Source organism: Engystomops pustulosus, chromosome 8 (assembly GCF_040894005.1).
Source record: "Engystomops pustulosus chromosome 8, aEngPut4.maternal, whole genome shotgun sequence".
In the NCBI taxonomy this organism is placed as follows: Eukaryota; Metazoa; Chordata; class Amphibia; order Anura; family Leptodactylidae; genus Engystomops; species Engystomops pustulosus.
Window position 1 is genome coordinate 18418707 of NC_092418.1, and position 72089 is coordinate 18490795.

At 36.9% G+C, this 72089-nt stretch overlaps 1 protein-coding gene across 2 annotated transcripts; it reads left to right on the plus strand.

The window, feature by feature from the left end:
- The first annotated feature begins 2441 nt into the window (after positions 1–2441).
- LOC140074786 (uncharacterized) lies at positions 2442–44366 on the plus strand. 2 transcript variants are annotated; one of them, XM_072119957.1, is made up of 55 exons: positions 2442–2555; positions 3697–3801; positions 4059–4087; positions 5873–6007; positions 12310–12331; positions 12408–12438; positions 12682–12763; positions 15211–15363; positions 15621–15823; positions 15926–16017; positions 16160–16266; positions 16353–16702; positions 16786–16889; positions 17147–17262; positions 18083–18268; positions 18383–18597; positions 18902–18999; positions 19580–19683; positions 20031–20207; positions 20564–20620; positions 22911–23110; positions 23679–23767; positions 23874–23992; positions 24150–24323; positions 24462–24667; positions 24796–24896; positions 25085–25197; positions 26145–26324; positions 26409–26611; positions 27303–27409; positions 27497–27612; positions 27726–27893; positions 27994–28193; positions 28310–28413; positions 29887–30005; positions 30102–30260; positions 31182–31381; positions 31545–31651; positions 31993–32111; positions 32194–32352; positions 32483–32691; positions 33184–33287; positions 33450–33565; positions 34530–34697; positions 35106–35314; positions 35953–36056; positions 36613–36731; positions 36821–36979; positions 37128–37336; positions 37420–37514; positions 37772–37884; positions 38578–38742; positions 39492–39694; positions 41409–41509; positions 42597–44366. In XM_072119957.1, exons 2-55 carry the CDS (start codon positions 3744–3746, stop codon positions 42740–42742), a joined length of 7482 nt encoding a protein of 2493 aa, XP_071976058.1. In that variant the 5' UTR covers positions 2442–2555; positions 3697–3743; the 3' UTR covers positions 42743–44366. The 2 variants fall into 2 exon arrangements, with proteins under 2 accessions (XP_071976058.1, XP_071976059.1); XM_072119958.1 differs by lacking the exon at positions 20564–20620.
- Positions 44367–72089: the final 27723 nt, after the last annotated feature.

Here is a 72089-nt window from a genome sequence, read left to right on the forward strand (position 1 = left end):
AAATGGTTGGGCATTGGTTAGGCATGGGCTGGATGAGGTGTGGACATGGCATTGGTTGAGCATGAGCTGGATATGGCGTGGGCAGGACATTGGTTTGGTCATGGGTTGGATGTGGCGCGGGCAAGGCATTGGTTGGACATGGGCTGGATGGAGCATGGACAGGGCATTGGATATGGGCAGGGTGAGGTAGGAGAAGCATGACTTTCAGTTACAGAAATGTATGGTTACTTATTGCACAAGATTTACATAATTATAATAGAGGACCTTTCAGCCCCCTCAGTGCATAGATAGCCCCCATACCACATGTCCCCTTTGTATATACATAGCTCCAGAATATTCCCCTCAGTATATAGAAAACCCCAGCGCATATGCCCCCTCAGTATATACATAGCCCCAAGACATGCCCCCTCAGTATATACATAGCCCCAAAACACACCCACTCAGTATATACATAGCCCCAAGACATGCGCCCTTAGAAACACGATCTGGAAGGTGTTCAAGCTGCTTGACTACATACTGGTAGTGGTTTAATAGGTGAATTTCTGCTGACAGGATCCCTTTAATCAATTAAGAGCCAGAGGTAAGAGAAAGCAGCTCCAGGGAAGTCCTGCAATAGGAAATAGGACAGCAGTGAGACTTTTTTAGGACCATGCTAGGACATTAGCCCAATTATGAAGGAGATTAGGACAAGACTAAGTAAAAATGGCTAAATATTTATACAGTATATTTATAGTTTGTTTTTTTACAAAATTGCAATATCTCTGATATGGTGAATAGCAAATTAGAAGCTCAACTACTAATCACATTATATAGTTAATGTGCTTTATGTAAGTATTGTATGAAAAAAGGAACACAAATGCATAAAGAGGTGTAAATAGCAATACGATGCGAGTTGTTGCATTCCTCAATAACTACACAACATTCTGACAATTATTAAAGGGTGGGATAACAGATTAAGCTATAGTAGCCAATAGGTGTATTACGCCACATTCAGCTGTAAGTCTGAAAACAATGGCATTAATGTAGCACTGCCTGTAGTGGCCCAGGGTGACCTTATATTTTTATTTTTTATCAGACATATTGAACAAATCGCATTATTTAAGGCTTATGTGTCTAGAGGAGAAATGTTCCTTGAACTCGTTTAATTTCTTAATTTAAAAATAAAAAATGACATTGCACCTGAGTAACATTCAGAGTCTTATTATGTACTGAGCAAAACAATCATATAATGCGATACAGGTGTATGAGCAATCAGGCCCCTAAGGCTCAAGCACCCTAGGGCAGTGATGGCGAACCTTTTAGAGCCTGAGTGCCCAAACTTCAACCAAAAGCCACTTATTTATTGCAAAGTGCCAGCGCAGCACTTTAAGCAGTAATGTATTTCTCCTTGTTCATTGACAACTTTCAATCCTTCAGCCTCCCAAGGACACCAACCCAGTTGAAAGGAGGAGGGCATATTCATCTATCATGATAGGAAGGTTCTGCAGGAAGATTCTTTGAGTTCTGTCTGGTGAACTTCATTCTGGGGTGAAGGCCGGGGTGCCCACAGAAAGGGTTCCGAGTGCCGCCTCTGGCACCAGTGCCATAGGTTCGCCACCACTGCCCTAGGGGGTCTAAAAATACAAAACAAAGGTTGAAAACAGAAAAAAAAATAATATCACCCTAATTTCCTAAAACACAAATAAATAAATAAACAAGTATTATCATCAACATGGTAAAGCACCTTCCAAAATGCCTTCTCTATGAAAACATAAAAAAGATAACTCCCGGTGGTGAACCATGTTTGTGTCAGTATTGGTGAAAGGAAGAAAAATTCCTATATTGTACAAAACATAAACATTTTTATGTATTAAAATGTAATAAAACCTATATAAATTTGGTATCTCTGTGATCATACTGACCCAAAGAATAGATATGTTTGTTAAATGGATCCAGGTTACTGGTCAGGAAAAAGGTCACCTACAATCAAGAATGCCAAGACACAGGACAATAAAATTGATAATTCAATGATATTATCTTTTAAAATTATATTAATAAACTGATACCAGAATGAGACTTATTTGAGATGAATACACAGTAAAGCATTGACAAATGGTCTTCTAGAAGACTGATCTTCTCAATGAAGATGGTCATCATCCACAGTACATGTCAGAGTAAGGGGACGGTCTTCTGGAGAGGTTTCATGAATACATTGTTCTACTATTTTTATAATTAAGCACAGAAATGTTTTTTTTCTCCCTTAGTTTAGAATGTTGTGCTCTACTTTATTGAAGTGACCTTTCGTTTTAACCCCTAGGGTATTGGGTAGGGACAGAGATATGTACCTTAGGCCACAGAATGTCCTCTGATATATCTTACGGACACATGCATGGAATGCAATGACACACGGAGCTGCCTCTATGTGGGCTGGGTCCTTTGACTGCTGTCCAAATAGCTGGCAGCATAACTCACCTGCAAAGCTGAGCCTTAAGACAGGCTATAAGTACTGCCTCCATCCAGACCTGTCACCATTGTTCAACTGATGGTTCCAAGGACAGGTGCATAGACGTGACACAGTAAGTGATAAGGAGCTTTCAGTTCATGTATATACAGTACATAGCCAGATGGACCCTACAGCAACTAGATGACATTTAAAAATTTAGTTTTTCATTATTTCAATTTAAAAAAGATTTTTATAGCAATTATCATATTAATGGTCATTTGGTTGCATCACTACAAGTGGATAATTGACTTTTTGGAAAGTTATGTGTATGTTTTACCAAACTGATACTACGTATTCCTAGAAATAGCTTCATGTAGGTTAGCATGGCATGCTATCTGTGAACCTATTCTTTAATATTTTGAATCATATATATTTTATTTGATATGTATAGTATAACATTTATAACAAGGCTCTTACGCTGCTCTACTATAAGACCATTATAGAGCTTTATAGAATAATAATGTAGAATATTATTATTGTACACAATTCTATAATTCTATGTTCTACGATAAGATCACTATATAATTTCATAGAATAATAATATATGTTACATGGCTCTATCATATGTAAAACTTACCCATAGCTGATAAAGTTTGCAACCATAATCAACATTTTGAAGTTGTTTTGTTTCAATATACACATTATGGTTCAATGAGTGTTGGATCTTAAAATGAAGTCCTAAGAACAGAACATGGATGTTTGGGTTCTTAGCTAAAAGCCTGGAACATTACTGCCCTTCTCTTTTTCAAAGACCTGAAGGAAAAACTGAGGGGGTACTCGACATAGGACCACTTACCAGGACCAAAAGACCATCTACCACTCTGAAGGACTTGTTTTACCCTACATTACACAAACAACCCATTGATCTTAATAGACAATGTGTAATACTTAATCTCACCAGAGGTGACACTGTAGGGAAATTAAACACTTACTGCAAGATTTCCTTACAGTTCACAAGTGATCACTGGAGGTCCTAACATAAGAACATTCTTCCTATTCTTAAGGGACATTTCTAAAAAATTTCGATGGTCCAAAGCTCTTTAATTGATAATTGTAGTTTTAGTTTTCTACAACTTCTCTAACTCGCAATGTGAAAAAAATATGTTTTTACATAGTGCCATCTGAGGATGTTAGGTTTAATGATCAGTTCTAAATATATTTTCCCTAGAGTCATTTACATAATTATGGTAATTATAATTATATTTCATCTACAGAAAGAAAGGAACCAAAGAGGGCACCGGACAGTCAGGTGTCTGGAATCATGGGGAGGAAAGGGGTGATATCTGTCTTGGTTATAATAGCAGGCTTCCTGCTTTCGGGTATGTACTTGAGCTCTTGTATATCATGTGTTTTTGACTTTTGGGACTCTACCTTACATATTGTATTATGCAGGGGTATATGTATGCAGAATAGCTACAGTATAAGTGAATAATAGCTTCAAATAGGAGATTAAAAGTCTTCAATATCAGGTATAATGAAGAATAACGCAAGAGACAATATAAAACATGCTCTAAATTATGCTGTAATTAAAAAAAATATATAAAAAAATTAATATAATTATTTTTATCATATTTAGAACAAGGGGCACAAGGAGAAGAGACAACTGTAAGTATCAAGTGCACATCGTAACGTTTCCTAAAAAGTATTTTTAAAAATAAAATTCTCAACTTATGTCTAAAAACAATAGGTTGTGTATGATGCTGTTGCTCAGTCTTCACTTTTTCATAACTACAGTTACTGACAGAGTCCTATTAATTAACAGACGCCCTTCCTTTAACTAAAAATTGTTTCCCTCCCATCTCCATAAAATCAGAGTTATAAACTTGCCTGGTATCCAGGGATATCTAGACTGAGTCGGGGGTGGGGGGTGGGGGGGTGGAGTGGCCTAATGTAATCTGCCCAGGTGAACATCATCTCAGGTCCTTTAGTCTCCTAACATTAGCAAACTGTACACCATGCACATATCTGACCAAATTAAATCATGGCAGCCTCCATGGACTTCTAATCTTCTCCATCCTCCTTGCAGGTTGCTGAGATTTCATGTGATGAGATATGTGCATGGTGTACAGTTTGCTAATGTTCTCAGGTTAGAGGACCTGTGGTGATGTCACTCTGGTCACATGACATTACTGCTGCAGGCTGAGAAAGCATGGGGATGAGTTGCTGGATTCAACCCGAGGAGGCCAAGCTCACCTCAACCCGCTATAGATATCCCTGAATACCGGGGAAGTGTATAACTCTGATTTCATGGAGGGAAAAAATTTTTAGCTAAAGAAGGTGTCAGTTAGTTACTAGGGCTCTATTGGAAGCTGCCGGTAGTTGTTTTTGTGAAAAACGTGGTGACAGGTTCCCTTTAAAATCAAAAAATTATCTACAATATGGCACAATAAAGGTTGTCCCTTTCCCACCCGTTACATTGTCTTTTGCCAGAGGCGTCATTCCAGAATGTTTGTGTTAAAAAGAATTAATTGTAAAAAACAAAACTCATTACACCTCAGGGTAACAAAGCAAAAGAAAGAAATTTCAAGGAATTTACCACACCCGTTCTGTAAATACTGCTCAGTCTTGAGATGCCTTCATTGCGCTCACAGAGTGCAGGATGATTTTTTGCCCCAAGCTAAAAATGTAACCAAAACTATTATATGGGGCCAGCGGTGGGGAAGGGTTTAAGCTGAGTCCAGTGTTGGACTGGCCCACCAGAGCATCAGAGAATCCTCCGTTGGGCTCCAGGTTCTTATACTTTATAATGGGCCCCAAAGATCTTTATCAAAGTGAATGGAGTAATCATTGGATATTATGATCTATTTCATGTAGAACAATTTCCAATATTATAGATTACTATACCTTTTTTGATGAGACATCCTACATCATATGATTTTTTTATGGTTGAAGGGTGGGCCCCCAAGATCACCACCTCCAGTAGGCCCAACACATGCCAGTCCGACACTGGCTGGGTCTATTAATGAAGACCTTTCCATAAATTGAAATATAACATACCATAGATACTGCATAAAGTGTAGTATATACTGTTCCTGACCTGTATCATCCATTCCATACATATTACGGGTATGGGCCCCAAACATGAACTTGGACTTTGTCCAGAATTTTGGGTTTAGTCTCACCCCCGCTGGTAACAGCTGGGATCGGTACCATCAGTGGCATTTAAAAGATTGACACCTGTGATTGGTGCCAGCACCTGTGGGGTCCTAACCCGCTGAACAATATTCCGATTGGGTCTACCCAGCCTTAATTACAAGTCAAAGTGGTCCTTACTGTTCCTGCACAGTTTGATTGTGTCACTTGTGAGCACAGTAGCACAATACAACATTAACATAACACAAAAATGTGTCTGACTTGCTCTTGACTTTGCTTTATTTTTCTTTATTATAGACAATTGCAGCACCCCCTACAACTACAGCAGCCCCTACAACTACAGCAGCCCCTACAACTACAGCAGCCCCTTCTAGTGTGGCTTTAGTATTTGAATCAAGTACAACAGTGGGATCTGTTATCAGCACCAATAAAGTAAGTGTCCCATCTTGGTATACCTCAATTGTTCAGCCATTTTTAGGGTCATACCGAAATAAGCCGTGTCTAGGCTTACGTCCTGAAAACAATAATTGGATACAGGTGAAGGGGTTATGTTTGGGGAAAGTGAAGACTCTTTACCCCATATATCTGGAGGCCAATTGTACGGTCCCAAGGGGAGCGGCTAAAGTAAAACCCCTGTGTGTGATTACGCACCTAGTTTTAAAAGTCCTCAGAATACAAGCAGAAAAACACATTTACCCTCCAATAGGAGAGAGAAAAGAGGACAAACTAGAAGAATATATACAAATTGTGAGTCTTTATTTATAGCACATATGCACAATAACATAGGCGATGCCACCACCAGGTGGCACCGTCATAAAAATGACAAAAAACAGACAATTAAAATGATATTAAGAACATGGGTGGTATGGTACAGAACAGAAGGAACGGCTGACGGCAGACAGATGGGATAATGGGTAAGTAAAAACCTGTTTGGTTTAAACAATAGACTGGGTAGGTGTGAGCCTAAGCACTGCTATAGAAACATGTGTTCTAAACAGGACTAGTATCAGCGATAGCTTTGAGAGAGAGTAAGTTTTTTATAAATGGTGATAACGCTATCTTGTAAGCTGCCTAGCCAGAATGGCTATGATGTGTGAAGGCAAGGTCTTACCCAGTCATCTGTAGAATCACTGTCCTGGAGGAGCCGTGTGGGACAGAATCTATAATAGATAGATATGAGATAGTATAGTTTAGGTGAAGTTTCTTTCATGTGCAGCAATGTTTTGGTGTATAACGCTTTTGTCTCCTTTGTCAAACACTCGCATGACAAATGTGTCGTATGCTCAAAAGTTGCTGAACGTGAAATAAACTTCTCCTCAAATTTCTACTGAGACTTGGACTGCTGCCTTCCTTTTTTCATGTAAAAGGCTGTGACAGGAGGTGCTGAACCCCTTCTTATCAGAAGTTTGGAGACAGTGCTCCCTTTATTTTCTTAGAAAATAAATAGATAGATATATTATAGATAGATAGATAGATAGATAGATAGATAGATAGATAGATAGATAGGAGATAGATAGATAGATAGATAGATAGGAGATAGATAGATAGGAGATAGATAGATAGATAGATAGGAGATAGATAGATAGATGTGAGATAGATAGATATGAGATAGATAGATAGATATGAGATAGATAAAGAGATATGAGATATATATATATATATATATATATATATATATATATATATATGAGATAGATAGATAGATAGATATGAGACAGATAGATAGATAGATAGATAGATAGATAGATATGAGACAGACAGATAGATAGATATGAGCTAGATAGATAGATAGATAGATAGATAGATATGAGACAGACAGATAGATAGATAGATATGAGATAGATAGATAGATAGATAGATAGATAGACAGATAGATAGATAGATAGATAGATAGATAGGAGATAGATAGATAGATAGATAGATAGGAGATAGATAGATAGAAGATAAATAGATAGATAGATAGATAGATAGGAGATAGATAGATAGATAGATAGATAGATAGATAGATAGATAGATAGATAGATAGGAGATAGATAGATAGATATGAGATAGATAGGAGATAGATAGATAGATAGATAGATAATTTGAGAAAGAGGCAGCACTCCGTAGGTAGTGTCAAAAAACAAAGTGGGTGTCTTTATTCCATAAGCGACGTTTCAGCTCCTTGCGAGCCTTTATCAAGCATGGTGAATGTGGCCAGCACACAAACATATAAAGGCCAACAATGCATTTCATTGGTTAATACAGGTTGTGAGAAAAATGTCTAACAATTGATTATTATACATGTGTCAATCCATAATATATATACATGTGCAATACAGAAACTGTTATATTATGCATACAGTAAAAATGCCTAGTGAACAGTGCAAAATATGCGTGTGTATCAAAAGAATAAAAACAATGGTCCACCAATCAGCTTACGGATCCTCCCACATCTCGGCACTTTCATTCATAAAATTCGGTGTAATGATGTCTCCTGCTGTGTTCAGGCGCGAAGTTTGTCGCTCCTACAGGAAACTCTTAGTGTTCGGTGTTGGTAGTTCCGCGCTGCACGGAAGTCACCTGAGTGCTATGCTAATACCGTCCTCGGGAAGTCAGCACATGCGCTCAAGAATTATGTGGACCAGCGGCCATCTTTGTTAAGGGTAGTGTTACTCCAGACCATGTTCGATGCCAGTGACATATATATGGACATCCGGGATGCCACGGAAACCATGGCAACAGAGATAAGTGGCGTATCACCTCTCCAGGATCCAGGTATGTCGGAGAGCCTGGGTGGTGCTTGCACCACCCTGGACTCCGTGTGCGGACTCACAAGCCCTGTGTTGGCGCAGTCTGTAGGACTGTCACCCACAAGGCTCGGTGTCCTACCGATCCATCCGGAGAAATGGCTTCGCCAGGTTAGACCTCCGCCCGTCCTGCGTCTAGGCCATCTCGTGTGGTACTGTGAAATCGGAGTTAACACATACAAGAGGAGAAAAGAAGAGGGGAACTACATATACTACATCAACAAGAGTGTGAACCTTATATCGTCAAACTGTGCACGAGACCTGTGGGAATTCGGATCCTAGGCCGATGGGGTTTACATTTCTTTTAACTGATCTAGAGAAAAAACACAAGAAAAAAATTTTTTTAGTAAACTTATAATGTAGAACATATTAAAATGACTTGCCACAGGAGTATTCTCTCCTTACCAGCATCACTCTATTGTTTGGATTAATAGGTAGGTTATGCAGAAAAATACAGAATTTAACCATTATTGAGCCTATATAATGCTCCCAAGATTATATTCAATATTGAGACCCTTGGGTTGAAGTGTCCCTAGTGTCTGTATCCATCGTAATTCTTTTTTGCGTAAGATCACTTCCCTGTTTCCTCCTCTTCTGAGGGGGGGGATGTGATCGATTATTCTGAATTTCAAATCTCTTTCTTTGTGTCCTGCCTCAGTGAAATGCCTACTTACTGGTAGGTCATTTCTTCTTTTGCGGATAGTGTATCTATGCTGTGTGAATCTTGTTCTGAAGTCTAGCGTTGTTTCCCCAATATATTTGAGATCACATGGACATGTGAGAAGATAAATAACGAAGTCGCTGTTACAGTCTAAATAGTGCCGGATCTTGTATTGTTTCCCATTGTGTGTGAAGGTATCTCCTTTAATGGCATAGGAGCAGTTGACACAAGTTCGGCATGGATAACTGCCTTTCCGTGTTGGTCCACAGATGCCCCTCTGTGTGAGTGTTTTAGATGGGCCTATGTCGGTCTTAACCAGCCGATCCCTAATGTTTCTGGCTCTCTTGTAAGAAAAAATAGGGGGATTACAAAATTCTGGTACCCCCGCTGGATCACTCGTAAGTATGTGCCAGTGTTTTTTAATTATCTTCGTTACTCTTATCACTATATGTGGAGATGAATGGGATTCTTTGTTGTTGGTTAGACCGAGGCTTGGGGATTAGTAATTCCTCCCTGTTCCTTGTGTCCAGGATTCGTTTATTATTAGTCAGGACTCTTTGTGGATAACCTCTTTGTTTAAATTTTCTTAACATTTGGTTTGTGTTTCTCTCCAATTTAATGTGGTCACTGGATATGCGTTTGACCCTGTACAATTGGCTCAATGGAAGCGAATTTAGCATTGGGCGCGGGTGACTACTGTTAAAATGTAGTATGGTGTTTCTATCAGTGGCTTTAATGAAGACATCTGTAGAGATTCCCGCTGGTGTATTTTCGACCAGTACATCAAGAAATTGTAGGGAGTTTTGTGAATGTACCATGGTGAATTTGATGTCACTGTCTATGGTATTGAGATATGTGTGGAAGTCTGTCAATTGTTCAAGACTGCCAGTCCACAGGAGGAAGACATCGTCTATGTATCGCCACCACCTCATGACTTTAGAGAAGTGGTGGGACACATAGACGAAGTCCTCCTCCAGTGTGGTCATGACAATGTTGGCATATGTGGGGGCCATATTGGCCCCCATTGCCACTCCCTTTAGTTGTATAAAAAAATCATTTCCGAACAAAAAGTAGTTGTTATGTAAAACTAACTCTAGAAGCTCAAGAATGAACGCTGATTCTTGCGTCGTGAAGTTAGAATTTTGTAGTTGTTTCTTGACACATTGAAGACCCATCTGATGATTGATGGAGGTATAGAGTGAAACCACGTCGAATGAAACTAATGTCGCTTGGGAAGTGTCTGGGAAATGAATCTGGCGTAATTTGCACAAGAAGTCAGTCGTGTCACGTATATGTGATTGTCCCCTGGTGGAGAGTTCTCTAAGGGCCTGGTCTAAAAAGATGGCTATGTTAGATGTGATCGAACCCCTCCCCGACACAATTGGTCTCCCCGGTGGGTTTTCCAAATTTTTGTGTATTTTGGGCAGCGTGTACAAAATAGGTGTACGTGGGTTCAGGACTGTAAGATATTTGTGCATGCTGTCACTGATAGTACCTCTTGCTTTTGCCGAATCCAGAATACTTGAGATACGGCGTTGTAATTCAAATTTTGGATCACAGACAACATGTTTGTAAACAGTGGCGTCATTCAGTTGGCGCTTAATTTCAGTAGTGTAGGTCAATGTAAAATCCCGGATGTCCATATATATGTCGCTGGCATCGAACATGGTCTGGAGTAACACTACCCTTAACAAAGATGGCCGCTGGTCCACATAATTCTTGAGCGCATGCGCTGACTTCCCGAGGACGGTATTAGCATAGCACTCAGGTGACTTCCGTGCAGCGCGGAACTACCAACACCGAACACTAAGAGTTTCCTGTAGGAGCGACAAACTTCGCGCCTGAACACAGCAGGAGACATCATTACACCGAATTTTATGAATGAAAGTGCCGAGATGTGGGAGGATCCGTAAGCTGATTGGTGGACCATTGTTTTTATTCTTTTGATACACACGCATATTTTGCACTGTTCACTAGGCATTTTTACTGTATGCATAATATAACAGTTTCTGTATTGCACATGTATATATATTATGGATTGACACATGTATAATAATCAATTGTTAGACATTTTTCTCACAACCTGTATTAACCAATGAAATGCATTGTTGGCCTTTATATGTTTGTGTGCTGGCCACATTCACCATGCTTGATAAAGGCTCGCAAGGAGCTGAAACGTCGCTTATGGAATAAAGACACCCACTTTGTTTTTTGACACTACCTACGGAGTGCTGCCTCTTTCTCAAATTATATTACAGTCCCTTGGCCTGGGGACTTACGGTCTGTGCACCCACCAGAATTGCTGTGCTGCTCTGGACTTTCCTTTATCTAGATAGATAGATAGATAGGAGATAGATAGATAGATAGATAGATAGATAGATAGAAAGATAGATAGATAGATATGAGGGAGATAGATAGATAGGAGGGAGATAGATAGATAGATAGATAGATATGAGATAGATAGGTTATAGATAAACAGATATGAGATAGATAGATATGAGATAGATATGAGATAGATAGATAGGAGATAGATAGATACATAGATAGATATGAGATAGATAGATAGATAAATATGAGATAGATAGATAGATAGATAGATAGATAGATATGAGATAGATAGATAGATAGATATGAGATAGATAGATAGATAGATAGATAGATAGATAGAAGATAGATAGGAGATATGAGATAGATAGATAGATAGATAGATAGATACATAGATAGATATGAGATAGATAGATAGATAGATAGATAAATATGAGATAGATAGATAGATAGATAGATAGATAGATAGATAGAAGATAGATATGAGAGAGATAGATAGATAGATAGATAGATAGATAGATAGATAGATAGGAGATAGATAGATAGATAGATAGATATGAGATAGATAGATAGATAGATAGATAGATAGATAGGAGATAGATAGATAGATATGAGATAGATAGATAGATAGATATGAGATAGATAGATATGAGATAGATAGATAGATAGATAGGAGATAGATAGATAGATATGAGTTAGATAGATAGATAGATAGATAGATAGGAGATAGATAGATAGATATGAGATAGATAGATAGATAGATAGATAGGAGATAGATAGATAGATATGAGATAGATAGATATGAGATAGATAGATAGATAGATATGAGATAGATAGATAGATAGATATGAGATAGATAGATAGATAGATAAGAGATAAACAGATATGAGATAGATGATAAATTAATGTTATATCATTTGTTATCATCTTCTAACAGCATCCTTTTCTTTTGCTTTTAGTGTCCTTCCTATACAGAAAATCGTAAGTATTACTACTTATAGTATAAATGTTACTACTACAGCGTTTATATCTAATTATTGTATTTATCTGTCTGTAGGTGCAGCAGTCTGTGCCGCAATATCTGGAAGGTGAGTTTAGTAGATGTCACACACCGAACATTTACTTATTTCATTGATACATGATAATGAAACACTTCATTACATATTACATAATCCTGTATAATTAGATAGACGGCTTCATGGATACAAACTCAACAAAATCTCAGACTGTTGCTGATCATTTCCATTTCCACCTCAGTGAAAAAGTATTGGACTTTTTGACATTCTCACATACATATGTTTGCAAAGATTCTAATTTTGATTTTTCCGCAGCCCCGATCTCATTCCTGCGCTTAAAGGTGGAGACTTGTCTGCTGTCTGCTCACACTCCATGTTACAGTATGGCTGTGCCAACGTAGGTTTCATTCATCTTTGTATATTTCTATTTCTTTACACTTATATAAATGGAGAAATTAATGTACATTACATTAAAAATTGAGAGCCCGAATTTGTTAAAGTGTTTGCTCCAGTTTTCTGAAAAGAATGTGCAAGCTGCATGTACATGTATTTATAAAGTGTCAGCGACAGTTTTGTGTCGCGGCTGCTCTGTGCCCCACAAGACAGAAAAAATGTCACCTAAAGGAGGCTGTTAGGACTTAGTTGGACCGTGCACCACAATTCTGCAGCATGAACAAAGTGCACCAAATAAAAAATGGCGCCACTTATCGAGCAGTGCAGGGGGCACCAGAATCATGAAGACTGTGCGCTAGTTTTGATTAATCTGGCGCCCTCTGCACACTTCACAGGCAACTGCACCTAGTACAGACTGCACTAGTTTTGATAAATGTGGTTCAATAAGTTTATATATTAGAACCTACTTTAATGCTGCTCTAATATACAAGACAACCATTCCGATAATATTGCTCCCAAAGTACAATAATATAACTACTATAATACTGCCCCCTATGTACAGGAATATAACTACTATAATACTGCCCCTATGTACAGGGATATAACTACTATAATACTGCCCCCTATGTACAAGAATATAACTACTATAATACTGCCCCCTATATACAAGAATATAACTACTATAATACTGCCCCCTATGTACAGGAATATAACTACTATAATACTACCACCTATGTACAAGAATATAACTACCATAATACTGTCCCCTATGTACAGGAATATAACTACTATAATACTGCCCCCTATGTACAGGAATATAACTACTGTAATACTGCCCCCTATGTACAGGAATATAACTACTATAATACTGCCCCCTATGTACAGGAATATAACTACTATAATACTGCCCCCTATGTACAAGACTATAACTACTATAATACTGCCCCCTATGTACAAGACTATAACTACTATAATACTGCCCCCTATGTACAAGAATATAACTACTATAATACTGCCCCCTATGTACAAGAATATAACTACTATAATACTGCCCCCTATGTACCAGACTATAACTACTATAATACTGCCCCCTATGTACAAGAATATAACTACTATAATACTGCTCCTATGTACAAGAATATAACTACTATAATACTGCCCCCTATGTACCAGACTATAACTACTATAATACTGCCCCCTATGTACAAGAATATAACTACTATAATACTGCTCCTATGTACAAGAATATAACTATAATACTGCCCCCTATGTGCAAGAATATAACTACTATTATACTGCCCCCTATGTACAGGAATATAACTACTATAATACTGCCCCCTATGTGCAAGAATATAACTAAAATTATACTGCCCCCTATGTACAGGAATATAACTACTATAATACTACCCTCTATGTACAAGAATATAACTACTATAATACTGCCCCCTATATACAAGAATATAACTACTATAATACTGCCCCTATGTACAACAATATAACTACTACAATACTGCCAACTTTGTACAAGAATATAACTACTATAATACTGCCCCCTATGTACAAGAATATAACTACTATAATACTGCCCCCTATGTACAAGAATATAACTACTATAATACTGCCCCCTATGTACAGGAATATAACTACTATAATACTGCACCCTATGTACAAGAATATAACTACTATAATACTGCCCCCTATGTACAAGAATATAACTACTATAATACTGCCCCTATGTACAAGAATATAACTACTATAATACTGCTCCCTATGTACAGGAATATAACTACTATAATACTGCCCCCTATGTACAAGAATATAACTACTATAATACTGCCCCCTATGTACAAGAATATAACTACTATAATACCGCTCCCTATGTACAAGAATATAACTACTATAATACTGCCCCCTATGTACAAGAATATAACTACTATAATACTGCCCCCTATGTACAAGAATATAACTACTATAATACTGCCCCCTATGTACCAGAATATAACTACTATAATACTGCCCCCTATGTACAAGAATATAACTACTATAATACTGCCCCCTATGTACAAGAATATAACTACTATAATACTGCCCCCTATGTACAAGAATATAACTACTATAATACTGCCCCTATGTACAAGAATATAACTACTATAATACTGCCCCCTATGTACAAGAATATAACTACTATAATACTGCCCCCTATGTACAAGAATATAACTACTATAACACTGCCCCCTATGTACAAGAATATAACTACTATAATACTGCCCCTATGTACAAGAATATAACTGCTATAATACTGCCCCTATGTACAGGAATATAACTACTATAATACTGCCCCTATGTACAAGAATATAACTGCTATAATACTGCTTTCATGAAAAGGGTATTGATTTCGAATTTAGCCTAAAAGCAACCAAATAACCTTCATGTTATGTTTCTTATCCGCAGCTTACAGAACTTTCGGCTGCCACCATTACTGAAATCTTGAAGTGCTACTATTCTAATGCAAATGCTGTCACCTCCCAGGAGTCCTTCTCCTTCATCATTTCACAATTGAGCATTGATTTCCTCGGGGTTGTTTTGAGCCAACTCAACAACGTGGCAAGTGCAATTATTGTTACATGGGAAATTACCTAGATGCAACATATCTCGGATACATTGAAGGGGGAATTTTACATGATAAGTCATGGGCTACAAACATTTACATTGCCTATGCTTATCTTAGCTTTAGATGTAGTTTGTGGGGCGCTACATGGGGAAAGCTTCATGTAGTGCAATGCTCGAACCATGTAGTTATCAGGGACTGACCCAGTAAATGTATAGGTGTATCATTATTTACATGCAATTTTGCTTTCTAGGTTCCTTCTTCTTCTATAACAGATGACAACAGGCTGTACTTGTTAAATGCTGTGTGGGAAAATCTACGTAAAGAAACTGTAAGTGCAGGTTTCCTAGCTAAATGGTTCCAGGAGACGCTATACCCATTAATTCCTGCTATAAACCCGGACATTTTGGATTGCATGAATACCTTGCCATGGACATGTGACCAATACGAGGCCGTGTAAGTGCAATGTAACTCTCTGTCCTATTCCATATACTACAGACTGATTTTTTTGCCGAAATTATGGATTTTCTTAAATGTTGACTGTCTTTCACTTTACAGGGTTAACGCCCTGGACTTAGCTATTTCCAAATTCGACCAAAATAAAAAGGAAAAGATTGCTTTATGGATCACTGGATTTGTTCAGTCACATGGTGAGTTTGACAGAAATCTACCAGTGGGGTGTTGAGATATTTTGGGGGAGGGTGATCATAACTAATAATGTTAATAAATGACATATGCAAATGAGTTGAGTCACAGGGGATTTGATTAATCGTATTATTTCTGCCTCTTAAGATTGCAAAAAAGCAACAGTATCAGAATCCATCAAGGTCTACTACAGGAGCTTTATCGACAATATCAACTTCAATGTCTTGACTTCTGCTTTTCCTGGTGAAGACCTGGTAGGTTGTAGATGTAAGGTCACGTATGACTCTACTTAATGTGTAATTGTATGTAATAAGATAACACGTGATGTGTTGGTTCACAGGGATCCGCCATCGATGTTTTTACTAGCTTCCAACTGACCCAGTACATCATTACGTCCAATGCCTTCTCCAGCATTGAATCCGCTTCATCTGTTCTGCAACTGCTGGAGACCAAAAACATTACTTTCTTGCACGATTTTATTACTAACTTACCAGACTCAAACTACGATGTACAGATTTTGTCCTCCCTGTTGACCATCATACTGACAAAGGCCCAGTCTGCTCAAGACCCTCTTTGTACACCAAGTCTAAAGGCGCTCTTCCAAGGAAAATCCAGCTACATCTTTAAGGGTATCAATTACGTTATCCTTGATAATTTGGTCCTCAAGGATTGCTCAGATTATCAGATAATGTAAGTTAAACCTGAGATCTACCGTTTCCTATACTTGATCCTACTGTGAGCACCATCCTTTAACCGGTACATCTCTCCTACAGTTTCCAAGGCATTGATACTGTCTATGACGATCTACCAAGTGAAATCCAACAAGCAGTGGATGAACACAGAGAGAAATTCTTAAATATTGAATCATCCAAATCAGGTACAGATTATATATTTTTACATAATTCAGAAATTCCATTAAGATTGGAAATATTTGCCATATATGGATTAGGCCGGGTGGTGTTTGTTCCCTCTGTTATCGGTTCCAGAAAGGATGGTGCATGTAGTGATTATAGAAGGAACACTCATCTCCGAGCTAAAGTTGAATTTTGGCTTGAACGTTATTTTATTTTTGCATTTCAAAGAAGTTAAATCCCAAGCATGCTTATAATAAACCACAATTTCCTATTTCTGTAGGATCTGCCTGTACCTATGGTACTACAAGTTCACAGTGGTTGCTGCAGAACATTGGAAAATCAATCAATTACTTTTCTTATTCTCTGTTGATCACTTTCAATAAAAACTTTGATGGTGTAAGTCCTTTTTCTTAACCAAATTTTTTTTTTTCAGAATTAAAAAAAAAATGTTCTCTTTACATGAACACACCTTATGGTATATCATCATGTGGTGTATAAATAAACATATTAGGGGAGATTTATCAAGCTGCCTAAGAGTAAGAATGTGCTTAGTTGCCCATGGCAACCAATTACAGCTCAGCTTTCATTTTACTAGTGCGCATGAATATTTTAAAGGGGAGCTGTAATTGGTTGCCATAGGTACCTAATGACATTCTAAGGCCTCATTCACGCGGCCGTTGGGGGGCGTATATACGGCTGACATGTGTACGTTGGATATACATCCCCCTTAGGCTGGCAATGGGCGCACAGTGCCGTATGGAGCTGTCTGGTGCAACACACGTGCACATGTTCTATCTTTCCCTGGAATACGGTGCCATGCCCCATGTTTCTCTATGGAGTGGGGCAGGGGTGAGGGGCCCCTCCCCCCCTCCTCCCTGACGGCTATGTGTGCCCGCTGAGCTACGGTACTGTGAGCACAAGTGTGTGTGAATTTAGCCTTACTCTTAGGCAGCTCGATAAATCTCCCCCATCATTTCAAACCTATGTCTGATTCTGAACACTATACATTATGGTGCTCACGTTACATAGCAAATATACTGTGTCGTGCAGTACACTGAAGTACAGAAACTACATTAAATAACAGCTTTATGTAAAAATATTGATATAAAACCAATAATGGTCCCAAACCATATATAACACCCTCACTAGAGATGCGTTATCATCAGCTTGTATCGCCAAGTACATTAACTGCATCTCTTTTCTCTTTGCTCCCTAGTATACAAGTCTTGAGTACTTGAACCTAAACCAGACTATTGATCTTATCATACACTCCAAATTACTAACATCTGAGTCTACAGCCGATTCTGAGACACAAATGTCGGCTCTCATCACATCCTTGAAGAGCAAAGGATATAACAACTTAAAATTATTCATGATGCAATTAAGTATAGTTTTAAAGCAGGTAAGTGACTCCTCACAGGACAGCAAAACCGAAATCTTGGCTACATGAGATCACGATATTTAGTCCTCTTGAATTTCTCTCCATAATTTGGCTTTGTGTCTTCCTTCTTTACAGATCAATATCAAAGTTATTGTCAGTGTTAAGATTAGATACCAGTTCTTACAAGGTATTTGGGGAATAATGGAAGAACATTTCAGCCAGTTCACCACTAACGATTGGAACTTGTGGTATAATGAATACTTGATCACCGTCCTGCCTTCAATTACCATCAAACAACTTTCCGTACTGTCCAACAATGTGGTGGATGACTGCTCCAACATGCAAACCATGTAGGTAGCATTTCACTTGATGTTGAAAAGTTTTACGTTATTGGTTGTAATTAGTTTATGGTATTATCGGTAGAGTATAATGTAAAAAATTTGTGGATCAAAATTCCATTTTGAAGTATACAGTGGAGAGGCCATTTTTGAGCTAGGAAATAGTGAGATACAGTAGGTCCAACAAGTTCTACTTTTTTTATTTTTCGACACCAAATCTTTACCCTATACAAACTATGGTTGCGAGTTGCTTTGTAAAAGGGATACGGAGAGTTATAATCTGTAACATAATTTTATTCTTCTGCTTCCTCTTTAGTGTCGGAGGATTTGACAGTGGCTTTGGGTATATGAATGAAGACTCTAAATCTGATGTTGCCAATTGGATCATAGGATTCCTGAGGAATGACTCAAGTAGTAAGTGATCTTATGTAAATGGAGTGTCTCATCATAGTAGATAAAGTTGAAAAAAAGATATTGGTCCATCAAGTCTAAACTATTTATACATGAAGTCTCATGTATTTCACTTAAGTATCAGGCATTAGATATATGGCTGCAGATAAATCGTTGCCAATGATCAGAATAGTCCATTGACTTTAGAATTTACTGAGGTATATTCCCTCCCTCAGGGGGTAAGGGTATCTTCTACTTCATTTTCTCCATGTAGGTGTAAACATACAATTACCCCTTTGTGCAGCAGGTGTCAATTAGATTCCAAGGTCTAAGTGACCTTTGTCTAGGTTGTAAGAACTTGAAGCAGATAATTACTGAAGAGGACGATGTTCTGTTTGAATGGAACATCATTGCTCAAGCATTTATTGAACAGATGAATTACATGACATGCAAAGTTCTAGTGGGGACCATGCTACCTAAAACTTTGCTGACCCAGTCCTTTTCGAGGCCACTCTTCTTAACCTGCTGTCTAATGGTACAAAAATGACTTTGCTGACCCAGTTCTTTAACTACAGAACATTGAATGTTTTCTTCTTTCTTGCAGAATGTTTGACCAGTGGCGGTGATTCGTTGAATTTGAACTTCAAGCAGTTTAAGGTGAAGGTTTCTTATGAAGTGATCAAGGAACTGAATCCCAGCATCGTACTGGTAAGAACATCTGAAAAAGTCCTCGGTAAAATTTTTAAAAAATTGTAAACTTCTTTATCATCAAACGAAAGATCCCTTATGAAGAAAGGAAAGCTATCACTGTCACATCTTCATAGACTAGGAGTCTTTACAGTAACAGCATGGAGACGGTGGTGCTTTCTGTCACATGTTATTGTGATGCTTCTTCAATGAGCAACGTTACGAGGGAGCCTGGTGACTTTTCGTTAAAAATATAGAATTGCAATCTAAGGATGACTAACATCGGGTTGTGGATTGAAGGATGTTGATAGGAGGTTGTGTTTGTCTCTGATCTTTCAATATTGTTGCTTTTTTTTCTTTCTTCACAGATTGATTCCTTAGGTGATCTTTCCCCCAGCCAGATCGGAGAAGCAGTGGTGACTGAGCAAGGAGCACTCAGCAATGTTTCCTACATAGAAGTAGTGTTTGAAGTCCTCACAACTGGTTCAGATGCGATTGCAAATTTGGGTGCTTTCTGGGACAACTTTGTTATTCAATATGAAAAGGTAATATTTAGTAGCCATTGTGATAAGTTTATTGGATTCACATTTATGAGGGCCATTTCAGCTTTACCTGGCAATCCTTTCTCTGTTCAATACAATGATGGTAACTAGTAGCAAAAAACAAATCAGTGATGGATGTGCAAAAGATTTTGGGTGATTCTACCCTCTGATTTAGACATAGAAAAATATTACAGCAAGCACCTATATTACTATAATAGAGGGGATACAGGTGAGAATGTTGATCAACTACTGTAGTATATGCTGGGAAGTGGCAGGTTTAATGCAATTTGCCATAAAGCAAAGTTATATACATTATATAGTTGACAAAAAAAGAACATCCAAATACTACCTTTTGATAGGAAAAACGACGACAATTACTGATTCCCAAAAGGAGACGAAGGAGGTCTCTTTTCCAGGTAAGAGGAGGTTTCATCAGGTGTCACATTGGGGCCTATTTTTCTCTATTAGTTCTTTTGTATGGTATCAATATTGGAGTAACAGTGATACAAAAGAAGGCATTTCCTACTTAGACCTTTGTAAAGAAATTTTCTTTCAAGCAAGAGGGTAGCATGAAATGGCTTGTTAGTGTCCTTTGGGCAGATGAGGATCCCGTGGCGGATCCTAAAAATCTGATTACCAACATTGGTCAGTGAAGTGATGTTCATATCATAAACGTTCTTGACAGTAAAAACAATTATGAATGATATAAGGATACGTCGCAAGTATCTAGATCTTTAACAAGCCCTGCACCTTCTTGATGACAAGAAATTCTCTACATATCTCCGATCTATGCAATACAATTAGTGCAAATGTTTGATCTCACAATAACTAATGGTCACCTTATGATCAGTTATTGTTGGCAAACATGGGTTGGTGTCTTTCTTCAAAACAAAGCAATTATCCCATGGAAAGATGTCTTTGCAATTATGTAAATCAGCCTCTGAAAATCAATGCATGCATTATTTATATGGATTAATCATCCTTATGGTATAATAAGCTCTTACTGTCTAACCTGTTTGACTTGGTCCTTTGTCAATATGGGTAGCCTTACAACTAACTGGTATGCTGGGTTTCACTGGGGTTTCACTGGTAAAATATGTTTACAGAAGTATTTCAAGGCATCTAAACAATATATAAAACATCAGATATAGGCAACAAATAACCCCCTAACATCAATCTCTGCTTCTAAGCATTGGCTTAACATTTAACACAAACTTGTTCTGCATTAATTAAAACAATCTATAGTTTTTAACAAATCCCCCAAAAATGTATTAAAATGTATAAAACGAATAGATAATTAGTTGTGACATAAGAGGCGGTATATATGTTCCTCAGTGATATGCCTACTTGTTTTATGCAAACCAAAGATGTAGACATTGGCAATTCACCCGATACATGCACATACTAATGTCTCTTTGGCTTCCATATCATATCATTGATTGGAATGTTCTCAACTTTTTAGGGACGGCCATTGGTACTGTTCCTATTTCTGTCAACTGTAAATGCTATGCTTGGACTAAACAAATATTATGGACAATTAATATGCAAGAAGAGGGAAAGAGGTGTTTACCCTACAAATAACTTTTTGGGTTATTGGGCACTTTCCACAAAAGCCGTCTCACACTGGGGGAATAAATTACGACTGGCTAGTATATGTGGGGTGAGATCCACTGGTGGAGGTTTAATCTATAGTCTCGGAGTGGGGGGTAGGATGGAAATCAACACAAACTAGTAGAAACGGGGTATATACATGCTTTCCTTGCTAGAAGTGGAGAAGGCTTAGTATATCTCCCCCAATGAGTTGACAACTCTCTTACATCAGAGATCTGCAGTAAACATGTTATATGAGTAAAATTAAAAAATACACTTTAAAACTACAAAAAAAATTGCTTGCTGCTATATTTTTCTGTAACTCCATATCAGTATATTAAAGTATTTCCTAAGTTCTAACATTTATTATAATGAGAACATTGGACTAAAGTCTAAAGATAAAGAATAAAGAGGTCAAGTGTTCACTTCGTGTGAATGACTACCTATAGGCTCTTGGATGAACTGGCCACCCAAACACCTGCATTGGAAAACATGGATTTTTGGGCAAAATACTTACTGTCCTTGTACTGATGAGAAAGGATTGTCTGAGTAACTATGAAAAGCCAGAACTAATGGTAAAAAAAAAACATCCAACAATTTCCAACTCAGGTTCTTCTACTGAAATTTTTGGGGGAATTTTTGTTATCAAATAAGATTTGATAAATAGAGGCACGTGTGTTATGGTGGGTAATCCAATGCTTGATGCAAGCTGGTCAGGGGTTCTTCCGTAATGAGTTCAATTGGAAGACTAATACATACAATATAGATTCACTGAAGAGTAATAAGGCATGTTCATATATGTGTTTACACCAACTTAATAGCAAAACACTCTGTAGCGTGGAGTGCGCAGGATAGTAATGGACACATACACATACTCAAACAGGCTTGTATACTCAGACACACAAAAACTTATATACATACATACACACTCCCATTTACTCTGCACATGTGGGATTACACTTTAGCTGATCTATGCCAGAGTGTGCTATAAACCTTTTTGTGTATCTCGTGAGACCCCAGCTCTTTTCTTACACCAAATAAAATTTCTCATATCTTCAGTTTTGGGGAATAAGAAAAATCCAATGTCTCTCGAACATGTTTTTCTCTTTCATTTAGGTAGAGGAGTTCACTGAAGAGGTGAAGTACAAAATGTTGGAATTGACTGTCGATGAGATCCAACCTAAATTTACCACATTCACTGCAGTCGACTTCCAACTGTGGTTTGAGAAAAGACTGTCCATAGTAACCACTGTGATGAATAGCAAAATCCTTGCAGAATTTCCACTGAGTGCTGATTGTGACTCCTACAAGTCTTTGTAAGTTAAGCAAAAATATTTGATAATTTTCTATTTTTAGGATTTCTCCCATTCCCAAAGAATACACAGTTTTTGAATAATTGCACAACATGCATTCAACCAGAGGGCAAAAAACAATATTCCAGAGCCCTCCAAAATGGACTCATTTCTACATTTTTGTTGTTGTTTTTGTGCCCACCCCTCTTTTGGATCTATCCACTACTGCTTGTTAGCATTGATAGGACTGTTAAGTAGGGTTCCAAATCAATGAAGAAGAGGGATGTTGCCATTATGAGTAGGGTCTACATCAGACGGATGGACTGCCATGGATTCTGCGTAGTGATAGTAGAGTCAGGATTTAAGGATGAGAATTGGCCTTTAGTTATGGCTAGACCCTGGTGCCCAACAGAAAAGTCTTCCGCCTGCTGATACCAAAATTACGAATGACACATGGCATGGTTGGATGTCCTGTTACAGATCTTGTACTATACTACTGCCCTGAGATCACATAATTTTATCGACATTATGTATAGAATTTATGTTTAGAGAAATCGATACTAAAAGTAAATATTTTCCAATCATGTTACAGTGTCCATGCACTGAGTAAAACCTATGATGAAACCGTTCCAAACAGCAGGCAAGCCGTATCAGATTTCTTGATCAACTTCTTGAAAAATGGTAAATAGGTCAAACCAATTGTTTGTTTCAGAGTTACAAAAGCTACTTACCTCACCTTTGGAATTACGTCTAACATTAACATTTGCTTTTGATGTATTTCTGTCAGGCAAAAAATGCTCTGATACACAGGACAGCACCGTGAGCTATATAGAGACTTCTTTTGGAAATTACTCTGTTGATATGACATATGAAGAGCTCATCATCTACTATCCTGATTTTAACCCTGTAAGTGTATCGTTCAGTGAACTATTGTTTTACATTTTTATTATACCATCATAGAGATAAATAAGTAAATTGTTGACTATCGGTTAGTACAACCCTTACTTTTTTAAGGGACTTACAATTTTCAAATATTATTTTCTAATATTTCCTTTTCTTTTAGTATGAAGAGGGAGTCTTTAAATTGTTGACTGAAAATCAAATTGGAGACTTCATGGTAGTGGGCAATATGTATACAAGTTATGAAAACACAGTTAAAGTCGTTAACCATCTGCAAACACTTTCACTTGCGAGCGTGGATAAGACCTTTGCCCAATTTACAGCAACAGCCAAGAAGGTAGGTTTTACAACAACTTTACAGAGAAGTCTTCACCAGGACTGGATTATTCTAAGGTGGAACTATGTGTTGTGATGGTATCTGTATGGTGTGGTGGCCATGAATAATTCTAATGCAGGTATGTGCTTGCTTCCCCAGAAAAATATTGAAATCAGCGTCAATGTGGGAAGTTACATGCTTGAATTTTACTTTAAATTCTTAGAAAAAAACAACAAGATAGCATCACTTACCCATGAAGAAATCAAACAAATGTTCCAAATCCGAATTTTCATCTTGATTAAGTTTATCACCGTGCAAAATCTGCAACTTTTTGTCATCTCAGACTGTAGTACTTTGGAGGTCATGTAAGTGTTCATAATGTTATGGTTATTTTGCGGTGTCTTTTAGACTAAGTTTTACCACTAGGTTTTAGGTGTAGCTGTATTCTTCTACTTCATAATTGACCTTTCTGTCATATTATGCTTTATTCTAGAGTCTCTCAATTGGACACAGGATTCTCAAGCATGTCTGAAGGTACCAAGAAGGACATTGCAAAATGGATTCTTGGTCTTCTCCAGGGACCAACACTTAAAGGTAAAATCTTGTCATACAGAATATATTCTCTATGTCTTGTTGAAATAACCTTCACATATTAGCTACAGAAACAAATTGTTCAGAATTTTTGGGGCTATATTATTTATCTATATAAAGACTAAATGAAAAATAAAAATGAAAACATTGATGTACGGTCATTTGCTGACGGTTAAGTTGGTATCTTTCAGGATGTGCAAGCAGTACAACTACGTCAACACAGCTTGTGGAAACCATTTTCAAAAGCTTCTTTACATTGCTTACCATAAAGGAGGTGGTACAGATAAAACCCGATTTTGACGTTGTAAGTAACTCCACAATAATAATAATAATAATGATAATAATAATGATAAAATATGAATCCTACAGGAAAGCAAGCTTTGTATCTTATGGGTTTTCTCAATAATTAACTCAGGTCCTTTAGTGATCAGCTGTAATATTTAGAGGAACCTAGTTTTTCGGCAGTACCCTACAGGGGAAACTAAGAATTACACAGCTCCAAACAAGTGACAGTTAGCATTCACTAAAATGAACCTAATAAGTGGTGGCTCCTTTATATCAAAGGCCTTGTTTGTGTCTATCAATTGTTCGTGAACCTAGCTCCTTACCTCTTGTCCAGCTCGTTCCTCCTTTGACTTGTAGCCTCTGTTGGTATAAAAAAAAAATGTGAACGTTGACGTGATATCTGCAGATTTTGCATCCTGTATTTCCAAAAGAGGCCAACTGCAACGGGAAGGATCATTATAAGTTCTTTATTATATCCTAGACAACATTGATAATGTTTGATACAGTTTAATGCATATATTAGGGATATAACAATTGAGTACAGGAAGTCCCCATGTTACGTACAGGATAAGTTCCTTAGGTTTGTTCTTAAGTCGAATTTGTAATTCAAAACTGTATATTTTAACATTGTAGATCCAGTGACAATTGTAGTGTAAAATTTTTTATTCTGTAATGAGACCAAGGATTATCAATAAAGCTTCATTACAGACACTTTACAGCTGATCATTGCAGCCTGGGACTATAGTAACATCCAGAGAGGTCACCAGAGGTCACAGTGAGCAGGGGGGTCCGTCTTTAACTTGGGGTTGTCTGTAAGTCGGGTGTTCTTAAGTAGGGGACCGCTTGTAGTTATTATGGTTATAAGTGGGTACGTTAAGTAAATAAACATGCATCGGAATCTTACGGGTATCCACAACTCGATAAAAAGGAAATCAACTTAAAAAATTCTATTTCTTTTACAACCAGTTGTCGATCATCAGCAGCACCAGTGTCTCCCAGAAGGTTGAGATTGTCACCACAGGTTCAGTTTTGCAAAGTTTGAACACAACAATGACAGTTTTGTATTCGCTGTATGGATCAGACAATGTTGTATCTAGTGACGATTTGTACACATTTTTGGATGAGTTCAACGCAGCCTATGGATCGGTAATTATTTTATTCTTTACATTCAAAGGATGGTTAGAATGAGTCTTATCTAGAGAGCAATAACAAGCTTCTTTTCTTTTCTAGCTCACTGTCAAACACATGACAAGTGAAGTGAAGCAAGAAGCTATGAGCTTCCTCTTTACAAGCCTAATCTCCAATATGAACTCATTTACATCAGAGCAGATTTCACAGTTTGGGGTAAAATTCCAGTACTTCATTACGGGTATTACTGTGGAGACCATTGAAAAAATCCCACTGACCATGAACTGTGATACCTACAAATCAATGTAAGTAGCAGACCATGGATATGTTTTCAGGTGATGATCCATATAGTCTGTTATTCCGGTGTCCTCATATGACTTACTATCATATTTAATATGAACGTTAAAGAACATATTGGCGGTCATTTATCTTATCTCCGATTGTTTTGTCTACTTTTTTCTGTCTTTTTTTCCATCTGCTACTTTGCTAATTTATCAATCTCACTTTTCACTTTTTTTTCTGATCTCTTTTTGCGACATTTGCTACAAATGTCTCAAAAATGTCGCACGAATGTCTCAAGTCACTTCTTTGCAAGTATGTTTTCGTATGGAGTTTTTTTTACACCAAACAATGTTGCAAATTTTAGACAATTCGAAAAGATAAATTGGCGACATTTAGCACATCTGGAATAAAAGATGTGACTATAAACTGACTTTAACGCCCATTTCAAAAAGTCCCCAAAAAGGTGCAAAAATAAAGATAAATCACCCCCAATGTTTTGTAAACAGTAATGCCACAACCATGTGCTAGACCAGGATATGTACTACACAGAGGGTATGTAGTACTATACATTGCTAAAATAATACAGACATACACAAAGCAAATAACAGCTGTGTTCATATAGTACTAGTAATAACTAGACTGTACAATGTCATTGTCCCATGATTGCATGCACAGATGAGTAAAGGTGCTATCATTATATATCTTTCCCCTTAGCTTTTCGGCACTCAGCGGTTTCCTTAACCAGTTTTCCGAAGATATCTCCAAGGCTATTTTTAATATGATCATTAAATACCTTCAAGCTCAATATAATGGAAAATCAGGTAACCACATATCACTTTATTATAAGCTACAATAAGAAAAATTGATAGATAAATGTAATTATAATCATTTTTTCCCTGTTTCTGTAGATGTTTGTGGAAGCTTATACACCAGCAGCTTAACCTATGTCCAGAACATCTTCTTTGACTTCTTGGAATATGCAACAATCTACGAGCTGAATCTGTATTACAGTAAATTCAATGTGGTAGGTGTCTGGTCTTAAGGTACATACAGTAGCCAGAACACAGCCAACGCTTTAGGATGTAGTTTCGATTGACCAAATTGTGAACTTTATCTTCAAATTTTATTTTTCAATAGTATGACGTTGTAACCAAGTTATCCGGAAAACAACTGGGCAACCTATTAATTAACACCACTGCTATCAGTGATGAATTTAAAGCCATCCAGATCTTGGTGGAAGTTAAAAAACGGGACATTGTCGAGGTCTCTAGCTTTATGGATGAGTGTATATCTGTGACTAAAGAGGTGAGATTTTACATATGCTGTGACAAGTTATCTTCTTAGAGGTGGTCTTCTGGAGAAAAGTTGCTAATATTACATACGGTGTATGACATTTCTTCTCTAGAAAAACATCGAAACACTACCAAATGCCAACATCGAAAAGGCGATCTATACTGCTGTTTGGGACACAATATCTACGGCTGTTAAATCCGGAGGGGAATCTGTATCCTGGTTTGGCAACGCCGTACAGCTTATTATCAAGAGTGTTTCTCCCACCGATATTGCTGAACTCGAATTCAGCGATTGTGACTCTCAAAAAACCATGTACGTTTTTGTCACTGTTTTTGTCTGTGCGTTAAGTATGTTCAGCTCTCGAGAAAATTCCACGAAGACTTGTTTCTGCTTATCAATCCTAACAATGTTCGTTCTTCATCACGTAGTGTTGGAAGTTACGGAAAATCCTTTAATAAATTGGATGATGAACAAAAGAAAGCAGTGTATGGAGGAATTAAAAAGTTTAACATGGACATAAAAAATACCAAAGGTATGTTTTTTGGTAACTTTTGGTACCTAATTTTTTTGGGTTAACTTTCCATTGGACTTCATTTTCCTTTGGGATCAATAGGGATCATTTATCTTAGTATTTTCTCTCTCTTTTTTTTGCTTATATTTGCAAAGTTTTTGCCTAAATTAGCGACTTTTTCAATTGCCCAGCAAAATAAGCTGCGTGAGAATTTTTCCGGATATATTTTTAAAATACAGATGTGGATGTATGAAAAAGTTGCAATTTTGGTGCAAATAAATTCCAGTACCGATCGGGTGCGGAAAAAGTTTAGAAAGGGTTGCAGAAGAGTTTGCAAATTTTGTGAGACTTTTGTGGGACTTTTTTTTTACAAAATGTCTCAAAACCTCACATACTCAGGTGCCTTATAGATAAACCTCTAAGATAAATCAAACAAGTCCAAATTAAATATAAATGTCCTGAAAAAATGTCCTGACTAAAGATAAATGTCCTGCAAAAATGTCCTGACTAAAGATAAATGACCCCCAATGGCTTTGATTGGAGATCACCAATATCTAGATCTCCAACAGCAAAATTGCTCTACATTTTTCTGTAGGTCATCGACATCTATAGGTTGGAGTCCACTCAGTGGGGGACAAGTATCTTAATTTCTGTTAGTTTTATTAGTCAAATTTTTGCGACTTTTTTCATTTTTTTTACGATTTTTCACTGCGCCTTTTGCTGTCGTTTTTGGTCTTTGGTTTTTTGTTCCGTGTGACTTTTCACTTATGTAGGAAGTATTTTTTTTCATGGACCCTGTTTTAACACGTAAATTGGAATTATTTCACATGTTTTACTTGTTTGCAATTTTGCACTTAAACCTGTTGGGCATTGAAAGTTTGGGCTGTTTTTTAAAAAAAAAAATCATAAATTTTTGCATTCACATTTTATTTAAATGTATTGGTTACTTCTAATGGTGTGGTCATATGTGGTGTTACAACCTGCATTTTCACATGCATCACAAACCGTTCAGAATAGCAGATTTGCCTAATTACATTTATATCAACACAGCGTTTACAAAACGCATGCATTAGCGCAATGTTAACTAGAGTCCTTAAAAATGCAACCACAACCTCAAGTCTAAAATTTACATTAGTGTCCACTCCTATATATAACCCCCTCACATGGCTTGTGACCATGCGGATTTGAGACATTTTCAACAAAAAGTCTCAGCAAAAAAAGTTGCACCTGCCAGGACAGGAAAAACTAAACATAGATCACAAGAAAAAGGCAGGGTCATACATAAAAAAGGAGCAAAAATTGACCTTCCAAAAGTCTTTATACGGCAAAGATAAAAAACTAAGATAAATGTCCCCCATTAAGTCCAATTCACCCACAAAGAAGGCAAACTTAGCCATAATTTAGTAGCATACAGTTTTAACCAATGCTGTACAAAATGGGTTTATATTTGGAACTAGGTTAAACCTCACGCATTTCTTTCATTACCTTTTCTAGGATCCGCTTGTGGGACAGAATCGGGAAGCAGCAGTGATTGGTTAAAAGAATATGTTGGCGCTTTTGTTGAATTGGGTAAAGTTAAAGAATTCGAGGAGGCCAATGACAACTTTAATACGGTAAAGACCTATTTATTTCATGCATAAAACACTTCTTTAAAGATGAAAAAAAAGGTGAAACTACAATAGATATTTTTTATTTTTTTTTCTCTTTAGTCTGCGTCCCTTGGTGCATTAACTGGAACGCAAGTTGCAACCTACGCTATTGAATCAGGAGCACTGAAAAGTAAAGAGGAAGTTATTCACATCTATGAAAATATTGATACAACACAAAAATGCAAGGACTTTTTGGTACAATTAAATGAAGCAGCTCCGGTAAGTTTTCTAGAAAACAAATGAATCGATCAATGATGCTGAAAATCTGTTCAGGGCATTAATGATTAAAAATTAAAAATGATTTAAAAATTTTAAAAAAATTATAGATATAAATATAGAAACTTGGTTATATTTTTCTGAATAGGTTATATTTTACCATTACAATTTAGAGGATATGTTTATATTGGACATTTTTTGTTATCATGTTTGCAGGATGTCTCACCACTTGGATAATATGAAAGTAAGGGGGGTCATTTATCTTTTTTTCTCTTTTAGTTTTTTCTTTCTTTTTTTGGCGCTTTGCAATTTTTGTGCCATTTTGGGTCCATTTTGAAAAGTCCGCATTTGTTTTTTGTCAGTAAGACACATTTATCTTCTATTCCAGATGTGCTAAATGATAGTTATCATTTCAAATTGTCTAAAATTAGCAAATTGTTTGCCACAAAAAAAGGAAAACTTAGAAAATAGAAAGAAGTGGCTTGAGACATTTGTGCGACGTTTTTGAGACATTTGTAACAAATGCCTCAACAAGAGATCTGAAAAAAAATACTTTTTACACAAGGAAAAATTACCAAAAATGATCAATAAATTACCAATTTACCAAAAAATTTAATTACCAAAATAAAATTTAAATAAATTACCGAAAAAATTACCAATGAATTACCAAAGAAGCAGATGGAAAAAAGACCAGACAAAACAAAAAGAGATAAGATAAATGATCCCCTAAGTGTTTAGTTTTGGCCTCCTCAGTGAATGTAAATCCTTACATGGTGTCCGTTGAAAACAGTGGACTGTCCATGTATAATTTTTACAGTCGGTTGGTTATGATGGACTAACCTTGTGAGATTCTGGAATGATCCATTTAAGAAAAGACAGTCCCATTATATTTTATTGATTATTTGCTCACTCATTTTATTGCAGAACGATCTCAAAACTAGCCCATACGTGGATATAATTGTATCAAGTACATTTGAAATAATCTCTAGTGAACTGAAGACTTTTACACAAGAAAACTGGACTGTATGGACCCAGGACATCCTGGCCAACGTACTCTTTGCTGTCAAGGCAAAGGAACTAGATCTCCTTCCCATACCCTTTACCTGTGAATCATACCATGAAGTGTAAGTAAATATATTAATGATGATGATGATTATGAAATATTGAGATCAACATCCTATAATGTAAGATATTGACCAAATGGATCCAGCTTAAAATTAACTTTGGAAAAACAGTCAACTTAAGACACCAAATAACTGACTGACCCTTATATGCAAATGCTTACAGAGTAAAGGGATTCAACAAAGCATATGATGACATGGATAAGGATACCAAAATTGAAGTCTACAACAAATGTATGAAGAATCAGCTAGACAAAACTACAGCAGTAAATGGTAAGTCTAATAGCCATTCCATTGGAAAGTCCCATTTCGTAGACTGGAAGGTTGCTATCTATCAGCTTTTGTCCGACCAATTCGCAGAGATCATCTTAATGGGATACGAAGATGGGAATGTGCAACAGAATGAACAAATGTAACTGCAATTTTTTATATTGAGCAGAGTAATGTCATATATATATATATATATATATATATATATATATATATATATATATGTATGTATTACAAAACAGAATATGGAACCTAGAGATAGATATACCATATAGATGCATATAGATGGATGGATAGACACACCTCCACTATTTATAACAATACATTAAAATGATATTTTTCAGGTGTAAAGTGTGGGCAGCAGACACAGAAGACTCAAGATTGGTTGGATGCCAACTTTGGCAAGTTTGCAGAATTTTCAAATTTTACAATTTTTAAAGAATACAATGTAAACTTTAAGGGGGTAAGTACCTTTCAACATCTACCTTACATTCACACCTGCCTATTGACTAGATGTTATATAAGTTTCTCTTGATGTCTTTGAGGTGGAAGTCATTGAAACTTTAAGCCCCAGCCAATTGGGAGAAGTTGCTGTAGATTCCATTGAGAAAGAAGAAGTTGCATGCCAGGTGGCCAGTAAAGTGCAAAACTTTGCAGTTCAAGATGCCTACTCCTTCCTTGACTCATTCTCTGCATCCTTCAAGGTATAGTAGATCCTTCATAAATCAGACAATTTATAAGAGCATTTACTTATGGTTGATCCAATTAGGTTTCTGGAGACACTGAGCTATATAGTGAGTCTTCACATATTTTAGTGATGTCTGTGTCTTGCAGAGTCTAAAAGCAAAGTTTACAAGCAAACAAATTAGCAGCAAGTTCCTGGCATCATCAATATCTGCCATCAAGTTGGATTTTTCCAAATATACCGCCAGTGACTGGGAAGATCTTATGTCAGTCAAGCTACAACCTTTCTTATTCAGCATGGATGCCGACACATTGAAAACCATGTTAGATAATACTGACTGCAATGGCTACAATGTGGTGTAAGTAACACCTACACCTGTTTGTCTTTTTCCAATGTATTTACCATGAATTGATCCCGAAACAAGAGGCAACCAATCAACCCAATGGGCAATTTAAGCCTTAACCAAACAATTTCCTGCATGACATTGTTGGCTATATATCTATATTCAATAGATACATCTATTTATATGCCTCAAGGAACTGAAGAAGATCTTGATACTATGGGGAGACACTTTTGTTATTGAAAGAAACAAAGCTTCAACTGTGAAGTAGAAATTCAGTTTCCGGCTATGGGTCATATAAGACATGTGTCAATAGTACGACTTGACCTCAAGGTTTCCCTTTGAGTGAATCACAATCGTTCTGACCATGTCTTTTGGATTGTCATGTCACTGAGTTCACCAGTGAAACTGAAAATTTACTATTTTGCCTCGAATTGCATTCCATGATACATTTGGCCTAAAAGTTTCTTTATGTTTTATAATTTCATATATATATTTTTTTATAATTAGGGTGAAATATCTGGACTCCGAATTTGACAATTTTTCCCCTGAAACTCAACAAAGCCTTTATGGAGTCTTATTACCCTTCCTTAAGAATCACCTCTCATCATCTGGTAAGGTTTAGGTGAAAGCCTTTTATATGAATAGTAGCTGGTGGGTGTCCTTTCTACCTCCTGGACTCCTACCACTCATACACCAACAGCTACACCCATGCACTAAAATATAGAATACATCCATATACTTATGATCTTCTAACAAACTGTCTGAATCCTCAGGTGCCTGCCCTGTAAATGGAGAAGCTAGCAGTGTCACTGCTTCCAGACTTTTTGGAAAATTCAAAGTATTTGTATCTTATGTAGATTTAAATACCCTTATATCTAATTTTGATGGGGTAAGTGCGATTTTTATATTTTAAATGGCAAATAACAACATGTTTCTGAAAAAAAAGTATTACAACAAAGCTAAATTCTTTGAGTATAAGAGTAACACCTATCCATAGGTTGTTTTTATTCTGTTGAAGTTCAGCTTTCCAGCTGACTGGGCAAAAAAATCATGTCTCTACTTTCATATAGAGTAGTGTTTATTGCAACAAGTGTTCTTACATCAAGAGGAGTTCAAAATGTAGAGGGTTAGTTGGCAATTTGAGACAGGATTGGGAAGAAGATAATATTGGAGGAGCTTCTGGTTATTTCTAGTAGTGGAAGAAGAGCTCAACTAAGGTTGACAGATAAATAGTGTTGAGCGGACCCCAACCACAAATTTCAGGTTTGTACTGAACTTGGTGGGTTTGGGTCTCCCAGAGCAGACCCCAAACTTGTTCAGCTTAACTTCCCTCCGGGGTGAAGTTGACTCTTCAAATGCCGCTTTAAAAACCACTAGCAAATTCAGAAGCAGCATTTAAATGGTTAAAAGTGTTGACCTGATGACGTCATGGGGAGTGACAATTCTCCCCAAAAATGGCGGCACACAGCCTAGGCTGGCGACTTTGCAAGTGGCATTTAAACTGTTCACTCTCACGATTGGTGGTGGTATTTTAAAATTAGATTTTCATGGGGTCTGTTCATCACTATCGATAATGTCTTCTGCATAGGCCAACAATATCATCATTTACTAGAAAGGTCAAAGGGTAAAGAGTTTTTGTACAGAGGAAGGGTAGAAGTGGACCTATCCAGACTATGCAGTGGTGAAATGGAAAAGATAAAGAATTTATATAAAACTTTTATTTTGAATACTTAAAAGCTTCTTGGACACAGTTTGGTCATAACTGAGACTTTCCAAAATTTGCAATTGTATTTTTTCTTTTACACACTCAAGACCTTTCTCACATGCTATGGTTTTTTTTTCTCTATTTGCAGCTCCAAGCCATTGACTCACTCTCACCTGTGCAGAAAGCCTCCCTAGCCATGAGTGGAGACATACTCACAGATGCCACTAAAGCCACAACCCTTGCCAACAGCTTATCTACCCTTTCTTTTGACGGTTTAGACATGTTCCTGTCCAGTTTCCAAGCTATTGCAGTAGAGGTAAGAACAAAAGAATATCTCATATCCTCCTCTATCTATCTTTCATCTTTCTAGAATTACAGAATTCAGCAGCACTCCATACGGTGAATGAAAAGACAAGTGGATTTATTCCAAACACATTGCATCAGGACTGAGGCTTCATGTAGAAGCTGAAACGTTGCGATGTGTTTGGAATAAATCCACTTGTTTTTTCATTCACCATATGGAGCGCTGCTGAATTCTTTGAAGCTCCTTACATTTGGAATCGCCATACTCCATTGGCTTGCATCCAGGATTAAGTGTATTTTTCCAGTGCTTCTGTGGACTTTATCTATCTATCTCATATATATGTATCTCTATATAAATAATTTGTATCACCCCTGTTCTAAAAGAAGAGTTCTTAATCATTTTTACTTTTATTTTCCACAGAAAGAGATGAATTCCTTATCAAATCCTACCATACGGGGCTCTTTATTCAACACTATTTATGGAACAGTCTCCAAGCAGTTTTCATCATTTACAAACGAGCAATGGAGCAACTACTGGAATTTCAAATTGAACCTTTTCTTACCCAGTATAACGGAAACCCAAATTGCTGCCATACCTGAGAACATCAACTGCAACGCTTTCAAATCCATGTAAGAAAACGCATTCATATTTTATCTGAAGTGTCCCCACAAAAACATGGTATTTGTAGTAAACTAATTGGGACTGAGCTGCAATAGACTTTGAGGGTCATTTATCTTTGAATATTCTCTTTTTTCCTCTTATTTTTGTGACTTTTTTTGCCACATTTGATATATTTGCACGTAAATTTGTGACTTTTTGCAACCACTCGCCTAGCAAAGTTATAAGAAATTCTTAAGTGTTGCATCTGACATATATTTAAAATCCAGATGTGAATGTTTGAAAAAAGTTACCATTTTGGCGCAAATCAAGATGAAAAAGTTGAAAATAAAGGCCAGTCCTGCGAGGCATAGGAAAAACTTTAGAAGAAGTCGCAGAAGAGTTTCAGACTTTTGTGCAACTTATTATTAAAAGCCCCATAGACTCAGCTCCCTGATATATCAACTTTTAAGATAAAGCAAACAAGTCCAAATCCTAGAAAGAACAAGAAAATACGTGTACAAATGTCCTGACTAAAGATAAATGACCCCCTTTCACTGTGCTATTGTGAGGATAGAAAACGATAGAATAATGGTTACTAATATGACCTATATAACGTTGTCTGATAAATTATATATGACGTTTCTTTGCTTCTTGTGCTGCTACACAGAATATCCGGCCTTAGCAAGCATTACAAAGAACTTTCGGCGCCTGTGCAAAAAGCAACTTGTGAAAAAGCAAAGTCCTACCTAAAAGCTAATACTCCAGCAAGTGGTAAGAAGCCATATATTCTCTTGATTGACCCACAAAAGTTTCGTTCACTTAGATCAGTGGTGGCGAACCTATGGCACGGGTGGCAGAGGTGGCACTCAGAGCCCTTTCTATGGGCACCCAGGCCTTCACCCCAACACAGAGTTTCCCAGCTATGACACAAGGCTTTCTCCTGTGATCCAATACAGCCCAGGACGTGCCATGCTCAGAGCTATTTGGCTGCCAGAACTACAGGAGGAGCGGGAAGGTGTGGATAGAGATGGATTGTCATTGGAGCTCCTGCTCTGGGTCTCCTGACTCTTCCTCTTCAGGGGACCCTAGAGGGAAGCTACAATCCAAATTTCTCCATCATCTTTCTAATGTATTGGTGAACTCAGGATGCCAATACGATTAAAACCTGTGATACAGCAGGGATCAATAGGTTACTGCTTAAATTGTCATGTTAGTACTTTGCGACCTATAAATGGGTTTTGGTTGTAGTTTGGGCACTCTGTCTCCAAAAGGTTTGCCATCTCTGATTTAGATAGTTGCTAATAACTTATTTTGTGCCATATTTCAGGACCAAAATGCCCTTCAAGTTCAGGCGGCAGTGGATTTTGGTTTGAAGAAAACTTTGCGCTATTTGGTGAATATATCACCATTCAAGAAATCACTGACATATTCCCAGGTTTTAGTGTTGTAAGTATCTTTAACAGAGTATGAAATAGCTATAAGATACATTTTTCTGTTCACACTATTGCATGAATAATGAACTTCCTCCTATTTAGACCGATTCTATTCCATACCTTACTGCTGACCAACTGGGCACCTATTGTGCCAATGGTGAAGTCTTGTCAGACATGGAGAAGATTAAAAAGGTGATGGGTGGAATAACCAGTAATACCATTGAAGAATTCATGATGTCATTTAATGCTGGACTTGCCGCGGTAAATATAATCTTTTGTATCATGTCTTTTTACTGTTGGCTATTGTTAGAATACAACACCATGAGGGACACCTGTAAGCTCAAGAAGCCGGTGGCAAGATGCCATATATTCTCTCATTTCTATTGTGTTCTTTGGTTTCTAATTACAGAATAGCATCACAGAAATTAGCAATGCGCCATTGAAAAAGTTCCTCATGGGAGAAATCTTGTGTAAACTTGGGTCCAAATTCTCATCTTTCGCACCCAAGGACTATTCCACCTGGTTTTCAGAAAATCTCAAATATTTTACCTCCTCTATGGATGCAAAGGCCCTCGGATTCATACCCTCGGATATCGGCTGTGACTCTCTGGCCGCCATGTAAGATGAGAATTGTGATTTTGCTATTTTATTATGCCTTAGTATACCGTATAACAGACTAATCTGTCTTCTGTATCCAACAGTATGAAGCCTTTAATTGCACTGAAAAACCCTGAAAACCCAGAAGCTATATACAGCTTTGTTCAATCAGTTCTAAAGAATCAACTAACATCTACAGGTGAGTCAAAGTGTACCATAACCGGTAAAGCACTGTCTACACCAATAGTCTCTTAGCAGTGGTCTCTCCGGCCAATGCAAGACTAAAATGAATGGCCGACTGCTTCTATAGTTTGTAGCTGGACAATTCTCTAACTAGTCAATGATGTCTTAATTTAACACATCGAATATTTCTAATAATGCATTATTACTTTTACGTGATTTGATATGTCAAAGGTACCCAAAAATTTTTTTTTTAAACTTCATTTTTGTAACTAGCTGCCTGCACCGGTGACATGACCTCAAAAGAATGGGTAGAGAAATACTTTGGAGGCTTCTTTATCGTGGGGAAATGGCAAGACATTGTTTCTTTGTCCCCACATTTTGATGTGGTAAGTGATGGCTTTATTGTCTTCAATTTCTTATGATATGTTACATCATCCTCTAGAAGACTTTGGAGGTCATTTATCTTATCTCTCTTTGTTTTGCCTGTCTTTCTTTGTGCTAGTTTTTTATCTTTTCAGATATGTGGCTCAAGAATGTGGCACAAATATCTCGACACTTTCCAATTCCACTTCAGTGCACATTTCAAAAAGTCTCTAAAATTGCAATGCACCAAAAAAAGCCTCAAAAAGACAGAAAAAAAGAAAGAAAAATAAAGATAAATGACCTCCCTTGTTTTAGTTTACTCTCATGGTCTTTCTTGTTGGTCTTTCCATTTTGAATACTTCTTCATTTATCCTGATGTAAGCAGTTGCATAGAATTAGAAACAGAGAACAAGCAATGGATCCAAGAATTAAAAAATTCTATAACCAGTTAATATTTTTGGTTCAAGCTTCTTATATTCAACTGTCGTGGCCCCCGATTTTGGTCCCATTTACTCTCCTATACCACTATACTTCTCCTCCTCCTCAACCTGTACTTACTGTTACTTACTTTATCCATAGTTGACTGCAGTTGGCAAACCACCGGTTAGAGAATTCTGCTCTCTAGTTTATTTCTTGCTACAGTATGTTGTCAAGTCTTGTGGAAGGTGTTTATTGCACAAATTAAGTAACATTTCTTTTTGCATTTTTTTTTTAAGACAAGTGCTGCCCAATATATGTCTCAAGTCCAGTTGGCCGAAGCATCTGCAAGTACTTCAATTATAAGCAATTCTACTGCATTGACCACTCTGCTGTTCTCATTCAGTGGAAGTTTGGAAGACTTCTATGGCTACATGGACACCTTGCAAACTTACTTTATAAAGGTCAGCTGAAAAGAAATAGAGCGAAAACAATACATTGCTCAAAGATTTTATATCTCATTTTGAGTTTTAGTCTTGAGAATTCTGAAATCCCATCACATCTTATCACATTAAGAGGCAATCCAACTATCAATGGTGATAACTAAGGAAAATTGTCACAGCACCACCCCTTTTACTAAGAATTGTAACAACATATATTAGATTAGGGATCACATAAATTATTAGGATTGTCCTCAAAAACTTGTAGATACTATCATACGCATGAAAAAAGACACATGTCCATCAAGTTCAACCAAGGAAGGGAAGGGATTGGATGAGGAAGAGAACAATTCTATATAACATAACCATCAATGTTATTTAGGTGTAAAAAGGCATCTAGACCCTTATTGAATGAAGCTCTCTGCTGTGAACAGCACCTGAGGCAGGCTATTCCACAGACTGTTCCCTTAGTAAAAAATGCATGTGATTACATTTTTTACATTTGTAATGTATTCAGAAAAGTTGTGTCTTCTATACTAAGATAAATACCCTAAGATAAAGTTCACACAACGTAATGTGAAGTGTACTTGTCTGTAGACTACAGAAATAGACTGCACATAGAAATAAAAAAGGCACTCGAAATATCCAAAACTGAAGCTACTGTAATGTATTAGGAAGGGGGGTGCAGCTGTAGTGCAGGTAGGGCACATTCTGCTGCGAGAGGGAATTTAATCACCTTCAATAATGTGTTTCATTTCAACAAATCTTTTCAGAATCCATCACTGTTGTCAAACACTAAAGTGAGAGACTCCTTATTGATGTTTGTTGCACAGTATGTATTTGCAAACATGGACACTTTTGACATAGATCTAACTACAAATTGGATGAATAAAATCAACTTTCTGCTGCCTGGCATCAATGCGACCATGCTGGAGCTAGTTCCAGGCACAATCTCATGTGAACAATATCAAGCCATGTAAGTATATATCTATATAGTGTATAATATATGTACAGGCAGTTCCTGGGTTACATACAAGAGAGGTTCCATAGGTTCATTCTTAAGTTGAATTTGTATATTTTATAATTGTAGATCCAGACAAATTTTCTTTTTGGCCCCAGTGACAATCAGAGTTTCAAACTTTTTTGGTGTAATGGGACCAAGGATTATCAATAAAATCTCATTACTGACACCTTACAGCTGATCATTGCAGTCTGGGACTATAGTAAAGCTTTCAGAGAGCTTCACCAGAGATCACAGTGGGCAGAGGGGTCCGTCTTTAAATATGGGTCGTCTGTAAGTCAGGTGTTCTTAAGTAGGGGACCGCCTGTATATATATATATATAAACTGCTTCACTACTGCGTAACCATGATCTCTGCCTAGTATTGCTGCTGAGGTGAGATAAAATAAATGTAACAGAGCTGCAATACCACACACAACCTCTCACCAGAAGAGATGGACGGATCTGATGATCAGGTTCAGAGACAGCATTTGGCCACCTGACCCACACATATTGTCCCCCTGGCCAATCATAACCATGGCTAGTTGCTAGGGGCATCAATTTTCTGGATTGGCTATTCAGCCGCCATTCTGACTATATGTCTGGGTCATGTGTCAATATAGTAGACCTCTGATTTTCTAACTTGCTAAATAATATAAATGTAGTTGCTTACAGCTTGTACTATAGGGATCGTTTATGTAGTAACATAGCTAGTTCAATAATTAACCCTGTCACGCCGCAGCCTTTTTTCATTCATTTTTTGCTTTCCACCTTCAAATCTGTGAGACGGCTTATTTTCAGCGTAAAAAAATTGTACTTCTCAGTGACGTTATTTATTATTCCATGCTGTGTACTAGAAAGGTGGAAAAAAAATTCCAAATGTGGTAAAATTGGCAAAAAAACACATTTGTGTCACTTTCTTGTCGGCTCAGTTTTTACTAATTTGACTCTCCATATGATCCGTCTAATTTAGTCTTTGGTTCGTACAGTTATGGTGATAGCAGTTTTACATCGATTTTATTGTGTTTTAATGCACTCTTAAAAAAATAAAAACAATACAATGAATCTAGACAGTCTAATCGTTCCTACCATATACTGCACTAATACTGTATTGTAGAATATAGCCTTTGTACACATGATTCATTACAATTCGCCACTGCCACATTGTAACGAATCTGCCGAAACCTGGGGCTATGAATCGCCTTTCCTCGATGATGTCACAGCGAGCAACACTAGAAAACAAGATGGCAGCACCCATGTGCCAATGGACTTTGATCAAAGGTGTTAGCGGTGGGTGTTTGATGCAATATGCAGCAAACCCCATGTATGTATGATGAAGGCTTGCCCAGTGAGACCTCTTCATACACCATTTACAGTTCTGTACCGTACTATTATGGCGCAGGGTGTAAAGATGTTAAAGGGGCTGTATAGTTTCCCAAATTCTCTTCACCAGAGAAGTCATAGAAGCTGTAACGGTAGCTATATAAAGACAAATAGACCCAATAGGGCAGCTTTATCAAAATGGATATGTGAACATAGCCTTTATGAACCTCTATAAGTATTACCCATGAGGCAATTTACATTATGCAGTGCAAAGGTACCTAGGCGGTGGACCCCTAATGGTCCAAAAGCAGCAATTACATTCTACCATGTTGAATGCTATGTTTTATAACAATACATGTTGTCTGCAGTGTGAGCGCCCTCAATGGTGTATACCAATCCTTATCAATTTCAAAGAGGACAGAAGTTGCAGCATTCCAAAAGAAATTCTTGAAAGCGAAACATGATGCAGGTAAGTCATTCTTACAGTATGAAGACAAACACTATTAAAAGGTATAGTCAGGAAAAACAGTAGGACAGAAACATTTAAAGAGGACCTGTCACCCAAATTTTCGGCACTAGGAGCTGCTTACTAAAGTAAGCAGCTCCTAGTGCTTGAACAAACGCCGCAGTGTTAGAGTGATAGCGTTACCAGAAACCTCCGGTAATGCTATCTAACACTGCGGCGGGGTACAGTATAATTGTCGGACAGCTCGCAAAGCAGGGTGGGGGCGAGCGAGGCGGTCCGGGGAAGAGGCAGCATCCGATGATTACATTGTAATGTACCGGAGGTTTCCGGTAACGCTATCACTCTAACACTGCGGTGTTTGTTCAAGCATTAAGCAGCTCCTAGTGCCGAAAATAGTGCCTCTTTAAGTGCATGGGGAAAAACTGCAATACCATTTACATTCATAATGCTGATTGGAGGACAAAGCAGCCATGTTTTATTCAAGACAGAGCCTTAGGGAAGGGATTTTCTGGGACTTTTATATTGATAATATTTATCTTTTTTGTATTTATTTGTAATTTACTCTTTTTAAGACAAAGGGTTGTTGATAAACCCTTTGGTCATCAATAGGTAAAAATCACGGGCAACTAATCAGGTGTCGTAGCAGCCCTACAAATGCCGGTATTTGGAATTGTTGAATTTAAGAGCCTTAGGATAACTAGCCATTAGGGCGAATGGGTAATTTGCAGAGAGATCTGCTAAACAATAAAACACATCTTTTATAATGGATGGTTTATTTCTCTATCTGGTGCTGGCAGCTTTCAGTATAGACAAGGGTCACAGAGATGACTTTCTAGTATCTTATATCATCAAGTCATGCTTACATCATGCTTGCTACAGGAGAAAGAAGCAATGTTAAAGCGTCACTTCATTGTGACAGACAGTCAGCACTAGTTCTAATTCGATCACTCCATGCAATGAATGATACTAAGCAATGGATATACAAAGTATTCTGAAATTAGCCTAGGGTGTACAGGTTGTAAAGTCCATTCCATGGTCTCTTGTTCACCAGCATTGCCGTTTATGACCTGTCTTGTATTTTTGTCACCAGATAATACATGCACCGATAACAATGTACTTGAATATTTGCGGAAGAACATTGGATATTTCTGTAAACAATTCAATGCTGAAGACATTGCACTATTTAATAACGACATAGATGCAGTAAGTCTTACGAATTTTTGCAGTCTGTCCTAAGGAACAGAAATGAAAGGTCTTTACTGGAAGACTGTGTTTGATTCCTCCTCTAATTCCCACTGTCTTTCCCACCAACGCTGTATGGGTCTTCTCTTTTGTATTGTGTTTTATTAACTACATTTGTGGACTTTCTGTTGCTATAATGTGAATGAAGTCATGATTATCTGTGGTTACCAACTCAGTAGCTGGAACATTTCCATCAGGACATATGATCAGCAATACACAACCATAAGTCCATCACTCCTCTGTCGAAGCCTCCATAGATATACTTCCCCAGGCATGATTTATTTAATGTTAATTTATAATTTTTTTTCAATGGTCTGGATATTCTTGTACAATCCACTTAGAACATCTTATAGGTGAACAAAGGAGAACTAGAGAAGTTAACTTCTATCAGTAAGTTTCTGAAGACTCTTCCCATAGGTGACCTGTGATGACCTTTAATCATATTTAAGAAACATCTAAAGGGGTGACTGTAATGTTAACATTAAACAGTCACTAAATAATTATATTAAAAATGTGTTGACTGGATGCAGCCAGCCACATAATGACCGTGTCATGACCACGTTGTATATTTTCACCCTTATAAGCTGCACAAATTTCACTTTCATTATTGTTTTATCCACTTTATTTGCATAAACTACATTAACATAAAGTCAACGTTCTAATTTACAACAAAGTAAGTTATGCCATGCAAGAGGCCATTTCATTTTCACTCTGTAACTGCAGAGATGATATTTGACTTTGGAGAATGAAGCCTTCACTGTTCATAGCCCAAAGGGTTCATCAACCTCCCTATATTATAACTTATATATGAAAAAAAAATTGTACAAATTGCTTGGGACATGATAGAAATTTTTTAGACCTCAACATCCCCAGTCATTAGGCCACAAGATGGACCCACTAAGAATAAACTAACGGTCACATTTATTGGGAGTCATCAAGCAAACTTGTCAATAACCTGATGATACCGTCCAGAGTAGACTGCCTAGGGGGATTATAAAGGTGCTAGGACCAAGAGTCTCGGACCATCCTACAACGGCTTGTCTCTTGCAAGTTTAGTTTGATCAGTAGCAAAGCATTTTCTTGTAAGATCACAACTTTCTCTGCTACCTACTTCTTACTGAATGTGTAACCTCTAAAGTAACCACAATGAAGACAACTCTTCAACACTCAAAGAAGACGGAGATTATCCCATTGGATGTATTTACAGTAATTTCACTCTGGTGACATCCATTACCACTGCCGTCCCGTATTTTATAACTTTTTTTCATCAATAATCAACTCCTTTATCTTCTGTATTTTCTATATTCTCAGTGTAAATAAATCAACCACAGCAATCAAGGGAAAATAAAATCTCGAATCTTTAAAGCACTAATATATCTCCCATAGAAGAGATCTGTTATGAGTTGTATTAATGTATGAATTACTAAAAGTGCCAAACCAACAGAAGTGTTGTATTATTATATATGATCATTTCTGTCATTGTTAAGATGAGCCACTAATGGCATTGGTTGTTCATTGACTGTATAACCTATAAGACATTACCAGCAACTCGTATCGTCTTTGCCTTGTCTCTGTAGCTGTCTATTTACTTATAATAAATATTCATTGAAAACAAAAACTCCTTGGTATATCTGTAACAGTGTTTCGTACCACATTTCACTATTTCTTCTTTTGCCTCAGGATTTGTATGTCTAATCCCACTAACCTTGTTGCTACTGGTTAAACTAAACTAAAAGTTTACTTCAAATAACTCAGAGTAGGACCTGTACAAACTAACCTTGGTTGAGGAGATACATGCTCATAGCCTGGTAACCATAGAAGAGTCAACCTCAGTCTTCTCTGGTTTTCTTTTCTTTGTCAAAATATGTTGTTGTAATGGTGGTGGTGGCAAGATGGGAAAACTTTTTGTTTATTTTTGATTTCTTCCATTTCATTAACGTCCTATTCTGTTCTATAATCTATGTTTTGAATCATTTGTCTGTACTTGTATGAGTTATGTTGGATAGAGGTGTATGGGTTGTGGCGGGCAGGGGATTACATTGGGGACCTACATAATGGTTACTTACAAAACAATCATAGCCTAACACTTTACCTAGAAAAATAAAAACACAACTAGATATTAGGAGCTCTCGAGAAGAACCATTGCCTTTGGAGATTAAGCCAAAGTAAAGTCAAAGAGATAAAATGCTAAAACAAAATATAGACACATTACTAACATCTTGCACATTAAAGCTTTAATTGAGGTAACCTAAAAACTTTCAAGATACATGTTTATATATGAACGCCTACAGACAGCTCTTCCTTTTAGAGTAAATGTATTTTGGATACTGTTCTCTAGAACCTTGCCTTCTTCTATACAGCTTAATCACAACTGGAAAAATAGATACTCTTGGGAAGATTCTAGATAAAACTCCTAATTTGTGTAATTTAAGCATCCTTATGATGCACTTTAGCATTTATATCATGGACCCAACACCAGAACAACCTGCTGTTTAACCAAACCAACATTGATGGACCTCAACAAACAATAACATTATAAAAAATTATTATTGTGAGTCATTACAAAGAAAGGCAGTCAGTGAAAGTCCATACTAAATATATAACAAGGAGGCCATTTTGTTTTGTAGCCATAGAATCTACCCTCACCTCATTATGCAGACGTAGAGGCTGAAGTAAAATTAGACCCACATCTAAAACCTGGTCTCTGTATAGAGTTAGAATTTGACTGAATCCTCATAGATGGCTCCATAACAAAACTACAAGTAAGACCCACTAATTTGGTTAAGATGAAATGTGACAATTCTCAACATTTTTAGATCCATTAACGTATTTTTAGAGCCATCCTTTTTACATGTAAAGAGAAAGTACTTGGAACCTGTAATGTAAAATGGACAGTACAAAACATTTGCTATAGGTTCATCTGGAAGATTGTTTACAACTCATCCCACAAAAATATCACTCTATAATATACAAGGTATTGCAGAAGGATGGTACATGCCTAAGATCTCCATGTTAGTATTTGTCTTCTCCCACCATTTCATATGCCTCATAGAAAAGAAGTCATTACCATATAGCCATTTCCCCTGTTTACTATGTAGCATGGTACTGCCATGACAGTGGACAAAGGGCCAAGAACAAGTTTAGCTCAGGAGGAAAGTGAGACCTACCTCTTAATTTGTATGAATTCCAAAGTGACAACAAGTTTACAAAACAACTATAAAAGTAAAAAAAAAAACAGTAAGAAAGAAGATATATGGATGACATTTTCCTAACCAAAACCTATCCTTGATATAAGTCCAAACCTGGAAACCTTTTTTTAACATGAAGCTAAAGCAGCCAACACAGTTTCCAAAAAAAACCATTTAATTATATCAGACTTAGAAAAACAACGGGGAATATCCAAATTTGTTTTCACAACTCCAACCTCGTAGGGTTGTAGACATGGCTACTCACTTTTCAGTCACAAACCAATGAGACGTGACTGGCTATTGAGTGGTCGGACTTATTTTTAGATATAAGTTTTGGTTTAGTTTGATAGTGAAGGCATACATTTCAATGGTTATCCATCAAACACTCATCTGCTCCTCCCAAGACAAATGCACCTGGACATAGCTCAGTGTATGCAAATGTTATCTAAATAAATTGAGATAAATGTACTTCTACCTGGCCCAATGGTAAAAACTTACCTGAGAATAAAAAGAATAAAACATCATTCTCCTAGACAAATGGTATTTCCTACAATGCAAGTTAGGCCCTATCCACAGAATAAGGCCTAACTTGCCGATGGGTGGGATCTCAGTGATGGGTGCCCCAACGTTCACGAGAACATTACTCGGCATTCTCTGTCAGCTCCATAGAGATGAACAGGGCAGCCCACACAACACGACCATCTGTTATGGCCATCTTGTGGTGCTACAAGGGATGTGATGGGCGTACATCACTGAGACCCCACTTTAAATTAAACAGTTGGCTATTCCACCTAAAATAAGCATTTGACCTGCTTAAGAACAAGTTCATTTACAACTCAAAGAATATAGGTCAATATTTATTTCACCAACACTTGATGCACATCCAAACACCTATGCACATCCAAAGAGCAGAAATAGGACAATTATATTTCTTTACTAGAGATACACACATAATAATAAAACAATATGCTCCTTATGTAGTTACTATATACTCAAATATACCAACCCATATATCAACATATCAATAAAGTTGAATTACTAGGGGTGGATCTGTTCTAAGAATAAAACGTGTGTACAAGAACCCAAAGGGCGCATGCACATGAACGTATGTATACGGCTGGGCGGCATCCGTTCGACGCCATGGAGAGGAGGGATGACCCCTCCCCTCTCCATAGCAAGGCATTAGGTACGGGCGAAAGATAGGACATGTCCTAACTTTTCCGTGTGTAGGGAGCGGTACTGTGTTGCGCCATACATACGTCCCCCATATGGTAGTGTGAATGGGGCCTTAATGAAGAATAAGACTTGCAATTGTAGCAAAATTACAATATTTTATAAAGTAACGAAGAGATAGAAAGAAGCATCATCTACTCTTCTGCACAAAAGAAAACTCACATATTCCAGATAGGCAAGAACCATTTTTTTTCTCCACATTAAAGGGAACCTGTCATCAGAAATTGGCCTAATAAACCACTACTAGTATGTTGTCAAGCAGTTGAACAGGTTATAGATCATGTTTCTTTCACAAACCAGCTTGGTGGTATCATCCAGAAAATGAACTTTGAAGTTAGATGTGTGAAAACAGGGAGGCAGAAAATTTAAATTGAAGTCAAGCTCTCCCTGATATTGAACACCTCCTCCCATGTGATTGACATCATGCACCGGACTTCAGCAGATCTGATCAATTATGTCCCTGAACGCAGGACCATCAATTACAGTAAATGGCACATTTTAAGGCAGGAAAAGCTTGACTTCAGTGTTAAACTCTCCGCCTCCTTGACTCCATAAAACCAATTTACATCCCACTTCAAAGCTGATTTTCTGGATGATGCCATCACTCTAGGCCATGAAAGAAACATTGGGGGTCATTTACTAAGCGCCCGAATTGTGTTTTTATGGCGATTTACCCGAATTTTTCCATTTTGCTGTGATTTTCCCTGAATTGCCCCGGGTTTTTGGCGCACGCGATCGGATTGTGGCGCATCGGCGTCAGCATGCACGCGACGGAAATCGGGGGTGTGGCCGTACAAAAACCCGACGGATTCAGAAAAACCGCCGCATTTAAAAAAAAAAAAAGTGTCGCTTGACACGCGCTTACCTGCACTTGGCCCGGCTTGGTGAAGTACAGTGCATTCCGATGAACTTCAGGGCAGCAGCGACACCTGGTGGACGTCGGAGGAACTGCCTTAGTGAATCGCCGGAAGACCCGAATCCTCCACACAGAACGCGCCGCTGGATCGTGAATGGACCGGGTAAGTAAATCTGTCCCATTATCTAGGAGCTGCTCAGCTGCTTGACAACATACTGGTAGCGGTTTATTAGGCTAATTTCTGATGACAGGTTCCCTTTAAGTAATAGAGTTTATCCCCATATATAACCTGCTTTTGGGGGTGTTCCTATTATTGGCAATATACAAATTGCAACAAAATAGTTAACAAATAAAAAAAAATTGCACACAACCCAGACATGTTCCTCAAGTCCTAGTTGCTGGAACCTGCAAAGAGAATTTAACTTACAAAAAGTAGAAATAGACCTTATTATTGCCTGTACATTACATCGTCTTAAAGCAAACCTGTCACCAGGAATGTTATTTTTAGCTGGTGGCAGATTCCAATAGCCTGTGCTATGCTAGTTTTAATAATGCCTTTGCCAGGAATTAGAATCATTTAAGTACTTTATATATGTTTAATTCAGATTACCTGGCTCCCTCACACCTGTGGTGAGTCCTGGGGGATTCCCAGTCTGTGTGTGCCTGTATTTCATTCTCCTCCAAGCTCATCCAGTTCCCCCTCTCCCCACTTCCTGTCATGTGCATTGAGCAGAGTGGGGAAGGGAATGGTGTGGAGAAGAGGAAGGATGCATGAGGAGACACAGGCACACACAGGTTACAGCTGCCCTTCCACCAGAACTCACCACATGCTGCTGGCAGGGAGCCAGGTAATGTGAAATTACCTTATATAAAGGTCTCAAATGATGACAAAGGCATTTTAAAAATCAGCATAGCATAGTCTATTGGAACCTGTCACCAGCTAAAATGACATTCCTGGTGACAGGTTTGTTTAAAATCTGCCATCTTATACCCATGCAGATGCAGTAACCTTAATCTTGACTTTTCCCCTGCTATGTTAATAGCATAATGGGGGTCATTTACTAAGGGCCCGATTCACGTTTTCCCGACGTGTTGCCCGAATATTTCCGATTTGCGCCGATTTTCCCTGAATTGCCCCGGGATTTTGGCGCACGTGATCGGTTTCTGGCGCATCGGCGCTGGCATGCACGCGACGGAAATCGGGGGTGCGTGGCCGAACGGTAACCCGACGGATTCGGAAAAACCGCCGCATTTAAAAAAAAAAATTGGTCGCACGGGCCATACTCACATGCACCACGATGAAGACGATGAACTTCGGGGCATCTCGGCGGACCTCGGCGCAGCAGCGCCACCTGGTGGACATCGGGCAAAGGACCTTCATGAATCGCCGGAAGACCCGAACACTCGTCAGAGAAGCCGCCACTGGAACGCGAATGGACCTTGGAAATTGTGTATTCTGCTTAGTCTTTTTTTTACTTTGGTGATTAATCACAGTAGTCAAGTTAATGGCTGCTACATCTGTGTCATGTATGTCCCATTCTAATAGGTACAGATCTTGATTTCACAATAACTAGTCCAAATATAATAAAAAAAAAGCAACTCTTTACTGTGGGTAGAGTAAAGATATAGAAACAATCTCTCTCTACAATCAACCCATTTTTTTGAAAAAGCAAGGGAGGACGAAGGAGACCTTGGGTTACACCATACTTAAGTGCTACGATATACAAGCAAACATAAGCCATGGACCCTATTTCCTTGTTAGTTGGTCCAGATAAAGCCAGATTACTAACTATCCATAAACTCAAGAACAGATTAAGAATTTTATTCAGTCTTTACGCTTTTACAATTTTAATAGTTGTGTAGGTCAGAAAGGGTAAAATGTCTCCTTGAGAAGACTTCCTTTTCAGGCCCACCATGAAGGTGTACAGAGTCTTAAAGGCCATGCATGCTTCACTAGAAAATCTGAAAAAGAAATACGCAAAAACTTTCTCTATACCATTATATGGAAATCTTCCATGTGTATTTCTTTCCCAATAGTCATGTAAGTTCATGAGGTGTATCTTTGGTTTTCTGATTCCTTGGTTTGGTTTTGCTTTTCCTTAAAAATCTTATGTTATTGTGAATTCCAAAAAGCCCTGGCACATGTTGGGTTGTCCATATTAGTCCTTCCTGTAGTCCTTCATTTCGATAAAACATCACACCAGACATCAAAGACCTTCTGTTGAGTGCCTGGAATCCCCCAGCCATCCGGCATTAACACTAGGGGAGGACCTCTATCGCCTACACCGGTTGGGGTATATTACATGCCAATTAATCATATTAATAAAAACAATGCAATGTATATAAGGGCCAGGATCACAGAGGGAACCTCTGTATGTTGTGGGCATGGACGGATTACAAGGAGAGGTATAGGGCTGCCTTCATGTTTTCATTGAGAAACCATTGTAAATGTTTTTTCCTCCTCTCCAATGTTCCTCTCCATGTCCATTGTATAAGGGACCATAGTCATACATAGTTTGTAGTCACATGGCCATAAAGACATTAACCCACTCTATTGTCTTCACAGATGCATATGATATATTTCATGGGACCTGAACAACTGGCAAACCTAACAGTGAAGCTGACCCTCAACAGCTTGTACAACACAACCTTAATACTGGTTCTTATAGAAAAAACTCCATACAGTAATCTAAGCGCATATGCAAGGCAATTTGTTATTACTGCCCGTGAGGTAAAATGTTATTTTACATTCTCTATATACATTTATAGGATGATCCAGTGATAATCTATCACACATAAACATTGTATAGGGTCTTGAAGAACATATGTATGTATTTTTTTAGGCAAATCTGACAGTCCTACCCAATCCTGAGGTCCGCGATGCAATTTTATCAATGTATTTGCGCATCCTGAAGCCCTATTTCCAATACTTTCGACAAGAACTATGGGGTGAATGGTTCAATGGGTATTTACCATTGTTTCTGCCGGGACTAAATGAAACAGACATTGCACTCCTGCCTACAGATGTTTCTTGTGTTTCCTATCATTCAGTGTAAGTATAGTCAGAAGTTTTTACTTCTCACATCTAATTAATATTTTATCGTGCAATAGTTTAAACATAAGTCTGTCATCATCCCGGTCAAGATCTGCAAAGAGTTTGTATATTCTCTCTGTGTTTGCGTGGGTTTCCTCCCATACTCCAAAACATACTGGTAGATTAGATTGTGAGCCCCATGGGGACAGGGACTCATTTGGCAAGCTCTGTGTAGCACAGAATTTGGCTGCGCTATATCAATAAAGGAATAATTATTAAGGGGCCCCTCACCAATGGGGGCAGAACGGACAGAGATTTTGTAATCAAGACTAAACTTTTAATTTTTTTAATTACATTTGATGAATATGGATAAAAAATATTGACTATATATTTTTGAAAACAGAATACAGGGATTTAATGAAGCCTATGAAAATTTACCGCCTCTCATAAGACGCACTTTTTACTACAGCTACATTAAGTCTTTCTGGAATAAAAAAGCTCAGGCTCACGGTAATCTTATCTCTATATAAAACATATTACATACCAATATTAAGTTTAAAGTCTTAGAACTAGATATAATTTCCTTACCTTTATCTTATAGATGGTTGTAACTATACTGATCCCATACAGTGGGTAAAAGACAATCTGGGAAGTTTCATAAGTCTGGCAACCTTCCAGGAATTAATAACTTACAATGAGAACCTTACCAAGGTCAGTACTTTCATTAAATTAAAGTGTAAATGTATTGGGGAAAGCTTTTGTCACCTTGTATACACTAAGCTCATAAGCGCTCTCTGGTGGTGAATGTACATATCCAGAATTTTAGCATTGAATGACAAGTCTATGGAGCAGATTTGGCGCTCTTTATCAGAAAATTAAAGCAATGAATGATATAATACAAAATTGAGAAGATAACATAGATAACCAGACAGTCAATTAATAATGATGATTAGTTGAGTAGGTGTGTTTCACATACATATAACATGATCATTGCTTTTTTATATTGGCAGGTGGTTAAGAACACGCAGCTAACTACCAAAGAACTGGCAGACTTCACAGTAATATCAGACAGCGTGTGCAATACAACATTATTAAACTCTGTGTTACTCCAAGTCATTGCTTTGGAGTCCTTTGAGGATATCCAGGAATATCTAGAATATCTACAAGATATCCTTGTGCCGGTAAGATGAAATTTTAAGATGTGTCCAATCTTCTTGGATTGATTAAACATGTAAATGTCTGTACTTTTTCGGTATAGAAATACTGAAATCCTATAAATGTGTCCTAATAAAGGAACCACAGTATTATAGTATTGATTATACTTTTTTAGAATCTTGAGGTTTTTTTTATACCAGACAAAATCCAGTATTTAACTTTTCCGATCCATTCTATACATACAATGTATGTTTACATAGCATACATTTGCTAATGTTTTGTAGATGTCAACCCCGTATACAGCTTGGTGCAGTGAGCAAAAATTTCTAGGCCAACTTAGCACAGAAACTCAGCAAGAAATCACCACAAGCGTCCTCAGAGTTATGGAGAAGGATCGGTTACAGAGCAATGTGTCACAATGGATGATAACATTTGGCTATCTTCTGGAGAATTTTGTTGAGGCCTTCAATGAGACTCATTTCGCAAGCATTACCTTAAATATGTCCTGCCAAAGCTACCAAGAACTGTAAGTAGTTTCTAAAAATTAAAGGAACTTAAGAAAACATCTTATAAGATGTAAGTAATTTTTGAATGTTTTTGGATTGTCAGGATGCAGGCATTGGATCAAGTCTACCCGAGACTCAATAAAAGACAGAGGAACTCTGTTTATCATTATGCAGCATCATTCCTTACACAGCAATTCATCTTATCGGGTAAGTCTGGTTGTAACTACTAAACATCTAGTAAACCGTACTTAGCTGTGTAGAATAATTTTGCCAATTCCATATGAACTCTTCAATCTGGTGCGGGTTAAGATTATAGTTCCTGTACAATTTCCCTTTGAATCCTTATTAAGGAGTCACTGTACAATACCACTTACACCCTTAAGATGTGTGTTTTACAATAAATCTTTTAAGTGTGATGTGATTTTTCATTATTAGGTGTTTTTTCTTTTTCTTTAAGGATTTGCTTGCTCTCAAGACATAAATGATACCGAAAGCTGGATTCAATTAAATTTTGGAAAATATTATTCTGAGGCCAACATCAGTGACCTCTTCAACTTGTATCCAAATCTTGAGATAGTAAGTCAAACTGTGAAATCATCAAAATGTTTTATGTTATAAAAATTGAGTCAATTGAGTTGTGTAAAAAAATCATCCTTCTTGGCCAATAAGCATCTCTGAAAAGGATTATGCAATTTAGACTTTAGACAGAGGAGACACAGATACCATCACTTGTATAATTTAAATGCTTGTCCACTTTCAGAAAATAATTCATATTGTTCTGTGTAATGAAAAGATATACAGTTTTCCAGTATACTTTTGGTATCAAATCATCACAGTTTTCTAGATTTCAGCTTGCTGTCATCCTGTAGGAAGCTTCACAGTTTACTTCCTGTGGGTGAAAATCAGTCTCCGTTCATGTGATGTCACACAGGTGCATGACTTGTTATTTCCCTGGTCATGTGATGTCACACAGGTGCATGACTAGCTATATCCCTGGCCATGTGATGTCACACAAGGGCACGGCTCATTATATCCCTGGTCACGTGATGTCACACAGGTGCACGGGTCGTTATATCCCTGGTCATGTGATGTCACACAGGTGCACAACTTTTTATATCCCTGATACATGGCTCATTAGTATCGCACAAAGTAATCAAGCCGTGCACCTGTGTGACATCATATGCCAGCAAGTAGAAATCTAGAAAGCCACAAGGAAGTGGTACAGAAAGCATATTGGAAAATTGTTTAACTCTTCACTACCTGCACAAATAATATCAATTATTTACTGAAAGTGGACAGCCCCTTTAATTTTTGGGATCACATTGATTTACTTATCTTAATATCTGTCATAGTTGATGCTTTTTTTAAACAAAAAGTTGTCTAGTATTAAAATTAAGTGAAATACTTTATTTAAACTGTGGAAACCCTGCAGGAAACCTGACCACTTAATGTGAAGATTCCTTCAAAGATTAAAGAAAATCTTTGATTAGTTTTAATGTGGATTTTTCCTTTGAGTATAAACGGCACCTTACGTTTGTAAATTTAATACCTTTTTACTAACCTTGTCTCCGTTTACAGGCCGTTCTTTTCCGAATGCTTAACCCCAAGGAGTTGTCAGTAATGTTACTTGAAGAAGACGTCCTGAATAACTACATCCTTATGATAAAGATTTTGCGATTGATAGAACTGAAGGATATAAGAGAATATGTGATTGCTATTAAAGAGAGAGCAAATGAGGTATTACATGAATGCACTGTACACTACAAAATATCCTGACTCTATAAACACTATAAAGTAAAACAACCTTGAACCCTACATTTCAAAATAAATCTGCACAAATGTTTGGATCGGTTCAACTGCATAAAACCACATTTCTGTTGGCACTTATCTGCCGCTGCTTACACATGGTATGTTAAATAATAATTTCCCAATATCTGTTGTGCTTTACAGATGAATATATCTGAGTTGGAAGTCACATCAGTGATGCAGGCCCTCCTGGCTGTAAAGCTTCCTGAACAGAATTTCAATTCTTACAAAACACAAGACTGGACCCTCTTGTTTCAGAGTTACCTGTATGATCTCATCCCATATTTCAACCAAACTCTCCTCAACCTTATTCCTGTTGACATCAGCTGTTCTTCTTATCAGGCGATGTAAGTGCTCTGCACAGTGCAGAAAGTCTTTGTAATGTAGAGATACCTTGACAAAATGTATCAATTTCCAAAGTTGTTGGAAAAGATTTAAGGTAAATTAAATTATCCATCCAATAACACTGCAAAGTCTCAGGACCTTCATTTTATCTCTATAACTGTGCAAAGCCTAATGTATAGCCGTGACTGATAACTATGATCAGGTCACATGTCGACCACTCCCCGAAACAGCATAGTCACACTAAACTCAAACTTCTTTTATTTAATGAAACAGACTGAAAGAATTTGCATCACCCGGAGTCTTCTCATTAATGACAAGTCTAGTAAAGAATGAAATCTACACCTCTTTCATTAAGAGATTTATGGTCCAGCAATCCCTTACTACAGGTGAGGCCCACAGATAATTTCCATCTTATCTATAATCTTCATACAAAATTTCTTGTATAGATATCTAAACCCTTGTTGGAACATGTTTTGGTATTAACATATCCATGTACAGTAGAGTGAACCTTTCATTTCATATATTCCTATTATATTTCTTCTTATTATCAGATATTGCTTGTGATACGGGTGATCTCCGAAGCTGGATGAAACTAAACTTTTACAGCTTCATTCAAGAATCAACAATCCAAGACCTTTTGTTGTTCAATATAAACCTTACAAAGGTAAAAATAATAGGATCCTTTCTATATCTGGTCATGGGCGACTGTTGCACTTAAATATTTGCATTAGAGATCTGATATAGTGGATCTTTGTGGGTTAAAATGTTAAATGTATCACATGATATTATTTAGGACATTCCAAACAGATCTCATTCCAACTTTTACAATTTTTCTAATTACATCTATTTTTGTATATCATTTTGTATTTTAATTTGTAGTAAAATAAGTCTTTCATTTCTAATTGTTGTGTTCTGTTTGACAGGTGGAACATCCTGCTGACCTTTCTCCAAGAGAACTTGCTGACTTAACATTTTTGGTTGATGACTTACAAAACTCAACATTATCGCTTATTATCTTAGGCCAGATTCAAACGTTTACAAGTTATAAGATGCTCCTAGATTATCTTACAAGTATCATAAGTGACATGTGTCTGGTAAGAGTTTCTGACCAACTTCTTAGAAATGTACTGGACCATTAAATATTTAGTTATTTTGCGATAATTTTTAGGGTTGCTTGAGTTTAAAAATTAAGATTCTCTTAATCTTTCCCAGAAACAGTGGAATTCTTGTATACAGCTTGTTGGACACACATATCATCCACTAGTGATCTTGATATATCCAACCTGTCCACCTGGTGTAGAATTGCACTTTAACCCCCCTGTACAGGTGGTGCAGAGGGCTAAATAGTCACTAAACTGGACATTGTGACTGGAATAGAAACTAAGTACTGGCGCACAAGCCGTTGTAACCCTCCCCCCCCATGTCTGAAGTTACTGCTTAGCCCAATTCAAGGGAAAAAGGGAGACAAAATACTTTTTGTAGAACCTCAAATCATTTTCTTGAATTTTGACTTATAATGGTTCATATATAATTGGTCATTATAGCAATATAATAATTACTATATAGAATGCTAACACTGACTACACTATTCAATTAATAATGTTTTGTTCCTCTCCAGATCACAGACACACATTCTAAAAACATTTCCTGTGACGTCTTTGAGCTGAGTGTCCACACCAAGCAAGAACTTCTTACAAATGTGTTCATAGTACTCAACAAAGAATGGACCTTGCTATCAATGCTCAATTGGTTCCAAGTTTTTAATATTGTAATCAATGACTTCATTGATGCTTTCAATGAAACCCACATTGCCTATCTTCCTTCAACCATTTCTTGTCAAGACTACCAGACGATGTGAGTTCTCACTATCTTACAGTATAAAGTGAATGATATCCAAAGTGTTATATCATGTACCCCTGAGATCCATGCCCAGTGTACTTAAAAGGGAAAACCAATGTAAATAGCTGCCAGTGGAGCCCAGCTGATCTACATAATAAAAGGTTCTATAGAATCAAGAACTTCTATAACAGACAATCTAACAAAATATCAATGTGGATCTGTATACGACCAAAAACAATAGGTGAATGTTTGAGGAACCTGTTGTTATAGGCAACACTGGGCAACCATCTAATGTGTAAGGTGTTCTCCCAACACTCCCTCGATGGCAGTTGTCAGGGGTAAGAAGGGTTATATATGTTGGATTTCCACACGCCCAACATGTTTGTTCTAAAGGGACATACTCCATTACCAGAGGTGTTTGGAAGCAGCAAATTCCCTTCTCCCTATTCAGAACGCAAGCATGCTTAACCAAAAAGAGCTTACCCAGGGTGATGAGAGTATTTCGGTTAATTCTAAGGCCAGCAATATCATAAACATGATTTAAGAGATCTTGTCATTTGTCCCTAATGTGATCATTTTTCCCCATTCCCTGCAAACAGCATTAAAACATTAAGTGACATCTATGTCAAGCTCAACCAGAATGAACGTGGAGCTATTTACACTTACAGCGAGACATACTTGACTCATCAGCAATCGATCACAGGTAAGAAAATACATAGATTGGATTTTCATTTTTTTTCTGTAGAAAATAAGATATATATTATGTGCAGATGTTTAAATGGAAGCTTATTTTATCAGCATATGTTACAAACATTCAGGTTGTTTTGAGGTTCCACATGATCAGTCCATGATCCACCACTTTGAATAGGCATTTGTGATAGATTTCAGAAGGCTTCACTCGTTCTTCTACACAAAGCTGTGTAGCTTGTCGCTCTCAAGATTTTTCTCAATTTCAAGATTTTTCTCTGGAGCTTGTCCTGACAGCCACAAGAAATTAACATTGGTAGATCACTAAAGAAGAGGCTGTCCAAAGTAAGCAGGACTGCAAATGATGATGTTTTTTTTTTACTGAGGAATGCCCCAAGACATTAAAAGGAACATCCTAGAACACTGCAACTAAATGAGAATTAAATGGAAAATGTCTTGATACTCTTTGTCCTATTCCCTAGGGTCTGCTTGTGCCAGTGCAACCACTGACTCTAAGGAGTGGGTCATCAAGAATTTTGGATCCTTTGTCTCCGAGGCCACCATCCATAAGCTGTTGGAGCTAAACCCAAGCCTTAATTTAGTATGTACACCTCGAAACTGATCATTTTTTCTTTATTGATTTCTACCTCCAAATATTGTATTCACCCTCATCATTTTTTTTTTCAAACAGGAAATTTTTCTGCATAACATAACAGTAAATGATGCTGCTGTGCTCATTACCAAACAAGATGTCCAAAACAACAGCACTTTACTGAGACTAGTCTTAAGTTTCATCAGTCCTCCCGAAATCCCACAATATTTGCCGGTGATCATAACAGCAGCTAGTCAGGTAAAGTGATTCTTGGTAACATTTTTGCAACATCACTTAGGACTAATTTGCAGATATGATATAAGTCATATCTAATGAAAAGTTTGGCAAAGCTGCTATGAATCCTTCAGAATTCATTCATCTCTATTTTTGGAGAATCCTTTTGATAAATAGTAAAATGTCAATCTTGTGGTTTCTTTAGGTTAATCTGTCACAATCCCAGGTCAACACAGTTAAAGAAGTTTTCCTGGAGGTCACCCTCACAAAACTGATTTTCGAATTCTCTGCCTACAAAGACAGTGACTGGAGGAGCTTGTTTCAATTTGAGATTCTTCTTCTTCTTCCATCATTTACTCAACCTCTTCTCCAACTTCTACCAACAAACATCAGCTGCTCTTCCTACCATGAAATGTGCGCTTTATGTAACTCATTTATCTGCATACATATAAGTCATTGTTTAGGGAAGAGAAAAGTCTTCAAATGTTTATATTCATTAATTGTCCCGTGTTATTTACAGATTGAAAGCGTTCGATCAAGCATATGCGTCAAGCACAGATGAGACTCGAGGCTTCATCTATGATGACTTCATATTAAAATATCTGCAGTCACAGGCTAATTCCACAGGTATAACTTCTGAAGGGGTTTGTACTTGTTTATGCATACAAAATATTAAATATAATAACCAAACTTTGTATTCGTGTCCATAGGAGTTGCATGCGATACCGGTGATATCAGAACATGGATTAAAGAGAATTTGGGATTATATTTCCAGATGTCCTCATTCACAGATCTTCTTCACTTAAATATCAATTTGCAAAAGGTAACATGACAGTAGAAAAATATATTGGGATCTTAATAGAATCCTAACTAATCGAAGGGAACATCCAATGTAAAAATATAAATATATAAAACCATCCAGCCCCTCAGTGATCAATTGACATTACATAGCATGCGGTGATGATCTGGTTATGGTTAAGCCAAGTCCATCAGACCAGTAAATACTTTTTCTTAAAGGAACTACTTCGACAATCACTAAAACTTTGCATGAAGCAGTGTAATTTCTAAATATATAAAAAAAACATTTGAGTATCCAGTCCCCGTTGGACAAGAAGAGATGACAAAACATCATTCATGTGATCGCTAAGCAGTCATGTATCATTAAGTTACATGTAGCTCCTGAGGACAGTGGTTGGCTGAGCAGTCACCTAAAACATGGCCATGTTGTCATCATTTTCAATCTGAGATGAGAAAAAGCCTCAGAAACTGGATCCTTCAACACTGGAACAGGAATTCATATAGAGGGTCTTAATGTTTTACATTGTCTGATCTCTGACTATAAGTGTAATTTATTAGATATTGAACAAAAAAGGACTATTGTAGTAAATCCTAATGTAAATTCTCTTAGTTCAACTAAGGTTCACTACTTATTTTCACATTATTGTATCTAGGTAAAAACGCCTGCCCTTCTTACTGGAAAAGAACTAGCAGATTTTACAATTTTGGCAGATTACTTCCTAGAGTCCAATATCACAGGGACCCTCCTTGCACAGATCCAACAAATCAGTAACTGTGAAACAGTCTTGGAATATCTCCATGAAATAAAGACCTTATCGTGTCTGGTAAGAATACTTTGCCTATTTCTTCTGATTTATATCATGGTGCTGGTAGGTCAGACAGCACATTTAACATGAATGGTCTTGTATGAATCTTTGATAGTGATGATCTAGTCACTGAATAGCTTATCAGTTGGTGATCAGTAGGGCACTCAGATCTAGGTCCTGTTTCAGCTGCTCCTGGCAACAAAACCTAAATGTTCAACCTTTTCATTAAACTGGGAGCAGAGCTGCAATACCGATGACACAAATGTCATAAAATGTATTGATTTTTGTATTTTCACATCCATGTACTATACAGTTTATGAAGGCAGCTAAAACAACTGATCTGTATTTATAGATTTACATTTTATTGCCCTTTGCTCCTACTTATTAAAGGCTGATGACACCACTGTACGGATTGGAAAATCCAATTTATAGAATGGGTTAAGCCAAAAAAACAACTAATATTGGCAACTTTAATGTTTTATCATTTCTAAGATCCTTAAAAGAGGTTTTCTGGTCAAAAAAATGTTTAATTTTCCTAAGTATATGTCATTAATAGCAAATTCATGGGGTACACCATCTTGAAACCCTATGGATTATTTGCACCTGTAACATAGTTTTTCGGCTGCCACTTTTTCAAGTTCCCTATAGTTGGCCTACTTAATCATTGCGATGTATCTTAAGTTTTTCCCCTTTGTGATACATGTGATGAGCTGCCTGTTTAGTCTCACTTTTGCAACTTTTTGTGGTGTGTGTCTTCTTAGTCCCCAATAGTAGATGCAAAAGTAAGTTTGGGTCTAGCATGTTCTGTTTTGAGACTTATTATGAGACAAGAATTCCAAACCAAAAAGTCGCACAAGTTGAAAAAACACCTGGGTTACAAAAATAAATATATTGCATTCAATTTTTTGAGGCAGATAACTTTGGTATGCTGCTTGATTCTGCGCCTAAAAAGTCGCAAAAAAAGTTGCACATAAAAAAGAAAGCAATAGGAAGGATACGTGTCCCCCAAATATTAGAAACAGGAGGTAGACAGCTCCATTTTTAGTGCGGTGCCTGAGCCAAGACACTGCAGGTTAGATGCCTTCAAAATGAATAGGGGATGATCTGACCTGTATGCAGTAATCTAAAATGTTTCACTTTCTTACACCGTCAGGTTGTGAATCCAAAAGGAAACAGTTCCTCCTGCAATGTATTGCAGTTCCTTCTTCACATCCAAACCCAGCAAGAAATTTTTAACAGTGTCTTTAAAATATTTAATGAGAGAAAATTATGCCAGGACCTAAATGCCCAACTGGAAATTTTCATTATTCTACTTAATGATTTTGCTGTTACTCTCAATGAGCTCCAAGTCTCACAGCTACCACTAGATGTTTCCTGTGAAGAATATCAAACTATGTAAGTAACCTATATTCAAGTCGTTATTTAAGTTATGCATGGTAAATAGGGTTAAGCTGCAATTCCCTAGACAACCTGCAGATAAGTATGGCGCCATTTTTGAATGAAAGTAGAAATTGCAAACTTTCATATTTCAATTTTCTAATGCACATATAATAATAAACTATATATAATGTATCAATTAGGTTTCCTTTTTAATTAACCGTTATATTGGTGTCCACAGAATAAAACAGTTGAACTCGGTCAACAACAGGTTTGATAACTTGGCAAAAGAAGCTGTTTACACATATAGCAAGAAATATCTCACACAGCAAAAACAATCAACAGGTATTGGAAAAAAATTAAAGAATATAATCTACATAAAGATATTATTATATCTACATATAAAATTTTGAATCATTTTCCGTAATATATAGTGTATTAACTTATTAAAATTTTTACTCTTTTCATCTGCTATCTTTTAGGTTCAGCGTGCTTTATTAATGTCAATGACAGTGAATCCTGGCTCACTATAAACTTTGGCTCATTTTATACCTATGGCACAGTGACTGACTTTCTATACCTCCTTCCAAGCCTAAATATAGTAAGTATTTTGAGAAGCTACATCGCCTTATTATTTCTGCCGGAAGATCCCATTTGAATCGTCACTTGTCCACTAAAAGGACATAATTTTTTTATTGTAGTATTAAATTAAATATACTACTATTTAATGTTTTCTAGTTTGATTTGTTCTTCTACATCCTTAAAACGGAAAGATATAAAATTATTGATCATTTTAAACTTAAAGGGGTTGTCCGGGATTAAAAAAAAAATAAAAGCTATAGATGGGTAAGGGTTTTAAAAACAATAAACAGCATATACTCACCTCCTCCGGGCGTCACTACTGACGAAAGAATGTATCAGACATACAGCAGTGGTCGGGACGGCCCCGTTGCTATCTGTAAACAACCTGGTAATGACACCTGCCTCCTCAGGTGAAGCGAAGCACCGGAGGTGGCGAGTATGAAATGGTTATTGTTTTTACAGCCCCCTAAGCCTTTTATAGTTTCTTAAAACCATGGACAACCCCTTTAAGTGCCATCTTTCCAATAGATACATGACATGTCTAGCTTGTTATTCTTTTAACAAGATTCAACAATTTTACAGCAAATGGAGAAAACTCTATGCCTTAATATTTCCTTTCAGGGAATTGTCTTAAACATCTTACAAGAAGACGACATAAAACTTCTCATCACCAAACCTGATGTTCTTCTTAACGTCACTGTGTTAGGAAAAGTCGCAAGTCTAATGAAAAAGGAGAATGTTCCTGAATATATAAGTATAATCAGTAACACTACAACAAAGGTATTGTACCAAAGCTGTAATGTCCATTCAGAAATTCATTGTAATCCACCTTCATAGTAATCCATTATTATTTATTTCTATAGGAAAATATATCAGACATTCAGTTGTCAGGCATTAAGGAGATCATATTGGCCTCTGTCCTACTGCAAATTCAATCAGACCTCTCAACATATGACCTTCAGCAGTGGACAACACTGATCCAGATAGACTTAGTGGACTTGATTCAATATTTCAATGCAAGTCTTCTCCAACTTCTGCCAACCAACATTACATGTTCATCTTATCAAGTGATGTAAGTATAGGACTTCTACACTTCTATTATTCTTTGTGTTATTGGTAATATAACTAGTCGTTTGGATGCTTTATCAATGAAGTGGAGCATAAAAGCTTACAAAGAGATTCTGTCTATAGAGTAGCCAGATGTATCGGTCTATCTGTTGTCAGGATCTGAAACCTGAAAACAAGATCAATTCTTCTTTGAGCTTTGGGTGCTTAGAACTTACAATGGTCTTGGTTATTTTCTTATAACAAATACGATTAACTTGATAAATGTTATATATTTTCCAAACAGAGTAAAAGGATTCAGCTCTGTATTTACATCAGTGAGTCCAGAAACTCAAAGAAACATCTACAAATATTTCATCAAGCCATATATGACGGGACAGTCATCATTAACAGGTATGTAATTTTGAATTCTTCACAAGTGTGTTACTATGAGTAGATACCATTTTTGTGAATTTGGTTAAATATAATGTAATTATTCTAAATTACATTGTGTAATAACATCATAATAATGTTACCAACAGATGTTGCCTGTGACACAATGAATACAAAAAGTTGGCTTGAAATAAATTTTGGAAATTTTTTTGCACAAGCAACTATACAAGAACTTTCCAGCTTTAATAAAAATTTAACAAAGGTAAGAGACAATACCTAGAGCCAATAAAATTGTATGAAATTTGTATTTTATTTACTCCTACACTAAATTGAATTGGAAGAGTCTAATCAAGAAATTTTGGGCAAGATGTATCACTCATTTTTTCTGAGAGCAACACAGTGTGATAAATGAGCTCTTGTGCAGAGCAGCTTATCCCCAGCAGCAGAGCTCAGTCAGACGCTACACACACTACCTGCAGCCTTTGTCTACAGTTCATGACCTTCTATTTACAAAACAATCTGCAGAAGCCTCAGCTCAGAGACACTGCTCCATAACACACAATGGAGATACAGGTATATACCAGCATGAGAATATACACAGAGAATATACAGAAGAGAAGTGTGTAGGATTTTGCAGATAGTTTTGATAAGTTTCCCCCTGTAGCAGGATGACCACACTGGTGTCTGAGGAGGATACTGGCCAGGATTACGGGGGACAGCAGAAGATCAGCACTGGGGGATCCCCTCCAGGAGAAGCCACTGCTGAGGAGATCACTGGGTACAGGGTGGCAGACACCTGGGTGCTGCTGTGGGGGTCATTCTCATGCTGGGGTGCAGGAGAGAAGCAGAGAGGAGCTTGTAGGAGGATCACATGTAAGAGCCCCAATCTAACATTGCGCCTAAACTGTGCATAACGTAAAGTGATTAATAAGAGGCAGGAACTCAACTCATCACAGATGGTTGTAACTTGTGATAATTCTGGCACACTTCAGCGCAGAACAGTGATACATCTGGCCCATTGTACCAAACTTTTTGTCCACAAAGAACTAGAATGTTCTATTGGTGTGGCAACATAAGAGGCACATGGATTAAATAATAGAAGTAATGAATCACACATTACATTGTATAAAAATGTATGAACCACCAAGGTTCCTTAGTACAAGATAAAATGCATAACTACCTTAAGGCACTTTTGAGAAAAATTACAAAAATATACAAAAAATACAAGTTACTCATTGGGAATCCAATACTTTGTGTTGATGTTTAATATTTCATCACTTTGCTATTTAGACTATTAAAAATTGGAGTTTCACACTCCATATAAATACTTCCCTATATCCTCTGTTGTGGTGTTCCCCCATGGGGATGTTTTTGCATTTTATTAATCATCTATCCTTCCTTTTGTAGATGGAAAATCCTGTTGACCTATCTGTACGGGATCTTGTGGATTTCACTTTTATTGCAGACTCATTAAATAACTCAACTTTGTCAATGATTCTTTTGAGTCAGATTAAGGAATTTAAGGACTATGACACTCTATTGGAATATTTATCAGACATGCAGGGTACAATATGTCAGGTATATAAATACTTACACTCATTATAATTTTAATTCAAAATCTCCTAAAATTATTTAGGTCTAATTTAAATAATTTAAAAATGTTTCTGTTTGCTCTTTTTTAGGAAATGGGACCTTTAAATTCATCTTCTTGCAGTCAATTGTTTCGGCTAAGCATCTCTACCCAAAGGGAGCTTCTGACTAATGTTTTCATATTACTTAATAAAGAGTGGAGTCTTCTGTCAATGTCCAAGTGGATCCAAGTTTTTCACACTATAATAGTGAACTTTTTAGATGCCTTCAATCAAATTCAATCTCAATTGCCTCTCGGCATTTCATGTGAAGATTACCAAGCCATGTGAGCATGACTTTCTGAACAAAGCTAGTTGTTATAAATCTGTCAAGAAACTATTTTGGTCTTTTTCTTTTCCTTTCTGTACCATGTTTATTTATTTTTTCTTTTAGACTTAAGGAACTCAATGATGTCTCCTCCAAGCTAAATGATGCCAAAATAATTTCAGTATATTCTTACTGTAAATCTTACCTAAACAGGCAACTGGAAATTTCAGGTAAGTAGTATATAGTTCCAATTATTCAGTCACCATTTTTCATACATTTCTTCAAAATATCTTCAAAAGGCACAATTATCTACAAATTTTCACTTTAACATTAAGGATCTGCGTGTGAAGCTGACACCATCAATACTGAGACATGGATCGATAAGAACCTTGGCTTCTTTGTTAAACGTGCCACTTTCTCAGAGCTCTTTGCCTTTTATCCAAGACTTGATGTGGTAAGTCTTTGTACTACCTTTCAAAAATATGTTAGTTACAGTATATTACCTGAAGATTCCCAACTCTGGTTTACTTTTTCCTATTTTAAAGACAATGTTTTTGAAGATTTTGACACTGGATGATGCAGCCATACTTCTGACCAAACCTGATGTACTGACAAATAGCACACTGTTGAGGCTAATTCTTGTCGTTGTACAACCACAAGATGTTACAGATTACACAACTGCAATAATCTCCGCAGCCTCAAAGGTAAGTTACAAAGTTAAATAAAGGCTTAAAAAGAAATACAAACAAGTACGAAAGATAGTGTCGGAATTGTGTCATCAACATGGGCTGAGCTAAATCATTCAGATCCGAAAAACTCCTTAGGGTTTAATCAATTTCATTGCAACAATCTTCAAAATGTTGCTTGACACTTATAATAGTTATGCAGGTAGTGGAATTGCAGAAAGATTAAGACAGTGGTCAATCGTTAGAAAAAGAAGAAGATAAATGTTCTAATAGAAGATGTAGAAGTGTGTATTGCATTGTAGAATTTTAATGCTATAATTTTAATTTTCTCTAAAGTTCAATCTGTCCGAATCAAAAATAAACATGGTAAAAGAAGTCTTCTTGGAAACTGTTCTTGTCAAGATAAGTTCCAGCTTCTCTACTTATACACCTGAGGACTGGAAGACTCTGTTCCAAATTGAACTGGTTTCACTCCTTCCTAGTTTTACTCTATCTCTTACTAAACTTCTTCCAGTAAACATCAGCTGCTCCTCCTATCACGAAATGTGAGTATAAAAGAAAACACTTTTCATTTATTCTATTCTTTCTTAAAACCATGTTACAATGCGGCTACATGACCAATAAGGAACATTATTTCCTAAATGTCAATATAATAAGATGACATTATTTTTTCCAGAGTTAAAGGATTCATCATGTCCTATGACAACCTCACATATGACACTAGAGATGCCATCTATGACTCCTATATAAAGAAGTTATTAGATGTGCAATCACAGTTAACGGGTATGTAGTTGAGTTTGATGGAAAATCTGAACATTTTACTTTAGTAATGCAGGTTTTCTTGAAGGAAGATCATAGAGTTTACAGCAAATATTTATGATCAGTAACAAGTATGTTGTGTCTGCAGGAGTTGGATGTGAGGCTACGGATTTTCAAGTATGGATTGAAAAAAATATAGGCCCATTCATCCAGCAGTCTTCTCTATCAGACCTTGTTGGATTTAACAAAAACTTTGAAAAGGTGAGCAATTAACTCTTTTTTATAAGTTTCATTATTCTACATAGCGGTGTTTAGAATTAAAGGGGTTGGCCACTCTTTGACATAAATAGAACAAATCCCTGAATATTCTTCAAGTGATTCAACAGTCCAGCAGATTATTTTAGTGCTGTCTGCAAACTCTCTGTGGATCTTCTTTTTACATATCTAAGCACTGGTGAATAGGAGGATCTGAAGCAGAAGAATTATGACTCATCCAGCTCCCTCCCCTTCTCTCTCGCTGTCAATGAGAGGGACTTTGAGAGAAAGAGGCACAGTGGGAGACACCATTAGGACAGCCTTCAGCAGTGAGGAGGAAGTTGTGTCTATATGCACAGGGCAGCATGGTGGGAACAGGGAAAGCCTGAAACTCTCAAAGGAAGCAAAGGTACAAGTACATATACATGCAGAGACATGTTTAATGGAAGATTATTGAGAAGTGGTCAACCCCTTTAAGCTTTTATTTACCGGTATGGAGTTGAGCGAATTACAATGCCTTATTATGGAGAAGAGTGATAGAAAAGCTAATGATTATTTCAGTAATTTTACATTTATTACTTGTGAATTCCTAGGTCACAAATCCCGGTCTATTGAGTGCATCTGAGCTTGCTGACTTGTTATCATTGACTGACTACTTCCAAAATACAACCATGATCACTGCCCTTGTCAGTGAACTGAAGCAGTTTAGTAACTGTGGATCAGTCTTCACATTTCTTTCTAGAATACAGACTTATATCTGCACTGTAAGTACTGGTCTTATCTAATATGTTTACATTTAGCTTACAACAGCAGGTTGTCTGACAACAGAGTTGCAGTGCATTGTTTAATACCAGCAGAATGAATGATATGTTACAAAAAATCATCCACAGGGTGTGACTAAACCATTAGTTTTGCTGCAGCTAATGCAGAGAATGTGAAGAATTACTAAACATAAAACCATCCCTTTTTGGAAGCATCTTATTAAAATTACCCCTGTAGGATTTCCACTATGGAAATTGTATATGGAAAGCTGATAAAGTTCTTCAACAAAATTCTGGGTCTCCACCACAAAAATATTAAGAGCTTCCTGAATGTTGTTTTTAAAACGTTAAGCTCCCTCTACTGGCAATGGTAGGAGGCCAGATTTTTATAATTTACCTCTAGGTCTATTCAGTGGGTTGCATCGGGGAAGAGATCCTCTATAATGCATACTTCTGACACTTGCTAACTAAATGTTTTGTAGGACAATCCCGTTTTAAGAAACACCTCATGTAAAGGACAGAAAATATTCACTGATCTTGGCAACCAAACTCAAAAGCTGATTATGAGTAACATTTTCTTCCTACTCAATGACAAAGAGATTTGCCTGGATAATTACATGTGGCTTCAATCTTTCACTTTACTACTCGAAAGTTTCACTGTTGCTCCCAATGAATCAGAACTTTCTCGGCTTCCCTTGAATGTGTCCTGTCAAGAATACCAAGACATGTAAGTGACAAAAAGACTTACTTATAAAATTGGAGTTGTCTAGCTACATAAAATGATAATAAAGGAATAAACTTAAACTTGCCTCATTGACCCCCCCCCTCCAAAAATTCAGACCCTTTTGATGTCCTATGACATTCCCTTTAGTCTAATCTTCAGCAATGATGTCCAGACATGCAGTAGAGTGACTGCTACATCTGTTCAGTCAATGAATGGCTGCAGGAATTCTTTTGTTGTTACACCATCCCTGTATTTAAAGGCATCATAGGAGAGGTCATCATTCTAGATACTATGGAGCCAGTTTATGGTGGACGACCACCTGTTTCATTTTATAGAGATTTAGAGAGCTTTAACATAGATTTAAAGAGGACAAGGAGAATGCATGGTACATAATTGTTACCATCATACTGTAGTTTATTTTCTTTTTGGTCCTTTAAAATTGATAATTTTAACAAATGCTTCTTTCCAATTTGCACAACAGAATTAGAGAGTTGAATAATATTTACTACAAGCTAAAAACAGTAGAAAGAGAATCAGTTTACAAGTACAGCAAGACATATCTTGTAAAGGAAAACAAAGATACAGGTATTGTACAAATGTAACTACTCCATCTATCTACTGAAATATCCATCCATATATTTTCCTCCCTGTTAACATGTTAAAAATTGTAACAGGCTCTGCGTGTACATCTGGAACCCAAAACACTGAAGATTGGATCAATATAAACTTTGGACTTTACTACATCAGTGCAACAATTTCAGATTTGCTGGAGATAAACTCAAATCTGGAAATCGTAAGAAAAACTGCGTTTTTACTTTACAATTTACAACAGAGCACAACATATTCTAACATAACCATGTCTTTCTATTCTAGGGTTCTGCCCTTGAAGTATTAACTCCAGGGGATGTGCCATTGCTTCTAACCAAAACTAATGTATTATTGAATGTAACTGTGCTGGAAAGAGTAACAAGTCTGGTGGAAGTAGAAAATATTACAGAATATTTGAAAATAATTTTAAAGACAAGTGTTAAGGTATGACCACAAAATCAGTTATCACCAATTCACTAATTGTTAGATTGGCTTTTGAGGCCCTTGACTGTAATGTGAATGGGGAACTCCCGTTTCTCACATGTCCCACAGCTAGATTAAAAAAAATCTTGCAATGGGAATATTACCTAAATGTTTATCTTAATCATCAACATTCACTTAAATGTTATAGTTAATTGAGCCACTAATATTAATCTCCCTTTGGTTCCTTCATTGTGTATAGGAAGGTCTATCAGTGAGCCAGTTGGATGATGTAAAGGAAACTCTACTTGCTGTTCAGATTGATAAACTCGGATCCAGCTTCTCCACTTATGAAACACATGAATGGACACTCATATTTCAAGTTTATTTAATTGACCTGCTTCCAAGTTTTAACCAAAGATTGCTTCTGCATCTCCCAATCAATATATCTTGCTCTTCTTTCCAGGCCATGTAAGTAGAACATATGGTTTCAAAGAGTTTAAAATCTGCCCGTGACTTGACTTTGATTTCTTTACAATAGAAAGTACATTTTCCTGTTGGAACCTTTGCTTAATTCACCGATAAGTGGTAGAAAAAGTATAACCTTTCTTATAGTTTCAAATTTTCATTCCCTTAAACTTATTAAATTTAATTTTGAAATCTTTTGCTAAAACTTATTCAGCTTTGGAAAAGGAAAATGTCTATACCTTTCACAATTAAATCAAACTGAATTAGATTAGATTGAGTTAGATTTATCAGTGGCACATTTTACTACAAATAGAGCACTCTTGAGCTGGATGTAAATGAGATACTTAACGTTCCCAATCCCCCACACATTTTCCTGTGATCTCTATGAAGTGATAGAAAAAAGCCATTGCAATTACAATAATAATATAAGTTAGGAAGAAAACAAGCCCTTAAAAAGCTCTGTACACGAAACATTTAAAAAATATGGTTTTGTAAAGAAGGGAAACAAAAAACAGAAATTTAAAATCTAAAACAAAACTGGTGGAAATTTTGTTTTAGATATCTAATCCTAATGTAAAGGTGATCTACTCTCAATGATAATGATGACTTTACAATATATTATTTTTCAGAGTGAAAGCATTTAGCAGCATTTTTATAACGCTGACACCAGAAACACAGGAAAATGTCTACAACTATTTCATTAAGAGGTACATGAGTTACCAGTCATCTACAACTACAGGTAAATATTCTTCTGCTCATCCTTATCTTTTTCATACTGGAGATCATTATATACACATCAATTTAGAAAATGAATAAAATGACATCCTACAGTTTTTATGAAGCCATTTGTAAATCCCTTTTCTATAAATCATAAACATTTTATAAACCTTGTTATTACGAAATATGAAACATGGAAAAGCTTAAAAAAACACTATTGCTCTTTTCCCTAGTCCTTCTATCTCAATTCGAACCTTTCAACAATAAGCATAATAACATCCTCATGCTACTAAATTCTTAGTTATGGTCTTTTGTTAGACAGAGCAGTAAAATTGAAATAAATCTCATGATATTTATCATAAAGAATGCAAAAATGATATGTACTTGAATCCAGGTGTTATCTGTGATGCCGAAAATTATGAAACTTGGATGAATCTTAACTTCGGAAATTTCACAATACTCTCGAAATATGAAGATCTCATTCACTTTAATAGAAATTTAACAGAGGTAAGCAGAAAAATGAAACAGTCATTATTGGGCTGATCCATAAGAAAAGAACTTTATCACATGAATAACAAAAAGGGCAAACATAAATATATATGTACATAAATCTATAGTATGGAAGCCTCTTATTTCTATTGACAGGAATTAGTATGCCCTTAAAAATTAAAATAAATAAATAAACCTCGTAACTGAGAGATCCATTTGACAGACAACTGCGGCATAACTTTATGACCAAAATAAACTCTCTAATACATTTTTATTATTGTAATAAAAAACATACAGTGCAAAACCAAGCAATAATTCTAAATAATTACTATGTTTCACAGAATTCCCTGTCTCTAAATGTTACAGCTGACCTTGTGACCAAGACTGATATAATACAAAATGAAACATTACTCATTTCCTTTTTAAGTAAAATTGAACTGGAAAATGTGAATAGCTTTTTAACTATGCTAACGACAGCTACCATAAAGGTAACTAAAATTATTTTTTTCTCATAAAAAAATAAAATATTTTTAAACAAAGATATGCCATGATTTTTTAAAACTGCTACAAATAATTGAGTAATGGGAAGTGACTAGCATAAACTTTGGCTGAAAAAAAATTGGAATAACAAGTTACTATTTCATAGGCAAATCTATCTCAAGATGAGGTGGACACAATAAAGGAAACTCTTTTATATGTGGAGCTTAAGCAAATTCATTCGAGCTTCCTGACATATACTATGAAGGAATGGAAGGTTTTGTTTGAGGTACACTTGACTGTACTGATCACATATTTTAATCAAGAACTTCTACTGCTTATCCCAACAACCATTTCTTGTGAATCCTATCAAACCATGTAAGTATTATGCCTGTACCAATGCATCATAGAAGAAGTATAAAGATTTGAGTGGATTCAAAAAAATACTTTCAAATCAAACAAATTATAATAAAATCTCCATTAACGATTCCTATTTTTATTTTGTTACACAGCGTAAGTGCATTCACCCTTGTGTCCGGCACATTGAGTGATGAGACTGGGAAGGAAATCTACAATTTCTTCATCAAGAGATATTTGGCTGAACAGTCATCTTCTGCAGGTACAAC

What these genes read in the sequence shown, in the direction of transcription:
- LOC140074786 (XM_072119957.1), top strand. Translation starts at nt 3,744, where the DNA reads ATGGGGAGGAAAGGGGTGATATCTGTCTTGGTTATAATAGCAGGCTTC. An exon ending in TTACAGCAACAGCCAAGAAG is followed by an intron (nt 24,324 to 24,461) that starts GTAGGTTTTACA and finishes TTGCTTCCCCAG; the next exon opens with AAAAATATTGAAATCAGCGT. An exon ending in TGTAGTACTTTGGAGGTCAT is followed by an intron (nt 24,668 to 24,795) that starts GTAAGTGTTCAT and finishes GCTTTATTCTAG; the next exon opens with AGTCTCTCAATTGGACACAG.